Here is a 72089-nt window from a genome sequence, read left to right as displayed (position 1 = left end):
CAGACAAATTTCCCCCTGGGGATGAATAAAGTATATATCTATTATCTCATATTCCAACTATGGCCTTATTGCTTTCAAGTAATGTCATCTCATTGGTTGCACATTAAAAGGTCAAACAAGGCTGAGGTTGAAAACTGAGGAGACAATTGCTCATCCCAAGTGATTTTGCTGGTTAGAATTATAGAGAACATGCAAAGATTTTTAAATGTGTTTAGGTGCTTTAAAATCTATCGCAAAGCAAAGATCGAAAAGAATCTTCACAATTGTTATTCTCTACTTCAAACTCTACCCTCAACCTACAGGCCTTTGTGCATCCAAACATATTCCACATGCAAGTTTGTAAGTGTTTTATTAAAAAGTGTACGGGTTGCAGATTCATGTTGATGAAACTTTCAGTGAGACCTCCATCATAGATGACGTCCGAGGCATGACCAAACCGAGTGACATAATCTCTGGAAGCTACGGGAGGCGGAGAGATTTACCAGGACTCCCAGCGGGTCGAGCAGGTGACCGACAGATGGAGCCGGGCTGGCCGGCCTGCTGACCAGCTGGTTCTCCACTGCAGGGAGGCCGCTCTCTCCCACTGCTGGGCCGCTAATCCTCTTCTACCACTTCCAGTCACAGCCCTGACCTCGCGATCCCACACTGGTGCCACAGTCACCTGCTCGACATAGCGCTTCCTTGCAGAGAAATGTCTTTGCTGCATAGTGAGGAGGTAAAAAAAAATAAGGGCGTGTCAAGGCTGGGTAGCAGAAGGCTGGCGGATCAATCTCAGCTGGGAGTTGGCGATGTGATTTGCGACAGCGTGATTTTCCCCGACATGACTTTCCCGCCACCGGCCTCTTGCTGTGACGACACTAAGCTCCCACAGTTCCAATGCAACATCTTGATCTCTTGTGCTCTTGTGCACCACCTTTGCTCCATGTCCTCCTTCCTGCTCCTTCCTTCATGCTTCACTTCTTTCACTCGGTTATTTCTGTATCTCAGCACAGAGCAAATTCACTTTATTTCACTCCTCCGTTTGTACTTCTGAAAATCACCCAACAGAGTTCGCCATCTGTGATATATGTTTTTCAGAAAACTCCAGCCAAGTTGGATATGCTTTTTGTTAATAAGGTTGTGAATCAAGTCTTTCTTGTTTTATCTGTGCAATATCAGCGCTCGTCTGTTCTTTCCACTAAAACCACAAGTTCAAATTGCAATTTATTCCACAGGGATCGAGCCTTAACTAATAAAAGCAGCAGTGGCAGTAGTGGAAGAGGAAAAAACATATATCGTAAGAGAAATGAAACAAGAGAATGATAGAGTCAGTATCTATATATTGGCAGAAATATTCCACTTAAGACTTTTGGCTCTTGACTCTGAAGCAAAGGAAGAAAATACAACGCACTTGGGAAGATGGCAGCTGCACTCGGAGCTTAGGGGGAATGTTAATCTTTCCACAAAATATATACCTGGGTCATGACAGGCAAATATCTCTCGTGACAAATCGATGCAACTTAGCGGGAGCGTTGCGAGAAAAACGTGAAATGCTTGCAAAACAAATGTAGCCGAAACAAAATTACATTTAGTGGCAGATACATGGGGGCTCTGAAATCGTCTGGCCCCCCCAAAGATGCTGACACCAGCAAACAACTTTTCTCAAGGATACAACTCACCAGAACCGAAACCTTCCCCGCTTCAGATCTTCCATTTAAAGGCTGCTCTTTTCCTCTAAACTGCTTCATTGCGATTTTTTTTCAGTTTCAAATGCCCTCGCTGATTATTGCAGGAAAATCATCAAGTCATCCTCTCTGCTTTTACAGAAGCTTCACTGAATCTGCAAGATATTTGATTGACTTCATAGCTTATTAACTGTGATTAATCATCGCTTCTCAGCCGTAACAATGCGTAGCCGGCCTGTCGACCTTTGGATTTCTCAACAAGCTAAAGCGGTGACCATGTGGCTGTAGCGATTCTCGGTAAGGATAGTGTACTTTTTATCCCCTCTCCAAAGCCAAAAACACAACAACAACAACTGGAGACTATCTGGCAACAAGATCGCACCAGCAGCGACGCAAAATCAGGCCAGGGGCGTAAAGTGATTGCATTGCTTTTGTGGTAGTTCCTGCTACAGTATGTGTCTCAAGAAGCACATTTTGCCATGATGACACACACTCAGAATCTTAAGGGTAAAACAATACCAGCCACTCGCTGTCGCGGCTAATGATGATTGTGGCTAAATGTGGTCACGGAGACAGAAACTACCACAGAAGCAGTTTTGAGTACTTTTACTACACCAACATCTTCAAGTTTGTCCTCCATTTTGATCTTAATTCGTTGTTTCGTGTCAAGTCATGACAGTATCACGTTGACAAAGTCTGTCCAAGACAGACAGAAATAAATATAAAACATCTGGTGAAGAGCTCAAACCCGTCTCTATTGTACAGGTAGTTCTCCAGGACCACATCTTGCCAAGGTAACAAACACACAGACTCTCAAGGTGGAAACAATACCAGCTACAACGCTGTCGGAGCTGGTAAAAATAAGCCAGAGACAGAGTTTTTAACCAACTCAATGAATTAATGACAGCCAGCTAGGTAGATGCTAATATAGCTAATAGCCAGCTAAAATAAATCTGCACTTTACCGCTGTACTTTACAACCGATTTGGCATCGTGGCTGGTGTGATCGAATCACAAGAAGAGGTCTCTAGTTTAGAAAAAAACATGATTTATGAGTAGTACATCTGCCACCATTATTATTGCAAACTGCATACATGCAGCGCTCAATTGGAAAGGTGGACAGGTGCAGTGACAGTAACTAAGGCAGGCAGAGCTTAGCAAAGAACCAATAAGCATGTCAGCAATCCTCTAATATGACAACAGAGCATGATTAACCGATGTCAGTACCACAACATTGTCCATGAACAGCAGAGGGTGGCAACTTGTTAGCCATAAGCTGATGTGGCTCAAAGCAAGGTTGAATGCAACTAGAAGGCCCACATTGACTGACCAGCCTCGTTTAACCAACCGTGAATAAAAAGCCATCAGTACAGGCCTGAAGACTGACAGATGAATGCACTAATTTAGGATTATAATGATGCACATGCGCATCTGCGCATATAAAGACAGCCGAGAACACCCATAGGCTCTGTCAGTCCAATGCCAGGCACTCATTAGCTTTTACGTAACTGTCTGCGTCTCTCCTCATGCCAAATGTCCCAGGGACAGCTTCGGGGGAGGGGGGGGGGGGGGACAAACAAGCTGTGTGTCAGCTGGGAATAATTTTAGGAGCAAGATAAACAAAGCATCTTTTAGTTTTGATGTGAAAGAATGCCTCGTCTCCAAGAGAATTCCAGGCACAAAAAAGCTTCATCATTCATTCCGGGATGGATTGTAGGCGGTTCTCTGCTTGACTTTTCATGTTGTGGAGAAATGACAGGATGGGTTGCACGGTCCACAGATCTCTGAGCTGCCCTCATTAGAGCCTCTAATATATCAGAATATGAAGCCATGAACTACAGGACCTCGCTGAGAAAATGTAAAAGATTTCTGATCCGTCAGCTGTCATGAGTCATATTTAAGTCATGAAATGTATGAGGGATGTTTGTGTTATTTTGTTTAGACCAATACTAGAGCAGTTGCAGCAAATTTGCCAGGGTTTAATTTGGGTTTTTGTATAATGAATCATATAAACGGCCATGACATTGTCTCTCCTAATGGAGATAATACTCATCACAGAGAGTTTAATGTCTCTTGAGAAAATATAACCCTCTGAATGAACCGACTTATCCAGACTGACTGCATCTATAATTCACCTGGCGCAAACGCCTTCTCAAGGGCAAGTCTGGAGCCTTACCTTCAACACCAATAGGAGAAGTCTTACAACTCAATTTATGGAGTTCACATAAGCACTGGACTATTCACCTTCAAGGTACAGAGAGTTTGAATGAAGGGCTGCTCAACCATGGCAGCATGCACCTCCACCCATAAAGAACTCCATTTTAATTCATAACATAGGCGAACACAAATGCACTTCTATTAAATTGGAAATGACATCGAGGAAAAACAAAATCACACTTTGTCACAAGCCAAGAGGTAGATTAAAAGAAAGTAAGTGAAGAACTCAGTAGGACAATTTAATTCAAATCCCTTAAGGGATTGGCTGTGTATAAGGGTGAAACACATAATAAGTAAAAAAAATAAAATAAAAAAGGCATCATATTTTTCAGCTGGAATGTCATTTTTCACTCAGTTCAAAAGGAAAAGGTCATTTGGCATCCTGCAGTATTAATGTACCACCATTTATGATTGGTTTTCAATCATTCATTAAAACTTACCACGCTTCAAGGCACAAAGCTATGATTAAGAAACATTTCTTCCCCCCTCAGTCTGGCCACCAGTCCTTTTTCTCCTGCTCTAGGCTCACCCGTCCATTCCGTTTCATTATTTACTTTCTAATTAAAGCACCTGCAGTTGTGCCCAGCCTCCGTCTACTTATACACTGTACTTTATATCCATGTGTGGTTACAGACAACAGCTAAATTAAACAGTCTGCTAAAAGCCAATCTCTGTAAATGCTGTTTACATGGCGTCTACTAGACTGTCTGGAAGTGGCTCACCTATCCTTCTTCACAAATGTGCTCTCCGTGATATAAATTGCAGGTAAAGGCAGTGCAGTGCCCAGAATACAGCTAGCTGCCACACCTTTCAAAGCATTTCACCTCTTCATTAGCATAAGAGCAATGTTTTGGTTCCATAAATAAACCGAGTCATGTCATCCACACAGCGCTGTGAATCAAACGGCTGACTCACGTACACTGACACGGATGCATCACCGGGGAACGCGATGATAGAAAAGCAAAATTAAAAACGGACAAAAAACTGACCGACATTCTCGAGCACACCCGCTTCAAATGTTATCAGCAGATTGAATCCGTTATCGGCGGTTAGCAGCCTCATCAGCGGTTACCTACCTGGGATCAGAAGGCCGTATCATCTATTCACATGGTTGATCACCGATACAAATACAAGACGACGACGCCAACCTCTATCGGCCCTAGTAATTATGATACGATCAAAGAAGGAAGTCACGCAACGTCATATAAAGAGCGACAAAACCCTGCTTGGGGTGGCGGCAAGTCCCCAAGAAGAGCATTGAGACTTTGAACAAGGTTTGTCATGTGATGCCATGGGGCCCAAAAAGACATTTTCCTATAGACTTCTATTGGGAAAGAGACGTCTGATAATTCATTTTTAGGTGAATCAACTTGAGGAGTTAAAGGACACACTAGTGCACTTGCTCTGTGGGTCCCAGGGATGCGGAAGACCCGAGTAAAGCATTTACCGTCTGAAGCATTAAAATGGTGATGACCACTTCAAACGCACAATTAATCGGCTGATAACATTCTGAATAAATACTCAATGGAGAGAGCATCATTGCACGGATACTTCCAAATATCATAAATTAGCTGTTGTGTTCTCACTGAGGTGACTCAACATTGAAGTGTGCACTCACAGAGGACACCAAATAAATCTTGCAACATAAATGTGTCAAATATTGTATATCAAAGATGCACCCGAAGTTTCCCAAAGTTACTTTTCTTCTTTTTCCACATACTTATAGTGCAGCTAAATTTAAATGAACACTTGTTTTGTACATTTTGTCAGTCTCCACTCCTGCAGAAAAGAGAGTGCCAGACAAGTAGGTGGCATACTTGTCATTAGACGTGATGCTGTGAAGCCTGTATTTTCTGTTTTGCATGTTTCTTTTAAGCAGTGCATTTGCGTATGTGTATAGATTATAATATTAGGTTTTCTGTTTATAATGAAATCAACTGTATGACATCCACAGTATAGTCTCTGGTTACAGATTTGTTTGTGCATTTGGTTTATCAGCAGGGTAACAGACCAATAATGGATCAATAAAATGTATTCAATGGGTGGCACATGAATGAATTGCGCATATCGTAGTTCAAATCCCTGCAGCATGCATATGCTGTAGGGATGTGCAGAGAGCCCTGTATTTGCCAGCCCCCAATTAAACAGGGATGAGTAATATTTAAATGTACCGTAACAAGACTAAAGAGTGTACAGCCACACTAGCGGTTCCATGAGGTTGTACCCAGGCTCACGCTTCGAGCTAAATGCTGATATCAGCGTGCATCCTTAATCGCTGACTGAACGACTGACCTCGCCATGTCTAGATTGGTGTCATTACCATTGTTAAACCTACTGCTGAAACATTGAACTCAGGATAATAATCGCTACACTTCATGCCAACTTCATCTCAATCGTCCGTTGTTAGTGGAACTTATCTGCTGATAACTTGTAAAAGTTATCAACAAACACAGAAAGCTATTTCCTTTTGGATTCTCTGACGTTTTTTTGTGTTTGTTTCTTTATCAGCACTGCCGTCTTTGGGAAAGGCAATTGCTGCGCTGTCACATCACCTTACTAATGAACTCATAAAGTACCACGGGGACTTGACAAAACTTGGTAGTCTGCTGGAAATGATGCAGGGTGTGATTGCTGCGAGGTGAAAAGGTCAAACACCGTCCAAGACTCTCGCTAATGATGTCGCTAACTGCCTAAATAAAGCCGGCTGGACAAAGTGCTGACGCAGACCAAAGGAAAAAAATAACAAAACCTCACACCTTCCTCTACCCTTCAACTCAATCCAATTTCATATTCTTTAAGATTGACTTTGCCCTACTTACTCCCACCCCTAACTCTCAGTGATACACTTCCAATTAAAGCTTGATAAGGAACTTCATCTATCTGAGAAATACACATGAAATCACACTTCGTATTTGAACGGGGTACAGCAGTTTGTGGTTAATGATGATGTACGATCTAATAACAGATTTCTGCTTCTGTCAAATCAGACACTTATTAGCATTCATGTGCTAGTCCAATTAGCTCCTCTGATTAATGTGCCAATCAATTGAATTTAATGATTAGTGTTACGGGACAATGTTGCATAACACTGTTAAACCTCAGTCAAACAGAGGGAGATTCAGAGTAGTCAGACAGCTGCAAAACAAACTGTCATAAATAACATTTAATGAGGAAAAAAATGGCCTGAAGTGAGGTGAGGTGAGGGGTGCACAAAATTACACACACACCACGTGAGAAATGTATCAACATACATACGGTTTCCTCATGCTCCACAGATATAAAGCGCAAACACTTCAGAAAGATTAGTGGTCAAAGCTAAATGGTTAAGTCAAAGGGAAATTAGATTTGTTTTTACTTTTTCTGTTAGAAATACAAAGTATATGATATGGAGCTAATGAGCTAAACACACTGTCGGTTCACTGAGCACGTCGCAGCATCCTATAGCCTTTGGTACAAGACTTTTACCCCATTTTGTATCCCCACTTAGCAGTGGGTTAAGTGCCATTAGCAATTAGAGGCATCTGTCACTTCATGCTGATATGTTTGTATTTCACTTGAAAGTCAAAGCTGCTTAGCCTAGCTTGCCAGCTTCCATTTCCACGCTCTTATTTTTTATTGTAACAATTTTGACCAAGTAAGTACACAAAAAAACAAATGTACAGAGTTTGAATTTCAGTTTGATCATAATTTGTCAACACACTAGACCAGGCCTTCATATTTGTAACATAACAGTATCTGTTTATTTGTCATTTCCTTATTCATTAATCTTGGTGTAAATCATAATTTCATGTAGAAACACCAATCTTCATGAATAATAACCCATGTTAAGAGACCTTGTCAGCTCCCTGGATCACAGTGCGCTTTCATCATCCCAATGAAGAACTCAAACCCTCCTTGCCAAATCTTACGGGCATATTGGTTAATTCAATCTGATGCTCCGATTTGCTGCAGAAAAGCAAATGTTTCAGAGCAATTTATAAATGGGTTCAGAAGGCTGGCGTAATGAAGGGAACGTGGAAAAGTTTCAACTTATTTTCAGCCACACAGTGAAAACAATAACCCTTCTGGCTAGCTTCTTAATTAAAAATCTGGCCTGAGAGAGCAGTTTTTTCTACGTGGTCTGGTAAAGTAACTTGCTTACAAATTAAGGTGCCATGTGGCTGCCATTGTTAATATTCAAATACTTTTCTGTACACTCTCCCTGACACAGTGCACTGGTATGTGTTGCTTTGAATATCTAAATAATACCGTTTCAACTCAGGATCCGAGTTCAACAACTGTTTCAGACTGACATAGAAACAGCTACAGTCACTGAGAATGCAAAATAATAACTGAATTTCTGTGCCGTTACAAAAGTCTTAACCTTCCTGGAGTGGATTTGATCTGACTCACAGAATAATTGAAAACATGCATTGGTTTTGATGTATTATGTGCTGTGACTCACTGTTTACTTTCCAATAAAACTGATTCAGAAAGGTCCAATCATTTAAATACTGCAGCAGTGGGGGGTAACAAGCTGTAAGGGATAATCAGTGCTGATTCACCGCAACTCACCTCCCAATTTGCACAATATTTCCACATTTTTCTATTCTTTTTCATCTTTTTAATGTCTTTTATGCGCTTGTGGGGAATTGGAGTTTTTTGTGTCTCACAGGGAAAGATATTTATTTTATCTGTAAAAAAGAAATTGTTGGAGTTTAAAAGGAAAAGAAAAAAAGACACTTAGTGGTTATGACTGGCATCCAAGCTGTTCAAAAATTCCAGAACAAAATCAGAAGAATGGAGGCCGGGATGGGACATGGAGGAAATATTTTAAAATTAGATGAAAGAAGACCCAATTTGCTTTCTCATAGGCATGCAAAATAGAGAAAGAAAAACAAGGCGTCAAAATCAGCCATATTATATATAACTAAAGGGCAGTCAGTGTTCGATTGGCCAATTTGCTCCGGTATCCATCCATGCATCCATTATCCCGATACCATTTCCTCCGTCTACACACCCCTCTGACCTCCTCCTATTCTTCCTCTTGGCTTGGACTCCGATCTGTGGTGTGAAAAGCTCCGACACCCTGGAGTTCGACAGGAAGAGAGTCCCAGGGTGATGGGACTGAATGTCTTGCCAACGCACACTGTGAAGCGGGCGCCTGTGGAGGTCTGTATGGACCCTCAGATGTGGAGAACAGAGAGACAGACCCTCCATTAACAACGGCCCTCTGGATCCAGAGACATCCTCGGAGAGACTCTGCCAGTGATGGCCACCTGCCCGATGTACGCACACACACACACACACACACACACACACACACACACACACACACACACACACACACACACACACACACAAACAAACATGAATGCACACACATAGAGAATCATGCAAGCTGCGTACACACACAAACATCCATGCCTAACTCTTTTTGAATTTCTCAATTCTCATTTGCCCTCACACAACACACACACAACACACACACACACACACACACACACACACACACACACACATACACACACACACACACACTCCTGGTCCAGCCATGACACCAGTGTGAGTGATACGCCGCACCATTGAAAAGCTTGCTACAGCTGAGGCCCTGCATTTATGTCATTGTGTGGTGCTAGTAGAACAGATGTGGACCCTTACAATGCACCAGCAGTCTAAATCAAGAAATCGTAATCACACACAGACACACACAGACGTATTTCACTGCTGATAAATCTAACAGTGGAAACTATGAAAACTCGTTTGATTGAAAGCCTCGACGCTATCTGTTTCCTCAGCAAGACTCGACCGAAAAACATCTTCGTTTTAATATGATGCCAAAAAAAAACAGCCATCTTTGATGAGAATATTCTTGCAATCAGCCTTTGCAAGACCAACAATTCACAAACACAGCCTGAAAGTCGACCAAAGGATAGAGGTATAAGTGGCTGCATTTTAAGGCCCTCATTACCTGCAGCACTTTCTTTCTATTCACCGGTGAATGCTACTCATGCAATACTCCAACGAGTAGCTGTATGTGCCGAGTCAAAATTTTCATTCAGCGCGAAATGTCAAGTTGTTTGTATGCTTCGGAGCCTTGAAATCATCCGTTAATACGTCGCCTGCTCTTTTGAAGCGCGGGCGGTGTCCGAACACTATTGCTGATCACAGTTATTATACGATGGGTTGCCGTATGGGCCGAGGGTAGGCAGGAATTATACACCATATCTCGTTCTCTCTTTATATCCATCACCTCTTTCTTTGTGTGTGTGTGTGTGTGTGTGTGTGTGTGTGTGTGTGTGTGTGTGTGTGCATGACTTTTGTGTCATCGATTTTGTGTGTGTTCAGCGTGCGTCGGGTCTGTTGCGTTTACCAAAAGCATGGACTGAGAAGATTGATAGGGGTGATCATTTCAGAAACATGTAATTCATCAGCACTTGACAAATCCATATCTGACACAAACACCATCCCCAGCAGCTACACCTTCCTTGTGTTTTTGTGTTTCACTCTTGATGAAATCTCTGATGTGATATGTGTGTTTGTGTGTATCCATGTGTGGAACAGAGAGGAGGGGGGGGGGGGGGGGGGGGGGGGGGGGGGGGCTCCATTTGAAAGCAGAGGGGGATTGACAGTACAGGATTGGACAATATTTATCTACAACAGAGCCGAGGAAAATAGGTTTGTCCCTGATGACATTTTCATCGATTGAAACATGTACTTCCCCCCCCTTCCCACTGAAAATGACTAATCTTAGGACGAAGGTAGCGGTTTTGTTCTTGGGAGGTCAAGGTGCCATGTCCACACAACATGTTGGGCTCTAGATGAATTCTCGGTTTTATCCCTACGTGGATTTTTCAATCTTGCCTCCAACTGAACTGAAAAGAAAGTGGGAAAAAATGAATACAGGGAACAAATCCCCTCAAATACCACCTGTTTGCTGTTCTTTTTCGTGAAAATGGCCAACAAGATGGGACAGTTTTTAATGCATCATCAGAAAATAGCAGGCGCTATCAGCTGAGTCTCTGTATCTCTCTCTATTCAAATGCTTAACATTTCATACAGATTAAAAGTCACCTTAAACATACTTATTCTCTCCTGACCTTAACTGTGTTTCATGGAGGAGCATGGAGGAAAACACAGGGCCATTACCAGAGAAGGAAAGCTTTTATTTCTTGGAAGGTTTAAGAAGATTGACGTATACGGTTTATACTGCGCTGCCATAAAGGTTCACAAATGGACTGAATTTGGGTCAACGTGCATTGGTCGACATCATCCTGGTGTTGTTGAGCAGTGTGTATGGAGTCATTATCATCTTGGAATATGGGGAACATCATGAAGGAACAGTGTTCACACCATAGGGTGCATCTGGTCACATAAAATGGCATTATAGTGCTTAGTTATGGGACCCTGCAGAGCTATGAATGGACCTAATGGCTGCAAGAACACAGCAGCCTGTTACCATTCAGATCCTCCATGTTCAGCAGATGGCATTGTGGCATTATGGGTCGAAGCATCAATTGGCTTTCGACAAACATTAACTCATTCTAATGTGCTAAAATGAGACTCAGTAGACCAAATGGGTCCAAGGTTTGTGAATACATTAGGTTCTTCATCTTTGTGTATTGGTTTATATATAGTTTCTGGATGGCACACTTACCCGAGGTTACCAGATTTGACTGACACCAAAATTACTGTTCAGGGCCTCAAAGTCCCCAAATTGTTATAGATGGCAAAACATTCTCACTGAAGTCAACGTTTACTTTGAGTTTCACACGGGCCATAAACAGCGGATTCTTAGTTAAAAGTCCTTTATCTCTTTGACTCCCACCCGCCCTATACCACGTGCTCTCACCGTCCAATAATGCCGGCGGAGGATGTACATTTGAGTTAGTTGAAAATCTGTTGCGTCACATAAAGTCGCTAAAGTGGACCTACGTGCGTCGAGGCAAACCCAAGAGCATGGGTACTATATTGAAAAATGATCTCTACCACGTCTTAAGTATAACAATTCAGTCGTCGGACAAGATCGTCACTGATCACAGGCCAGCCAAAAATCCTTTTTACCTGCCCAAGTAGCCCAGTTGGGAAGAAAACCCCCGAATCTGGCAACACAGTTGTTGAAGCTCACCACATACAGATTTTCTGATACGGTTGAAATAAATGCTTATGATCCATTTCTTTGGTCTTTTAAGACAAATGTTCAAATGTCTGTCTGCACTTCATCTTGTAACTGCTGATACTCATCGATTAGAGACTTTCCTCACGAGACAAACAACCCCATTGAAAGCCGTCTCTTGCGGTCATGTAAATAAAGACAATAGAAAAAGTTAAAAGAAGTAGTTTGTCACCTAAATGTAGTCTTAAAATGTTTTTCAGCATCAACGCCGTCTGACACTGGCAGACGACAAATCTCAGTCACACTCCGTCCATTGTTCCAACCTTGTTTTCTCATTAAGCCCTCCCTCAGACACATCTGCTTGTTCATAGGCCCCCAGAGGGTCATGTTCAACAGCTACACCCTCTCTGGTGAGTTCAAGGAAAATCCCAACCGGATGCGGTCAGGGTTCGCTGAGCATGGAGCATTCGAGCCGATAAACGGCATGTGAGCTATGGTTCTAGGACGTTTTTGGTGAAAAATCTGTTAACTTTCCCAAATCCTCGTGCAGAAAAGTGAATACTGTCGAGAAACACTTTGGCAGTTAGTGTGTCAAGGTAATTCTCAAAGAGTCGCATATTTTCCCAGTAGATATGCAGATTTTATGTGCTGTAATCATTCCAATATTCTGTTCCTCTGAAATTAATTTGAAACTCTCCTTTTTCCACTGCATTCGAATCGCTCTCTGCCAAAGACCCAATGTTTCTCCCTCTGCAGTATCCGGGGGATAGTGACTCATTGAGTCATGTCATTAGATAATGGGTTTGGAGGAGTTTATTCAAATAAACACAGTTCCTGGATGTAAAATGGAGGCATTGAGTTCAGTGTTGTTTTTTGCGGGGATACCAGGGGATTTCCAGCGCTGCTGCAGGGCCCATCTGTTGTAGATCGAAGCAGCATCACAGAACCACTGACCCATAGCCCAGCTGCCCTGTCACAATATTGTTTTTAAAGGCACAGCAGCCATCTGCACCTTATTGCAAGCGGCTCACGAGATATTCGGTGTAACGCCAACAGTAAATATACAGTATCGCTCAAGCTCAAACCAGCTGAAGTTCATCATTTACTTGTTATTGATCAGCTCGGTTCCCCAGTGATCACAGCAGTGTGTTGGCTCCTGTTCATTGCGTGGGATGTATGATAGCGCCTTCAGCACAGAGTCACCTTTGATTGCGTTTCAACTGTATTCACTCAGTCAATATGATCATTAACAACTCAAGACATTTACATATTTCAAAATGCAGTTAATCAAGATACTGAATACGTTATGTCCATGTGTAATCCAAGTGCTTCTGCAAAACCTTGAATATATGTTGATGCTTTTAGTGAGATGGTTATGGTTTAAGGCATCTGCAACCTGTTGTCAATCTTCTTAGATAATATGCTGCCTGTTCATTTCATTGAATGTCATTTTTTTAGGGGATAAATGTAAAGCTGGTGTCTAAAAGGTTTTAAATAAAAAACATAAATGGTATCCGTGTTGTGTAATATTGCGATAAACGCACAAGCTGGCATATTTATGCGCATCAAAAGAAAGTCAAGAATATACTGGTGTAAGATGTGTATCTCGTGAAAGCTCTATTAAAGATTTATTTTAATTTCTATAAATCTAAATCAGTCATCATATGGCACTTTTGCCACATGTTGCATTGTCTGGATCAGCAAATCTGCAATTTAGCTATAGATCTCTCAAGGCTTTGAAGGGGTACTGCATGTCATTTAGCATTACATATATTCACATAAAGTTGGAGGACATGCAAGAGACAGACTTATCCAAACATGTGCAGCAGAGCCTGAGATACCCAACTTTTAGACCAGAGAGTCAAGCTCCAAAATGCTGGATCCTGCACTTCCCATAATGCATCTGTATAGTGTCTCTTTTGTCACACCTCCCTTTCTGGAAAAATGCCCCAAGCCTTCAAACTCCGTGTCTGCAGTTTGTGAGACAGACTTGCTGTTGTACGTTTTTTGTCTCCATATACCCAACACGAGATAACCAGGATGACATCATCATATTTTCTCGTATTCTCAGCGCAAAATGGCCTTTGAATTTGATTGCTAGTTTTCGTTATCAGTTCTGCTGACAATATGAATTGAAGTGCTTTGAACAGTGATATCTTATTATTGACTTTTGCATTTAAATTGTGTCTAATTGGGCTCACAGACCCCTGATGCATTCTTTTATCATTCTCAAACTGTTCTGACAAACAAACAAATAAAACCAAAGAACCAAAAAAAAAAAGTGTTATACTGAGACATGACGCAAAATATCTGCTGTGAAGGCATTTTCATATTATGTGGCAGTTATTTTAATACTGCAAAGCAACAGAGAGGCAGATCTGAGTGTGTCGCAACTCACTGAATCTCTAACAAATATCCTCATTTATCAAATAATATACATCATCTCTTCGAAGCACTTTTCTTCCATGCATGGCTATACTTTTCACTACACCTTTTACTTTTCCCACTTTCCCACAGACTGCACTAATGCATGTGTCCCTCTACATGAACATTTCATTGTCTCTCTCAGCCCATTTCCCTTCTGTCCGCGTGCAATTTTAGAAATAAACTGCCCTCTAAGCACTCCTGTATTTCTTCTTTTTCAAACGTTTTGATTACTCGAGTGTGTCTTGTAATTGAGTAATCAGTGATGGACACTCGCGTGAAACTGTATGTCAGATTTACGCTTGGCCTCAGGGTGTGATTTCTGTGGCCATAGTGTATTGACAGGCTAGCTGTGGCGAGGCCTGGCTGAAAGGCTATCAGGGCTTTTAGTCGCGCCCTCGTTTAGACAGCTTTGAAAAGAGGAGCTTGGCCTCTGTGGTTATTGCCGCACGTTAGAGGGAGTGAATATAGATTTTATCCTCCCCACCTCCCACCTCTTTTTTTGGCTTTCGGGTCTATTTATCTCCGTTCGTCTCTCGCGTTCTCTCTTTCCCTCTCTCTCTCCCCCTGTCCTTGCAATAATGACAGCAATTCATATTGAATTTCTCTATTCTCTGAAAGTGATGAAGATGAGGCATCGGAGGGCAGGAAGCAAAAGTTGTGAGGCGGCAGTTCATGAAGAACAAAACCGCACCAGGGGAAATAGAGGTGGCGGTGGGGTCCGCGGGAGAAAGGGGAAGAAAAGACATAAACTGTGGAATAGGATTGAAGCATTTCCTGTGATTGATTTTGAAAGACACGGTGGAACGAGGGGGGGTTTTGGGTGAAAATGGAGAGAGGGAGCATCCTGACTGGGAAGTGGAGAGAGGAGTTGAAGGAATGGCGGGGTTAGGAAATCCTGAGGGAGACAAGTGATGAGAGCACGTGGAGGAAAATGTGAGATAAGCTCCACTGCCCTGGACTTCATACCCCAGAGACCTGCTGTGTGTATGTGTGTGTTGTGTCTGTGAATTTTTTTTTTTTTACAATATTTTTTAAAGTTTCCTGATAACGAAGTGAAACAAATGAACACATCTGTTCAATAGCAAAGAAGACATCCGCATCCTCTCGCAAAAATGAGGATTGAAGGAGACCTGAGACGACATTAGACGACATAAAGATAAAACTGTCACAGGTAAATGACAGAGGGGGAAGGATGGGAGCAAAATTGAGAATGAATGGGAGAGAAAGCATGTGAATCCTTTGCCTGAGCTAGCGTGCTTCACTCTGAGGCTCATCAATAACTCAGACATGATGGGACATCTTTTCCTCTCCCCCTGCTCTTACATTCTTTTTGCAAAAGCTTCATATGTGGTCAAATCAGGAACGCCACCATATTTGACTTTTGCCCTGAGGATTCACTCCTCCTGCACGCGTCATGTATAATGTGGGATTTCTGCAGGTGAGACTCCTCTTATAATTACCAGTCTACTTATTGATGCCCATGTTTAAAATATTGGGATATGAGTACAGCAGCACAGAAAGTTGAATTAAATGAATCAGTTAACAAACTTGCAGAAGGCTCTTGGTTTTTCATCAGAAAATGTATGGCATGTTTTTAATGCAATTTTTAGTTGTATAAAAACAATTATTGGATTTTTTTTTGTTTCTTCTAAAACCCCAGTATAACCTTTCACATGAATTATGCTGGCTCAGGGAATCTGGTACCATGTTTTACCCACAATGCACCAGAAAAGAGAGCTGTTGAAATATTGACTTACAAGCGATTAAAATAGTATCATCAACATTTAAATATCAAACAATGACATGGGGATATGCCCAAGCACGGCAAGTGAAGATGCCACAAATCATCAGCCAAAATGTCAAGTCATCCATTTTTTAACAATACTCAATATGGATGCACAATGATGTTGTATGTTTGATATGTCAGACAATCCAGTCTAATACATGAAGGCCTGCACTCGCTCTCTACAATGTAATAAAGACAGTTACCTCATACTTTAGGCTCAGCTGGAGGATGGAGAGTTTATTGAAATAACACGTTGAAACAACAGTAAACAATCAATTACATCACATGTGGTGTATGTTGTGGTGTACGGATATTATTTTGTATTGTTTTGAACATATTTTAACTGTGAGTTGGATTTGCAAAAGAATTTCTCCAATTAGGCAACACAAATTTGAACTGAACTGAAAAGAATTTGATTTCAATTGAAGGTAACCTAGCAACAGCCAATCACAGGGAAGGCTCAGTGAGCGGGACCAATAACGCTGGAGTGGATGTGTTGGTACTCAGCTGTGCTTCAGTGTGACTTGTCAGTGGGTAATTAGGTCAGCTTGTTACATCAAACAACACAAACACACACTCTCATGGCCCCACAGTCTGCTGCATGCAAGACACATTAAGGCAACAGCCTTGAAAAGCAGAAACATCTTAGAGCTGCACGAGAGGAGGGGACACCAACTATTTAAAAGCTCAAGAGCGTTGTCAAGTGGTAACGGAGACGGTCGTGTCACTGGTTTGATCTCTGCAAATACAAGCTTAAGTGTCCTTCAGCAGAATACTAGCACAAAGCTCAGTTTTCAAATCGCTTTATTAAAAGAAGCGGATAGTTCCCCATTCTTATACTCTTTAAACGCAGAGCTGTGACCGCATTACAGAAGTATCACTGTGCCAAATAGTCACCTTCTGTCTCAAAATGTCATATTTTTTTACTTGTTGGGCTAAGTGTGGATAAGTGGTTGGAAGAGAGTGACAGGATAGAGAAGGGAGATAAAAGGAGAAAGGAGTCACGCTAAAATTAATGAGAGAGAAATTTAAGAGCCGGAAAAGCAATGGCACAAAGCCGCCGGGACCGTTAAACACACTATGTGGTCCATTCACTATTTTCAAACCTGATCATCCGCCTGGACGAGGACGGTCAGAAGTATGCTACGCTGTCATACAACAAATGCTCACAAAAACACAAAGATGCCAGCAAAAGTAGCAACATGGATTTATATTTCAGTAGCCAAAAGGAACTTGCTGCCTAATCCAAAGCCAACAACTACAACGATCTGCAGGAACTTAACAATGTAACTTTAGCTGGCATGCATGATATTTGTATTTCATGCTCACTTTTCTCTATGCTTTCAAATGCTAGCAACATCATTTGTGTTACTGAGAAAATAATGAATATCTCTGGCAAGTCCCTGCAGCTAAGGGAAGGTGAGCACATGCAGAGAGTAGATACATACATGTGGTTATAATGTAACCTAACGGCGACATGATGAAAACCTTTTTATCTGATCTTTCTCTGTACTAGAGAGCCCATCACACCCCTGTGATTGAACACTACTTCAACATTTGCACAATTAATGGCAATATCCAGATAAATGTTATTAATCACCCCAATCGTTGAGCATGATTTCCACTGCGTCTAATGTGTTGCTTCGTCTGTGTGTTGTTCTGCTAAATGTCATTGAAGAACAACATTACTGGACGGAAGAATAATTGGGGGGGGGGGGGGGGGGGGGGGCGTTTACAAGCCGCGTTCTTGGGGCCCTCAAAACTATTGCTGTCAAAAACATGCGGGACGCCCTCAATAGCGAGAGCGACACCGGTGCGGCACTCAAGCGTTACCTAACGCTCGTTTTTCAACAGCTGCTCCCCGAGATAAAAAAAAAAATAGTACAACTTTTGGAATGCTGCAGATGAGAAATAACCAAACACAGCCAGCAGATATATTTACATTTTTCCATAAATATCAGTCTACGGTAAATATATGGCGAAGACAGTTTAGCGCTTTCAGATCCATCCCATAGGCTGTCACAACATCCGGTTGAAAGGTCAGCCAAAGTGACACAGACAATCCGAGCAGTAAAGCTGTGAGGATTTACAGTGCAGGAAGTACATTTTACTTTGTTTTGACTTTCTTTAGTTTCGTCAGTGAGGCTTATTGCTAAATTACCGCAGCTTCATCATCGCAACGTGCAGGTTTTGGTTGCAGGAGAGCTAAATTATTTGGAAGATCCCAAATTGTTACCCTCTTTATTGCATAAATTCACATCTTGTTTCCCAGTACCTATATATATATATTGTATTAAACGTACTGGTTGAACCTTTACAAATGATGACACCGTTACTCCGGAGTAATCATGCTGTAAGAGGCCAGCTGTAATCTAAAGCGCTACAAAATGATTATTTGTTATCAATAATGTTATTGCATTTTTTTGTTGATTCTTGTTTATCCTGTGAAACGTAGCCAGGTATGTATAGTAGCTGTTTTAAAAAAAAACTACATATAAGCCACTCAAGGCCGTGATTTACAGTGATTTTACAGCTCAGAGATGTTGTCAAACACTTTGCATCGTGCCTATCAACCCCCTTAAATATTCAAATTATGCACAAATAAAGTGTGCTAAAATTAACAACCTAGGCAATTATGTGTTGATTAATAAGAGATAATACATGTGGAAAAATAAATACAAGAAAAAACAGACAAAGGAATGCGTAGAAGAGAGGCAGAGAATATAAGAAGAAAGATGGATGATTTCCATCAGCCAGGTCAACCCCAGGGGGCTGCAGGGCTACTGTGACAACCTCACACACACAGACACACGCACACACACACAAGCTACCTTTCTACCAGACTTCAAACCCAACCTTCCTTTCCTTTCTGTTTTCTTCCTACCAGCTGCCTTTAAATGGAGGGGGGTGTAATTGTTTCTCTATAAAACGAGACAATAAGTCTCTGGTTCTCTCTGCTCTTTGCATTCAGAAAGATAGTACAAGTCACAGCCAGGGCACAGAGATGAATACTTCACTTGAACATACTCATGCATATATACAGTATATGCACGTACTGTATGTGTGCATTTTTAGTATACACGTGGGTGTGCCTAAGTATGTATGTGTGGTTGAATTGTTATCTGAAAGGCACCATACTTTAACTGGAAAATGCTACAATAACTGCGACAACACCGCAATGATTACTGTATCCACACACACATCCATACTAGGCAAAAGCATTTATAAGCATGTTTGTGCATGTCTGTATGTATGGCTATGTTTGCTTGGTATAGGTATATATGCATGGTGCAAGTGAAATATTGAATTTTGGCCGAGACAGCTGCTCATACACTATTTTCAGAGCAAACCATGACTCAGTCAAGCTGCCTTGATGACACTCACAACTACAATATGATTTTACAGTATAGCTCAAGTTTTTCCCCCTTGTTCTCACAGCTGCACGGTCACCTCCATTCACCCTCTCTCCCTCAATGTAAGCCATTATAGTGACTTTCAGTAAGCGCTTTAGGATAATTAATTTACGGCACAGCACTGTGTCATCCTAAAGTCCTCTCTGAGCAATTACAGTGTGTGGTCAACTTGTTTCTCCTGCCGGAGGCGGTGCTTGAATTCCCTTAATAGTTTCAGAAAAGTGGGTTCACAGGGACATTCAGATAGTGTCAGACAGGCTGCCAGCAGGACCTCCACAGGCCCGTGGGCGTTTTAGGTCAAAGGGCAGCCCACCATGCCAAAACCACGTCTACTGACACTTCATATCACAAGATATTCATCATACACCAAAAATGAAAAAGACCCATTAAAACACTGACAGAAAAACACATCCACGTGTCTCATCTGCATTACATTCTGAAGAATAAAAAACATAAATCATTTGTCACACAAACCAACAGCTAGTAACGAGGCAGTTGACCCTTACCTCAAGCAGCTCATTCGCTTCTGTTTTGGCAAACTGGGTTATCATATCCTCAGAATCAAGCGTCCTGTTCACCAATGTTCCTGCTGTTACCTCCATGTTTCTGGATGACTTAACTGCAGCTTTAGTTCACATTCACTGTTGGCAGCATCATAACTCCTCTTCCTTTGCGTTACAACTAAAGCTTTCGGTTTCTGGTGTTGTGATACAGTATTTTTAAATTGTAGGTTCTTTTGACATCCCTGCTCAGTGGACATGTTCCACAGTTCATTGTTGTTTTTACCGCACATTTCCTCTCTACCAAACTGAGTAGTGGCCCAGAGCAAATAGCAGAACATGGACCCGTTTGAAATAAGCCAATTAGACGCCTCAAACTGTAGACCGGCCCCATATTATTCAACTGGCCAGTTAGAGCTGTCGGTTTGTCTTGAAGGCCCTTCAGGTTCATGCCACACCCACACAGGTGTTTTCACTTTGCCTGATTAGCTGTCTTCTCAGGACTGTGTGGGTGTGTACAAACGTGTGCATGGCCTCAAAAATAGTCTTTGTGTTAACGGTAAGTATTATGGAGGCACCAGTTTCGACTTTTTCATCCCCAATACCGATACCTGGGTTTTGGGTGTCGGACGATACCGAGTACCGATCCGATACCAGAGTTTGATTAATGAGCTGTAAGCCTCACTGTGGTGGAAGAGACTGGGATCATTCCCAGTAAGGCAACACCAGGTTTGACTAAACATCGCTTTCCAAACTTTGTATGTAACAAATAAATACAAAGACATAAATGAACTGAATTGTTATTTAATAAAATAATGGTATTCAATACCTGACCCAGCTGTTTGAGTCCGTATTGGACTGATATCCGATATCAATATCTACACTGGTACATCTTTAACAGTCAAAATGTAGGTTACACACACTGTGGGTTTTTGTTATTCCGGATTGCTATTTCCTGCTCAGCTCCCAGGACACCCTGTTGGTAGATCCAGTCATGGCTGTCAGTTGGAGAAAACTTGAATAAACTCCCTGTCAAATTATCCTGACACTCTTTTTTTGTCCCATGTCGTCAAAATCCGAACTTCCACTATGCCGAAACTAATTCAATTTGGCTGCAGAGGGTTACTCGGTTGTGCTGTATATTACAGAAGCTGTTGCTGCTCACAATATGACAGAGTCAGTATTTACATTGCAGATGCAATGAACAAATCCAGGTCACCCTTACCTCGAGGTGGCACCATTGTTACACAGACTGCGACAATGAATTGTGTCTTATCATCATCATCATCACCATTCAGTAACACGATTGTAACGATGGTGAATGTCTGTGAGTTGCATGTGTTCTACTATCATCAGAATGGCCGTCGTCCCTACACCACCATCATCTCGCTCTCTTCTGCTCAGAATTACAGACGAGTTGGCTTTTGCCCCGTTTGTTCTGCAGAGTGACGGGAGCGAGGACTGCTGTCCACGGACTTTGTGAGTTTGTGGTAATTAAAGCTGGATAGAGCCCTATCAAGTAAAGCTGCTTATGTTTAATACAGTCAGCCATGCAGACAGGGGGCCAGCGGCACACGGCCTGGCGCGGCAGGGGGACGGCACGGCACACAGCCCGTGCGCATAATCCCAACCAATGCATCAGCATGAGAGCATGAGAGAGAGTGAGGGGGAGAGGGGAGGGCGGCTGTTACGCTTGGGCATTTAGCAAAGTTAAAGAGCATTTTATTGTGTGTATGTGTGTGTGTGTGACAGAGAGAGAGAGAGGGACAGAAGGGGGACAGGGCAGTTGAGAGAGGATGGAGAGAGTTGCAGAGAGTGAGAGGGATTTAGTTTATGGCAGATAGACTTCACTGACTAACTCCATTGTGCTGGGGTTCTCTGGTGTGGGGATCAGAGACGGGGAGAGTGTCCTCTCCGCTTAAATCTGCTGGCATCTCCAGCCAGGCAGTCCCTCACTCTGTCACAGTGTAACACGACCGTGCAGTGAAATCATGCTTCGAAAGCCTCTCGCTCAGACAAAGATACAAAATACAACCCGACAGCAGGACTACATGAGCACTTACACAGCTACACAACTGTTTCAATGAAATGTAATACATCTAATGGCATGGTGGTGATTGTGTGTTGTCTTGGGAGGGCAGTTTCTAATGCTTTAGTAATGTCACTTGTAATGCTTTGCACTTGCAAAGTACAAAAAAAAGAAATCTTTACTGGTCATCATAATCTGAAAAAGAAAGAAAATAAAGGACAAAGGAATTCCACCAAAAGTACTGCACAAAAAGTCAAACAGAAAGGTCATAAATACAACCAATAGTGGTCGCAATGTCGAAAAATACAAACAAAGCTACGATTTCAACATTCGGGCTGCTTCATTGCTTCTCATCTTTTTTATACATACAGTATGTACATTGAAGAAATAGAACCTACATTTCTCTATCCCCCTTTTGTTTCTTGAATGTTCAACTTTTCAGGTAAACAGGAGGCAAATTCCGTGCACAGTATGTTAGAAACAAAGTCATTTGAGGTGTTTCAAGGAAAAGGTGTGCAATTATACGTCAGTGGTTTTCTGCTCCTGCTCCTGCTTGTTTGCCTGATGGTAATAACAGACTGGAAGTTATACTTTACCCACTCTTTTCCCCTCATCCTCATCATGCTACATTGTACACTGCCTACCTCAAATTTGACACATTTGTTCAGGTCTATGGAGAGTGTGTCAAGCCAATCAGCCAAATGCATTCCTCATCAGCAAAAGGGAAACGTTTTGTAATCTCTGACTTTTTGTTGGACCGAATGAACTGGATGCAGCCTGGATGAAGGTGTGGAACATGCTTTAGAATAACATTTGACAGCTAATAATTGAATTTTTTTTATCTGCTCCTTCATTTTGGTGCTATAATTGTGCGCGGCCGAGCCTTCGTTACCCATTGTGCATTTACATAACTGATTTATGAGAAGTGGAGAGGGAGTTGTCCAGCTCATATTCCTAAATGGGAGGCGTACAGTGCTGTAATTTCACAGCTGTAATGTGGCATCAAATTAGCCTTTTAGATCAATGCCTAATCTAACCTCGGCGCAGAAAAAGATCTGAGTGATCCAGCCTCGAAGAAGGCTGCCAAATCCCCCAGCATCCTTAGTGGTGGTGCCGTGACGACACTTTAATAAGCTGTAAGCTCCTCTTCTGATTTAAGACAACCTGAAATATAACACTAATTCCCTTGATGAAAGAAATGTTATTTCTATAAATGTGACACGTGTAAAACAAGCTGAGGAAAGGGTAGGAGAGAAGGGGGGCATGTGTGTGGGGGGGGGGATGAAGACGTGGATTTGCGTTCTGCCTAATGCACATATTTGCTGAAGTGGCTTCAGCCAGTGTCTTTTCAGCTGACCTCCTCTCACTCTTCAAGAAAAAAAATGAGGTTTCAGTGTGATATTCCTCCCCAATTTGTCTCATGATGTTTGATCTCTAAGCTCAGAGGAGGGTATTAGACTTCACAAAGGCGAGCCGTTGATACCCCAGGGATCAATACACCCCGGCTGGTCAATTCATTAGAGCCGTACAGTGATTAATGAAGTTGTCCTAACCGTCGGAAGCAGAGAACGTTAAAAGGGGGCAAGAAGAGAGGAAAAGAGCCGGCGTGGCTCGTCGCGGGAGATGAGGAGTCCTGAAATGTGAAGCTCGGTGGTGATGTGGGCTTTTGTGAGTTTTTCATCCGTTTCACCCCTGTCTGCTCTGTCCTTGGAGCCGGGGCTGTTCATTAGAGGATGAGGAGGAAGCTGGATACCACAGTGTGAAATAGGAAGAGATGCTAATCCTGACAGGTTAGTCATTAAGAAGCCCTTCCAGAGGAGGAAGAGACAGAGCAGAAGGGGAGGTGTGTGTGGGGGGGGGGGGAGACGAAGGACAAGGGATAGACCAGAGTCTATGAGAGAAGGCATAGTAGCCTTGTTATTAATCCTGGTCAGACACAATGTGAAACACAGCAACCTCTGAACCCAACAGCCTGTTTTTTTTCCCCCAGTCACCGATTTTTCTTTCATGTTTGAGCACATTTTTAAATGCCACTGACTGGTCTATATTGACCTATGACCCCTGAAGACCTCAGCTCATAGTTTTTTGGTGCTGTCATTTTCTTTAACACGCTCTAATTGACCATATGGACCGAACGGGCGCACGGGGCAGAGGAGCAGAGGTTACATAGGATTTATGTCATCATTCGTGTCATAACCTACCTACACTTTTCTTGGTCTGGACCATATCAACTCAACTATAGGTGTGAAAGAGCCCTCAGTCCGTCTTGAATGGCAGCTACTTCCCTTCAAATTCCTTCCGGCACGTCTTTCAACACACGTGTGCGTGTTTTATGGTGAGCCCAAAGGTGCGACAGTCAATGCTAACACATTACCATAAAGCTGAAGGGATTCAAATTATAGTCCCTTTGAAGCCTTGTAACGTAAATTGGGCAAAATTACAGCTAGCGCGGGTGGCTGTCGCAGAGGCTGATGCCTATACATAATTACAGTGTGCCGTCTTCCTTGGCAGGAAAAGAAGGCTCTGATGAATCTACCCTGATTAGCAGTATTTAGCCGCATCGTCCTGATTGCAAATACAGTACATGTGACAGGTAGCTGTTAATCCTTTCAGTTCTTTCTCTTACGGTATGTGCCTTTGTCTCAGTCTCAGCTCGAACTTCATGTCTTTCTGCAGAGACACCTGTCCGTCTTGATCTCTACAGCAGAATGTGTCTCGCAACGTGTATTTAAAAGCATCTCGTCCTCGTGCAGCACTCCACGCCGGTGTGACGATGGCGCTGCCGAAGGTGAGAGTCAAAGCACCGCATTTCCACCAATGCGTGTTCAATTAGTCCGGCTTTCATGTGATCCGTTTGTAGTAACAATGGGCCCGTGTTTCAAGGTACATGAGATTTATTACCGATCAACCAACGACTGACACTGGCAGGTAAGACAATGCGCTGTAATCCAACACACACACAAAACCACACACACCCATGTGCGTCATCTACACAAGTCCACCCACACTAAGCTAATTACTGGCATCCTTCCTGGGATATTTTTCTCTTTTTTTTTTACTTTAGCTGTCAACACAGCACATTTCCTGGATGGTGACAAATAAGCAAATGTAGCAATTTTTTTTTTTTTCAATTACACTGATGCATTGCAAGATTATTGTTCCACACGAGAGATATTACGTCCATTTGGCCTTGAAAACTTGTTAGATGAGCATAATTATATATTTTCACGCTGACATGTGATGCATTACAGTCTGCATTTTCCGACAGTTGGTATCCAAGGCTTGTGTAATGACATCAAGCAGAGATAGTATGAGGAGGAGGAGGGCTAGAAAACAAAAAAAACGTAATCTACCAGCGGGAAATGGAAGCGTGTGGAATCCGGTATTCCCTTCCATTGAGGCCCAGGGGTCCCATTTTAGATAATCAGCATTTCACAAATAAGACTAGTTTGCTTCTGTGGAAATAACCCTTCAGATGATGGCTTCACAATGAGACAGGATGGAGCTCTCTGTGCTGGGAGAATGCTTTAAATAATAAAAGCACATGGGGCTTCATGAATAGAGTATTATGGGGCTGTGAATGGAAGCTTTTTTTTTTTCCCTTCTCTTCCTTTCGCCTTTGCTTCCCATGCCGGCTCCAAAAAAACACTCTGCTGCTGTCCGGCTTTTCCCTAAAGAAATGCAAAGAGACAGAGAGAGATATTGTGTCCTGTCCAAATAGTTGCATAAATTGTATTTTGATGCTTTGGCAACATTATCCTTGAAATTTCATGCCAGTAAAGCCTCTTCAAATTTGAAAGAGAAAGAGAAAGAGAATACAAAATAGTAATAAAGTGTATTGATAGCAAATTTGTCACAAAGTGAGGAAGTAAAGGAAGTTGCAACAAAGAATCAAGTTCAAAATTGCACTTAAAGTGTGCGTTTAAATCTAAAACCCCCAATGTGTTTACGTTGAAAAGTAATTTTGAATGTGCTTTGTGTTTGAAAGTTTATCTTCTCGTTTGGTAAACATGCTGTGTCCGTATTCAGTTTATAACTAATCAAAACCACAATATGGAGAACTCATTAATATAATCAAGTCCAACAGCACACATAAATGCACAAGGACACGTATGCTTTCAGCTAGCATAGATGTTAGATGAAAGAAAATGAATGAAATCTATTTTTCTGCTCAAATGTTTTTTTATGATTGAATCAGAGAACCAGAACTCAAAATCAATTGGGCCGTGGTCATCAGTAATCTTAAAATGTACGGGGGAAAATCTGTGCTTTCGCAAAACAATCACGTAAGTCTGCCCCGTCACTTCTCTGTGATCGTTTATTTTTTATGTCAATATTGCCAATCACACAGCAGCACAGCCTCACGATGTGTATTACATAAAAAAGTTCATTTCAAGCTTATCTTTGTTGTGCTGATCTGGCATGGTGATGATCAATGTCACTAAATGTTTGGTCTTTTAATTACTGTACCGTTTAAAAAGTCTGAATATAACCTTTCTTAATGTCCAATCATAGGTCAGGGTTTTGCCTCTGCTTTCTAACCACAGCCTGTTAAATGACTGGGACTTTTTGCATCCACATAAAGGGGGCACTTGCATATCTCCTATCAGGTGTGCGTGAAGCTGGCCCAGAGCTCTGACATGTCGACGGTGTGTTCAGGGCCCCCTTCCCACAGCCTCTGGTCCTCTCCAGCGACCAGCAGTGGAATCCACCGCGTCACGTCTCCTTTCCCCCCCCAAATTCACGCATCGCCACCTGGCGCTCTGACAGCGGCTGCTGCCCGTCGTGGCCCCCTCGTCAAACCCTGTAGCCTTCCCCCCTGACACCTTCCCCCATATCGCTGCTCAAAATGCCAAAACCACCGGCGCTGAATGTTTGATTTCTATTTATTCATGTGGTGCTTCTGCTCCTCCACCTCCCACACTCACTCTTGAATAACTTTCAAAATATACTGTATATCCAAAACACATAGCAGGCTGCAGGTGTATGGGAGCTGTCAGAAGGCTGTCATGTTGGCCGGCTCTGCTCAGCAGACACACCGTCTTATGAATTGATCGGCTTGAAGATGAAACATCTCTGTGTGTACATATGTTTGCCTTTGATTCTACATTTGTATGTAGGTGGCACAGCTTTGATGACCTGTTGCGTGAATGCAACACTGCAAAATATTAATGTGGACAATGATGAGAAATAATTTGTACAAGTTTATACAAGTTAGTTAGCACTTGGCATATAAATATGTGCATGTTATCACCTCCAACATTTAAAAAGTTGCCAGTTTGCTGGAGTTAGATTCACCGACCGGTCGGACGGTAGATTTTTCAGCTCCTTTTTTTTATGTAGAAGTTCTCCTCTAATCAGCCTGCAGTCTGGACTGATTTAACATTGGAGCCCATCTCTCCCTGTTCTTAATCAAGCTCTCATCATGTTTCCTGCGCTGCATGAATGATTCACTGTCAGTCGGAGCTGAGCACGTGGACAGCCTCTCAAGGACTTGTTTTCTGTCTGGAAGTCCTGTAACATCTTCCAGCCGTTTTAGATAAAACAAAATGATTCCGGGGGCTCAAAGGATGAAGGGCGGATATCATAATGTCACAGAAGATGTTTCTGTGATAAACCTCCGCCACCGTGGCGCTCTGCAGGTCAATGCTGTTTTAATACGGGAGCTACTGTAAAACGCTTTCAGGGAATGTATGGTCATACTGCAAACTGCAATAAAGGGGTGAAAGAAAATTGAAAATGTCCTTGATTTGAAACCTGTAATATTTATGTACACAGACTTTCTTAGTATTGAAATTTCTCAAACTGAACAAGTCCTTCCTTACGTTGTGGATACAAACATGCCATTCAACTTTAGAATTACCGTAAATGATACGCACATAACCAGGCGGTCTGTAAATGACATCGACACTGCAAAGAACACGGTGAAAAATCACATGAAAGTAGTTCAAACATGTGGAAGCCAATGGATTGTAGCTTTAAACCAAAATAGCATGAAATGAGTCATATTTGTAGAAAAGGCAGGCATTTCCAGAGATGACATCATTTCTCAATGAGGACAGAAACACCAGCAGTATGTCCTCTTGTTTTTCAGCCCACTTGCTCCCTGTTACGTCCCTCCACATTAATCCTCTGTCCTTCCCGTCACCTCCTCTTCTGACCCCCCTCTGGTTCAACATTTGCTCAGCTAATAAGCATAACATTTCAGCTGAAACCATTTTTTTCTCTTGATTTACTGCGCACCATGGCGCCTCACCAAATTAGAGTGTTTATTTATGGCCATCAATATTTAATTGAGTTTACTCTAATCTTGCGTCAGTGGGTTCAGAAGTCTCTGCATGGCTGTTTAAATATTAAAATTAATTGGAGCGGAGATACTGTAAAGAGGCTTGGCTTAATTGTTCTGGGAGAACAGGTAGCTTCTGAAGCCTTGGCATGCAGAAGGCACTACAGGCGCACACACACACACACACACACACACACACACACACACACACCAGATGAGTTTTTTTTCCTTCGGAATACAAACAGGATTCCCAGTCCACAGTTGAGTCGTTGTGAAAAATGTATGTTCATTCAGCTGTAGCGCAAGCTAACATGGTTAACAATAACCGAGTTGATATTTGAAGTTGTGATAAAACATGGCGACACAAGTCATGCATGTTATGAGTTATCACAAGCATTTATTAGGTCAAATGTAGGCTGATTTGAAATGGTAGAAATGGTAGAAAAAGGTAGAAATGTTATACACATTACCATTTTAAAACTAAATATAGATTTGGTAATAACGAGCGTCAGTGTCTTTGTACAATATAGTGTATCCACAAGGTGATTAGTTGGTACCTTTTTTGGGGAGTTCAGAAAAATCAACCTTGCTCCAAAAATAAATTCGGCCGCTTTTTAACTGCAGAATATTCACGTTATGTGTGAAAGTACTAAAAACAACAATAGTTTAAAAAGATATAGCAAATGAATAGCTTATTAGTGGACGCACATAACATATAATTAAGGATGAATCTATTGCCCCAGTATATGCACTCAGCCCTCCATTCCTATGAAGGCTGCATGGTTTCAACTTTCCACTAATGTTGCCCTTTTTTCAAAATAAAAGCACACGGTTACCCAAAATAACTTCATCCAGGATCAACAAATCAATCACACCGCTTTAAAAAGAACTAAATCAACCTTGACAAAATGAACAGGATTAGTTTAGCCTGATATCGGCTTGTTAACCTGCATTAGTTAGGCTATATTGAAGAACGGGGGGCTGGTCTGGAAAGCAGCAGAGAGCTTGTGTTAGGCCTCGGGTTATGCTGTTGAGGTGATTTAAATAACACTGTCTGTCTCTCATTTCATTAATGCACTTTCCCTCTCTCACAGAGCCTCGGGGCATACAGCTAGAGCAGCGACTGAATGAAATTCTGTTTTTTTAAAATGAGCAGCGTACTCGAAAGCGATGGTAATCTCAGATGTAGAAATTGGAAAAGTCAGCACAGCAAATGCATCAGCAGCTTTCCTCCAGACAAACATGCAATATTGATTCTCTTTCAGAACAGGTCATATTTTATGTATTTGTTTTAAAGATTTTGATATTGTGCTCCAGTGCTCCTTAGGTTTGGGAGAAGGGACCTCAGAAACCTGGACACATAATGAATCTTAATTGTGTGCACGTGTGTGTGTACATGTGTGGACCGCTGCATTTAAATGACTGGTGTTTCCCAAGTGACCCTACAGTGTGTGTCGGCGTGCGCGGATCACTTTGCACCAGCCTAGTCTAGTTAAGCACACTACCCTCAGCCGTCTATGCAAATGATAACTTGTATTTGCTCACATCTGCATTTTCCTCCTGCAGTTCAAATTCAAATATGCAGGAAATCCAAATAGATGCATCAACTGAACTGCACTCAGATACTGTGAAGCAAGATTATTTACCATAATAGCATTACAAGTAAATAACGAATAAACTCCTCTGATAATATTTCTGTTGAAAGCACCATGGTTATCACTCTCCCGGCCAATTCAGCTGACAATGAATTGTCAGATGGCACTGACATCAAGAAGACAGATACCTTCATAAAAACTGCCTTCAGTGCCACATAAACAGCCGCAGGAAATGAAGTAGAGTTAGAATTGCAAAGGACTGTGATGTGGTCGATGATAATTTACCCACTGAGGAGGGGGAGGTGTGTGGGGGGGGGGAGGGGAGATGTCCCCTCAGAGCCTCCAGACCTGCTCTGAGTCGTCCACATGCAAGGATTTTACGTCTCCCTTTGGACTCGTTTTTGCATGTAGATGAACATGAAATTATTTGCAGAGCTGCCAGTTTGGTGGCTCTCTGTGCTGCTCAATAGGTTAATCCGCGCCGACTCTCATGATTTAATCGGCTACATCTAAATGCTAACGCAGTGATGCTCTGGGGCTCTGCTTCCAACAACTTCCGAATAATGAAAAAAAAAAAAGTTTTGTTCTACACCTCCTGATGAAAACAGTAACAGGTAACCTTGAAAACATGACTGATTGCACATGATGAAATTGCGGCACTTTTTAAACTCGTGTCCCCTGCTGACAAAGTAAAAAAAGTGTTCATAAACAGAATGCTCTACATTTTCAAGAGTTGAATACTCCGGTGTTGAATGATGAAGTTGAGGTGCTGAAGGATATGATTCATTTGAATTCCTCACACTTATACTCAGGTACCTGTGTAGAAACTAATAAAAAAGGCACTCCAGCTGCTCCTGAACTATGTAATGACTTGAGAAAAAAAATTAAATTCTTCTTCTCTACTCTTCTCTTCTTCATCCAACATCAACTGTGTGTTGAAACAGAATTTAACATAGTTTTTTTTCTTTGTAAAAGATGCAAACGTATAACTGTTGGACTATGCTCCTGTTTTAAGGGTAAAATAAGAACATCATTTATATGGGAGCAGATATGCTAATGTGGAAAGTCAGTATGATAATGATATCTGGCCCTTTACGTTTCCATGTAAGTGTTGGGACTTCACCATATGGTTGAAACAAAGAAAGAGGCCGCAAGTCATTTTAAAAGCCTAGATTGTGAGATATGGTTCAAACCACAACACTGGCGTCTCATTGGACGAGAGCCACCGGAACCCCAGGGAGTCCCTGTGACACAGCCATGATGTCACCAAGGCGATATAGACCGGCTCATACCTTCACCCCGCACCGTCCACATGTGTCATGTCGCTAATAGGAGGTGAAACAAGGTCGGGGCCTTTAAAGAAAAAAGTAACAGTCCTAACTTCACTGACTGAACAACAGACTGCTTTGCATTCAACAAACACACTTGGATCCTGAATGAGAAACGAATAACTTCCCCCGTGCTCCGCCATTTTAACCTGAAGTTGTATAATAGATGTTTTGTTGATATATAATATTATAGATTTTTGATCAGTATTGTTAAAGATAAATAAACTCTGTTATATTTGTTTTCTGTGATTATTTTGTGCATACGTGTTGTGATGATGGCTGGTTGTCAGTTCTTGGATTCAACCCTTCACTGTTCCCTCTGAATGTGGAATAGTACTTTGACTTTTGGCATTTTGAGGGAACACCCATTTTGAGACTTAAATCCACAGTTTGGTTTTTGGTCCCTGATCCCTGGGCAGTGCCCTGTTATTAATATATGTTAATAATCATATTGATATTAATAAGTACATTGTGATACTTGCTAATAACCAAACACGCTCATGCCAGATCCCTGCATAAGATTTAATGACAAAAGACGAGGAAATAGGGATGATCTGACAGAGATGGAAATGGGGATGAGAAGAAGGGGTAGGGTGAGATTTTGGTAAATCGGGGAAGGTGATGGAGAGGGAAGTGTGTTTGTGTGTGTGTGTGTTTGTGTGTGTGTGTGAGCGTTGTGGGGTCTGACTGCTTTAAATTAGATGGCACATTGCTGCAACGGCTGAAGAATTTTATTAAGAGTCTTTATATCTACTGCCTTAAGCCGCCCCGATCAGCATAATCCCTGTCCAAACAAGAGATAATGAATCTTCTCTTTTAGTATTGGGTCGGATGGAGGAAAGCATGATGCCAGTGACGGGAGGGAGAAATGCACAAATTATTGGATTTAGATTAGGAGGGGCCTATTTTAATGGGTTTGAAGTAATACCACAACGTTAAATGAAAAGTCGCCCCAGGCCTACATGATTGGGTGGGGAAGTGTGTGTGCGTGTGTGTGTGTGTGTGTGTGTGTGTGCGTGTCTGTGTGTAGGTTGTGTGTGTGAGAGAGATAGAAAAAGCAGATTGGACGATAAGCTGTGCTTAACATAGCTCATTGAAAACTCTCAGCTATTGTGAGAGCGGATGCTTTTGTCTTCTTTTCAATGCAGTCATGTCCATATGTTGTGGTTTCTTTTCAGAATTTATTCATGATGATTACTTGTGTGTGGGTATGTGTGTTTGTGTTTTTATGGATTGCTCATACGTGTGCCGACTTGCGAGACGAACACAGATTGTTGTTAAAGGTTCTCCACACGGAATTCACAACATTTCTCTCTCAACGGCTCTTAACAACTGACGACGGCTTGCAGCTGACAATCCTAACAGCGTAAACAAAGGCAACAGTGCTGAAATAGCTCACACTGTTTACCTGAGGGGCAAACGGAGGGTGGGAAACACCCGTGTGAGCGTAGTGCAGAGCGGCGGCCGTGAGCGAGCCATTGGTGGCACGCTCACGTGCACTAAAAGGCACTGGCAGCCAGCACGGCTACGTAAACAAAGCGCAGAGAAGCTCGGAATACAACACACACACACCACTGCTGGATATATTTGCTTAGCAAATAGTTGCTGCTATATTAAAGCTCTGAGCATCGAATTTAGCCCCTTTAAAGTCTGCTTATTTATGTATATATTCGATCTTTAATTTACATTTTCTCCGCCAGTTTGTTCAAAGACACTTAAAGTAGGAGTATAGCATAACACAATTAATTAAACTCTTTTATGTTTGGTGGTTTATCTGCACTGGCAGGGCTGCGTCTCATATAGCTTCTTATGACCTTGGAATTACTTTTGATCTTGTTCAGCCCAGTGAATGCAAATATTTCCCAAGCTTTCCGTTCTAAAACTTGCATTGTTATGTTGTTTGTGCAGCAGCCCATATTCCACTTTATAAAACTCTCTTTTTCTTATCAACATGCAGCCTTAATGCAATGTCAGATAAAGCTACAGAGGGAATCCCTGCCGGGTACAGCTCATTTATGGGATGGAAGGGCCAACATTGTGCAGGAAAACAAAAACACACCTCAGTTGGGCTCTATTGTTCTTCTGTGTTTTTATGCCAAACCAAAGGGACGGTAAACAATATAGGCTTTATCCAGAGATGCCTGTATTGTCAGGGGATCAACTTATTGAGAACAATGCACTTGTTGAAAAGGATTACAAAAAAAGTCACAACAAGGTTGACTCATGCTTTCGATTCCTTCGTCTTCATACAAATAATAATAAAACCAGCCAACCGTGGTCTCTAAAGACCAGTTTACATGCAAATGCATCGTTGACACTTTTTTAAGTGGAGCAATGCCAGTTAATCGTCACAGAAATGCCTCAACCTTGCATTAGAATGAATAACCCAAAGACACATTTAAGGGTGTTCTTGTCTCTCTTCTTGCCCGTTAGACAAAGTGATGCGGTGAAGAAGTGGAAAACATGAAAGAAACAGCGGAGAGAGCTGCTGTACAGGCGGCACTGTAGCAGATACAAAGAGAGCTGTATGAGCAGATATTGGCAGACAGACAGAGAGAGAGGGAGAGGGAGATGCAGACTGTGATAAGAGCAGACATGTACAAGGTCCTCTGTGGCTTCAGTCTCCAACGAGCACATAACACAGACTTACCTTCAACAATAATGACATCGTAAGAGGAAACGTGTGAGTGTCCTGCCCTGGATATCAGTCGGGTGTGCTGGCTTAAAGAATAAAAAGCATGGATGTATTGATCAGATTCACACTATATCATGTTGACTTGCTGCCTCACGGTGACGCTTTCATCAGAGCATAAATGACAGCAGTGAGATCTTCTTTTTTTCTTTTTTGACACATCCTGCAACAAGAGCAACAGGACTTTTGACCTGTTATAGAAGGAAACGCACAGCTGACTCTGATTTAGCAAACAAAGGCAAGTGTGTCCCAGGCAGTAAACCATGCCAGTGAGCCAACACGCACAATACCAGCACACTGGAACTAGCTCTGCTAAATAAAGTGTTTTAAATGTTAGAATATATTTTTGCAATAAACCATTGCACTTGTAAAAACAAAAAAATTATGTAATAAATAGAAACAAGAATAAAAAAAATTCAAAAAAAGAATCAATGAAATTATTGAATGAATTAAGGGGAACTAAGACTTAATCCACAGTTTATTTTATTATTAGTTACAAAAAAAACTAAATCACTCAGTACCTTCTAATACTGAAACAGAGAGAGGTTAGAAGCTTCAAATTCCCTCATTTGTCTAATTACTGCACAATTATGTATCCCTCCTGTGCCAATTACAGCTGTATTGATGAAGACTCCAGATGTGCCATCCTAATAATTAACAGGGTGATATTACGGCTTTGCTTGTGCCTACTAGGGTTTCACCTGGGTAGAGCTGTGTGGAGCAGTGACAGCCTGGTGCTACGTTACGCACAGGCTGCGAAATTGATGTGGCTGTCAGCTTCAATTACAGATGTAATGTCTTGGATCAGAGGAGTAGGACTGGCCCAGGGAAGGGGTAAACGAAGAACGGGGCTCACAGGGAAGACATACTGTGACACGGGCTGAAGGGCAGCAGCTGAGGGGGGAAGGAAAGGCCAATGGGTGAGAGCTGGTGTGAGGACGTCAGGAGAGAGAAGCTGGGGATGAATGAGGAGCAAACGTTTTGGGAGAAGTGCTTACAGCAAAACTGAGGCTAATGATGACAGAAAGGGTTGAAGCTAGAGCCTGTTCCGAATATGAGAAGCCTGAGATCCTCCTAAAAAGTTCAGCTTCTTTTACATCTTTTGACAGATGCAACAGATCCGTGTGACTGCGCCATCCAACTTGTTTTGCACAAATATGCTTCATAATCTCTTGTGTGGGGAGGGAGAGCCAGAGGTCTTTCAAATGAAAATTGTGAAGTCATTAAGGTGCTCAAAAAACATGAACATTTTGACCTCCAAGACAAGACGAGGGACAGACTGCTGATGAAGATCATGTGATGTCATCAAACTGCTTCAGAGGAGCGCCGAAATGGACAATGAAGTGTTTTGTCAGTTGCGAAAAAAGAAAGCTCGGCTTTGGTGGAAAAGTTGACGTACTTGAAAAGAAAAAATGGAATCTGTAATCTTGGCCCATCTTCTTGAGTGTATTTGCATGAAGGTAGTTGATAGAAACACACACTGACTCACATTTTATTTGTTTTGCATTCTAATAGAATCATGACTACTGACAATTTGACATGAAACATGACAAATACAAACAAAAATATGCAACCAATCTTTTCTTTATTTTCTGTGTGTGTGTGTGTGTGTGTGTGTGTGTGTGTGTGTGTGTGTGTGTGTGTGTGTGTGTGTGTGAGCTGATGGTATCGCGTTCACAAGTCCCCTGCCAAGCCGGTGTGTTGAGATTTAGTGCAGATGCTGATCTCACAAGACAGATTAATCTGACACCAAAAAAAGAAGGGGACAAAAAAAACAGTTCTTCTTTATGTTTACAGCCGCCACATGCCCAGATTAATTACAGACACACACAGGAAGTACACATCCAGGGACAATGTAGTCATCTGTCTCCCTGAACACACACACACACACACACAGACATACCGACACACACACACAAGAAAAGATAGCACCGTGCTAATGTGACATCTCTCCGTGCCTTGCGGATGTGGATGAGATTATGTCTCTGTGTGTGTGTGTGTGTGTGTGTGTATGTCAGATGACAGGAAGTTCATTACCGCCTTACCGCTCAGTGCCTGGTCACCCGGGCCGGCACAGAGCTGCTCACCAGGACCTGAACGGCATGCTGGGAGCTCAGCCTGAGGGGAGAACCCACCCAGTATGCAGGCACATCCTTAACAGCAGACATATAACACCAAAATAAAAGCATAAATCTGAAAACAAGTAATACTAAATAATTTACATCTGTTGTTTCCACCGTATTTGAAAGCATTACAACAATAAATCTAGAAAAGTGAAACTAATAAAAAAACTAAAAAGAGTTATAAACATCTTAATGTTGGAGCGTTATTGCTGTGAACAATAATGAAAAAGTGGGGGGGGAAACAGCTCCTCTATTTGGCTGCTCTGGGATTATGTGGCGTTGGAGAGCTGTACTCCACACGAGTCGGGTTGAGGTGTGTGTTTATCTGTGTGTGTGTGAGATTGAGTGCTAGGCCAGAGTGCAGTGAGACACAGGTGTATTAAATTGGGTCAGCGTTTTCATTTCCCAGGGTGAACACACACACACACACACGCACACGCACACACACACACTTACAGAATTGTGCTATTCCATAGTGAGCCCTGATGCAATCACAGCGGCACATGCTATGCATAAGAACACACACACACACACAGTCATAAAGTGTGTGTGCATGCCTATGGTGCATGCACACACACTTTAATGCTTCCCAGGAGTTATTCTTGCATCCAGACAAAGATTCTCATCCCGTATCAGACACAATGAAACGGAGGGAAGTTGCTTTTATGGCTCCTTTTGTGACTGCGTTTTTGTTTATGTATGAGTGCGTGGAAATAATGTTTACATGACTGCCATGTTCAGGGTTCAAACCACGGGGGAGCCCGGTGAGAGGAAGGTCAACTCCCTTCAAAGAGCCCCGAGGTCCATGAGAAGAAGCAAAGTTTGAACTTTGAGTGCCATGTGTCCGCTTTGGGGTGTCCACCTTTCCTGATGTTCACCTTCACACCACGGAAGTCTACTTTCAACTCGTGAAAGCTGCTCTGTTACAGCAACAACAACAATAGCATGAAGCAGCAAGAGCCATTGTGAGGCTTAAGAAAAGGCACAGAAGTCGCACAGAAAAATACTTTGAAAGAGATTAAAAGCAGCACACAGGTAGCTTGTATGCTACAGGCAGGACTGCAACATGTGTGCTACAATTTCAATTTATAGCAAACTAGCAGTGCTACATTGGCCTAGAGTTTGATGTTGCACCACAAAAGAGATTTTAGAACATTTTGAATATGAGTACACAGACAGCTATATACACAGCTGGCGCCGCAGCTGCTAGGATTAAAAGAATACCAGCACCAATTAGGCAATAGCTCTTTAATAACAGTCCTGAAAAAAATCCTCATAATAAAAAGATGCTAATGCTACTTGTTTTCAGCAGTTGTTTAATTGTGTGATGTTGTTGAAGCTAATTGAATTCATGGATCATATGGTATTTAAAAGAAACTGAGTGTAATGAAGCTAGAAAAAATGTCTAGGTTTAATCTCAGCAAGCTGAACATTAGCCTGTGGATTGTTTGTGTCTATGACTCTTTTCCTCAGCCTCAGACTAAATGATGTTGCTAAGTGGCGTACATTTTATGAGAACATTAAAGTAAATAGTGGTTTGGGTTTAATACTCGCTGCCATGCTAATTTTTGAAGCTAGAAACAATAAAGTAAGACCAAGCAGACACTGTAATACGTCACAGTAGAAAAAGCACAGGTGTATGGCTACCTGACTACGTGATTAGTGTTATTAGCTACACCTGTGTTGTGTCAATCAGGACAGCTGTCGAAATGACTGCTGTGATTACTGGCTAAAGCCTGGGTGGGGTTAGGAGGAAAGATGTAATGGCTGAGTATTAAATGCTGGAAAACATCTCATTGAAGATTAAGATTCATTTGGGACATTTATAAAAGACAACATCGTAGATATTTTGTATACATTATTTTGGTCTACAGAACAGCATCTATACATTTGTATCTGTAAAAAAGCAAATACTTTTACAATGAACAATAAAGTGACAACGTACAAAAAAAGTGGATTTGTCTAACTCTTTATTGTCATGTTAAAGCCACGTCAAAGCAGCAACAATACAGCTGATGTCACTACTAAGTGACACAGAGGCTCGTTTTCTTGTAGCCACCAGGAACATGTAGGAAGCGCATCCTAAATCTCCACAGTCAGTCATGGTGGTTGCCACTTGTAAACAGCTCCAGATGGATCACAACCTTCTCATCTGCTGACACTTTAATTGACTCCAGTCTGTATGATCTCAGACCGATGTCAGATGATTCAGAAATGTTCCTGTCACCAAAAGTCCCTTTTACAGTCTGTATTTAGCACAGCGTAGCTGACGTGACCTGTTATTTCCTGGTCCACAACCAAAGCGACATTAAATTCCCATGTAGGCAGTGGCCACAGGAAGAAACCGACCTGACATCACACCGCATACACACACACACACACGCACACACATGCACACACACGCACACACAAACACCTGTTAGATTTTCTCTGTCAGCATGACACACCAGGCCTGCAGTATTCACACATGTCCGAATCACTCAACACAAAAAGCAGTTCAAAGCAGCTGGACGGCCCACTAGACTGGCAGGGAAGATTCATCTTTTTGTGCGAGCTGGAGTGACGGGGCCGACGGGTCGACGATTTAACTTCCTACAGTGACATTTATGTGTCAGTGGGGACGTGGCCGACCAGGGAAATGTCCACTGACCTGTCTGATCAGACATGGTTGTGGACGAATCAAAATACAAATGTCAAAGTAGGCGTTTTTTTCCTTTATATGAATATTTTTGAAAAAAAGTTTGTATTAATTATCCACCACCATATTATTTTCTGCTGCCAAAGACGAGCAGGAAAAGTCCTGAAGATCTTTTCTTGGAAAGATAGATTCTCTTCAGAGGACATAAACACCTATTCTTTACAATCCAGAGTGATTTATTTCAGAAAGACCCACAAAATGACTCTGTTACTGATTCCTGAAGGAGAAATACTCTCTCATAGCCACTAATAAATAAAACCACTGCTCTTCTTTCTACGGTCTGTCTTTCTGACTCCCTCTCCCATTCTTTCCAACACTAACACACACACACACACACACACACACACACAATCAGCTGCAAACACACAAAATCCAGCTGCTACTGTGTCACTCGGCACAGGTGCCCAAAGAACTATTGAGTTTCATTCATCAATCTTAAGCTTGAAACCTGCAACAACTGCACACTCTAAAACAAGTCTCTCTCTCTCTGTCACACACACACACACACACACACACACAGAGAAACAGCTGCACTCTGATGAATGCCCTATATTCATCTCACAGGAAGCTGGTTCATCTGTCACTACTGATGCAACCCTTCCACTATGCCCCTTCAAAACACACACATGCGCAAACACACACACACAAACTCCAGTTCTCTTTCCTTGATTAGACTCCCAGCTGGTCGCTGCGACAAATGCGCCTTTGATGCATCTTCCCGGGGGCCAAAAACCACCATCAGCACCCTCCTCCTTGCACTTCTCTTTCTCGCTCCCCGCTTCCTGCATGACATTAAAGTCACTTCCAGCAGCCCCCCCTCACGAACCGTTTACTCCCCACCGTCCTATTCAGCAGAAGCAGCTCTGTCCTCCAGCAAGAGGATGAGAGAAGCAGAGAGAGGAAGATGTGTCCCTGTCGTTTTGGATTCTTTCCTGCCGAGTTGCCAGCTTGAGCTGTAATGAGACGTCCACTTCAAAGTCTTTTGTTTTCATTACTGCATCAAATTAGGGAGCGGGGGAATCAGACCGAGAATAGCTGTAACTGGAACATTTGCACCGCTTTACTTCCACTGTGTGACGACAGCTGGCTCACCTCACCTCCACACAGGTCATAAGTCATCGGGAAGCCCAAAGGAGTTGCATACTGGTGTAAATGGGAATATACAGCAGCACTGACTCATCAATTTTGATGGGAGAAAGCGATAATGAACCACCGAAGGGGCAAGTTGCCATTACTTTCAATGCAGGTTTAATAATTCTGTTGCTTCTGCAGCTACATTTACGTGCGCCTGACTCCCCCAGTAACCCAGAGATGACATGTGTTTGATAATTAGGGTAAATGTCTCGGAGGATGTGCGGTAGCCTGCAGCAAACTTATTATACTGACACTGCAAAATAAGAAACATGGAGGGACTCCTGTGTTTGTTTCTGATGAATTATATTTACCACCTGTGCTTGCCATACGCTGATTAAGTAAAGAACACCAGTTTGCATCCCCATTTGACACATGTGCAGAGTCAAAATAGAAAAGAGAAACCAGCGTATGGTATAAATACATACCGTAGGTCCTTCTGCTAATGAGATCATGCTTCTGTTTCCAGCCTTAACGGAGCGAAGATGGAGTTCAGATGACAGCAAGAGTTAAGATTCTCAGGTACACGTTGGGTGTAGTGTTTTAATTGACAGGATGTTATTTTGGGTACTTATCTACTACTTTGACCGCAACTATTTCTTTCCCTCATGGTTTGGCATAAATAGGATAGTTGCAATCAGTTTTCACTTAAATACTTAAAAATAAATCGTTTGAAATTATAAAACATGTATAATAGGTCTGCAGTGGTAATCCTTTCCTTTGCCATAAATTAGGTTTATGATGAAGGTGGCAAAATGGGGAAATAAGGCAAATAAACCATAAAGCATTGTTTCAGGTTTTATATGTTAAATTGACCCACACAACTAATAAATATTTATTTTATTCCCCAAAAAGTCTGCTTTTTAAAACCGCTATTAAACCCCAATGACAGAAATCCATATAGATGTAATGGGGAGAAGTAATGCTGCAGTAACAGTAAACAATCTCAGATATAAAGCATGAAAATCCGTTTTACAGTCAGGGAATCTGAAACGGAACTAATGTTTCATCGTTATGTTCAAAATAAATTTCATCTTAAGCGATTTTCTTTAAAATCAGGAAATAGTTGGGAAGTGTCACATTGAGAAGTGTATTTTGTGAGCTGTGGTTAAATGAATCAGTTCATTGTATGGTGGATGCATTAAAACATTGCATTTTAAATACCTTTTATGAGAATCTCAGAGCTGGAAGTATTTCTATTAGAACGTTTTGTCTGATGTGTGACATTGAATGCATGTAATACAACCACAGCTCCTTCAGTGTGACGTGCAGCGCTTAGTGAGCGGTTGACCTCTGTGGCGAGTGCAGCAGTGACACGTTCCAACATAGCCGTGGATCGTCAGCCTGTATAGAAATAGATCCATGTCTCAATTGCGTCAGTGCTCAAGTTTGCAGGAGAGGAACTTTTAACCGGGTGCCACACCACTTCACGTCATCTGTCGTGCATGATCGCTGGAGGTGCACAAAGATGGAACGGACTAGACCCGAGTGAAACACCAGTTGTGCTCAGCGCAGACGTGAAAGGTCCGTTTAGATAACAGAAATGGATTGGACCGTTATCATCCCCAGACACAAAGCGTTTGCCGTGACCCTCGCAGAAGGTCAACATTTTACCACAACCACACTGGAATCCCAGAGAGCTCTTGATCTCACTTTGGAGTGTTGAACTTTTCACATTCCATTTCCTGCAGATGCGGCCCACCTACCTTTTAAAAACGTCCCGAATCACAGCGAATCCAAAGAAATGATGACAAAGTAGTACGAGCGCAGAAGTAAAAAAGGACCAGTCAAGGTAAAGCAGTCAGAGGGAAGCTTGTAAATATGGTTCTTTATTGCACACATGACATTTGTTTTCCTTTTTCCTTTTTTTTTGGTGTGAGCAACAACAACTGGCATTACATGTTTTACACCCTGTTCAAAAGTTCTGAGTCGAACCCTCTATAAAAACACGGTAACACAAAACAAAATAAAAGCTACTTCACAGAAAAAAACTTACGCCACAAAAAAGAAGAAGAAGAAATCTCACAGATTTTAGTGCACCACGCTATGGATGAGGAACTTTCAGTATATACCATACTAGTATAATTTTAGGAAAAAATTATGACTTTTTATGCATACTTATCACAGTCAAAAAGAAAAACACCAAAATCCAGTGGGGCTAAAAAAAAGAATTCTCATTTTGTATTTTGGTAGCAATTGCCCTTTAACCACCTGAGGGCTACTGATTGGTTAACCTGCCGTTTAACTCATTGGAGGAATGTTTGTTAAACAGAACAGAAGAAAAATAAAAAGGTCGACGGGTGAGAGGGTAGTTAGTAGATAAATGCCCTGCGACGCATTTTGGAAAGGCGCGGAGAACTCAGCCAGAGGCGGCAGCAGTATGCAAACAGCCGTCCACTGCATACTGCAGGTCCAACCAAGAAAAAGGTTCTCAGTCGATCAAATTCAAATCATGATCCATTAAGCCAAAGTTTAATGGTGAGGGAAGCATCGGAGACCAAATTCCAGATGATTGGTCAAACTTTCCCCAGTGTATATTTTAAAGAGTGTGTTCATTGTGCTAAAATTGTGTTTTGGCGAGATAAAGGAAGACAGAAGAGTGGCACTTGAATGATAAAAGTACAAAAATAAATTATTTCCCAAATCGCAGGAAAAAAGGCACTTTTAACTCACAGATGCAATATTTCAGGCAGTGTTTGCAATACATTGTGCTCTGGAAACGTGCCACTCAACACATTGTTCACCAGCTTGGTGGTTTAAAACCTCTCTGACACGTATAAGGCTGGTGACAGCATGAATACATCTACTGCTCGTGGACGGACTTTAGCTCTAGCTGCATATGAGCCAAACAAAAAGCATTAACGGCCAATCCTACAGTAATAAATTGAAAATGGCTGACAAGACAAAAAGTAAAAAAAGGAGAAAAAACTATTAAGGCTGTCTGCCATTAATCCAATATTTGTCTCTACTTGCTGGTGTTTAATTAAGCAGGTGTTATTGGCGGAAAAACCCCGTTTTCAGATGAAATACACAAAAATGTTAATTTCAGAGCGGAAAGAAGTGTTAAGTTTGATGTTAGACACCTTTAATCCTTCCTTGTTCTTTGCTTGCTGAGACATGAAGAGGATTGCAACAGTTAAGGCCAAGTTGTGTTGTTGTGCAGGTTTGAAAAGGAGAAAAAAAAGAGAACAATCTTGAGGCATCACTCAGTGGGTTAAAGTAATAATCGGGATTAATGAATTAATCTTTTGCTTGTGTGTCAGTGTCAATACCTAGAATTAGTGGAGGAAGGAAAAAAAAAAAGCTGAATAGAGAGAAGAGAGCCGCCTGAACCCAGGGACGAGTGCAGTGTAGTAGAGTGAACAACACACACTGGCAGTGTTTCAGACAGGAAACAACAAATACTAGCTCGCTGAAAGCCATACCAGCATTTCACACTGGAAGGAATAGTGAGGTCGTTTTGATCCCAAAGTACTTCATATTGGCACGGAGTACTGGTGTGTGTCTAAGCATTATGGATGCTCCCAAACGGCCCAGTATTAGCCATTATATCAATAAGCTGAAATGGGAGAAGTGTTCACCAAACAGACAACAGCTGGCGATAACTAGAATGCTGCTATCCAGGCATAACAAGCCTTGGAGGCGATGGAGACAGAAAACAGACTGGGGACAGCTTTAGACCATCACAACCGCTGTAAATAAATAGTACATTTATAACATGTAATTCACAGTAAAATAAATCATTTTGAGATGACTAATGTGCAGTATTTCTTGCACAGATTATGACTAGCCCTGCACTAACCGCTACTTAAAGAGGACACTGGTGGACATTTGAGTTTTTGGACTTTTGTGCACACACACTTAGTTACGAGTGAGCTTTTGTTCAGCTGACCCAGAAGTTAACCAGTGACCTCAAATAACGTGGAACTTACGAACCCCCCACACACACACTGAGACACTTCCTGCCGCCTCACGGGGTCAGTGACACAGAAAGGACGGGACAACTAACACGAGAGTTGTCTCTGACAGAGACGACGACGACACACAGCAGCAGTGTTGGAGGGCAAGGATGAAGAGTGTCAGCAGGTTTCTCCAGCGCAGAGGTGAGAGTGCGTGAGCGGGAGTGAGGGACGTTTATCAACTCGTGCAGTTTCCAGTTAGGCTGTGTGTGCGCATGTGTTTAGTAATGGTATGTGGAGCATATGTGCACAGTTGACTAGTGTGTGTGTAGTTTGTGTGTGTGGTGTGTAAGTGGTGGCCAGACACCAGTTTTAATCGTGTTAGTCCGTGAACCAGACCAAGGTAACACATTCATGAAACTGGTTAAAAACACAAGACAAAATATCAGCAAGTTAGTAAAATTCTTACTAAGAATGTTTTATTAAAATAAATGCCAAGAGGTTAATAAGAAAAATAACAGCATACACCATGAAAACTAAATGCAAGCATGTAAAAATACTTATGACAAGAAAACTAATAAAGTAGCTAATGAGTTAAACAAGCTGGGAATTGGCAAGAAAACAAAAACCAAACATAACGGGGAAAAGGCAACACTCCCCACAAGAGACAGTTTCCAAGATGTAAAAGAGAATGGGGGGGGCGGGGGAGGGGGAGGAAGAGAGGGGACGTTTGGGGGGAGGGGGAGGGGAGAGAGTTGCATGTGGATTTCATAAAAAAAGAAAAAAAAATGCACTCAGAAACATGATTAATATACATATAAAATGAGATTAGAAAAATACATTATAAACCTGTAACAATGGCTGTTAATTACATTATCATACATGTAGTAGGCAGGCCAGAGAGAATACGGTCGGTATATAGTTCACCTTTCACCTGATGGACTTATCCAGTCTTTCACAATGACACAGCAAGTTGTAACATTGCAGAAGGAATTTTCTTAATACTGTCAAATGCTGAATCGCCATCACTTGCTCCACTTTAATATTGCATTTCAATTTCAAATAATAACACTGAGAAAGAAAAATTAATTGACCTTTCGGTGTAACAGCATGATGAAAGAGCTATGAATAGAGAAACAAACTGCCGAGGGTAATATTGGGATCGAGGAATTCCTCTATTTGATATCACGAGAACACTTTCACCTTCCAGCTAAAAAGCTGTCGGTTGTTTCAATAAGTGAAAACCATTTGGCAGTGAAACAAGAGTCGCTCGTTTCACTATCCAGCATTTCATTCGTCCATTAGACGTCTCGTGACTGTTGATGGTTCGTTGTCACAACGAGAGACGTTGGACGGGATGCTTTCAGTTTACAACTATTGGAACAAATGGGCTTAATGCCCCCCCCCCCCCCCCTTTCCCTATCCATTACCTTGAACGTTATGCATTTTTCTCAGCTCACGATCAGAACATGTTCAGGCAGACTACTGCGCTGCTATTGGCAGTTTCAATTTGTTCTAGGAAGTTAGTCACAGTCACCAAAAATCAAGACAATAGTTCATATGATCATTCAAATCTAAATAAAAAGAGGACAAACCCTGCACGTACAGCAGAGTAAAGGGCCATCAAGTAAAGGAAAAGAAAAACAAAAAATTATTTCAGGAAGACAAAACCATGGCACATATTTTAGCTGGTCAAAACGACTGCTATTCTTTTTGCATAGAATAACTTCGGTAACGCCACGATATGGTGGGAGCTACCCTGCTCGACTATTCAGAGCGTGTAACACGAGCCGTTCCTCTCTGCGCCATCTTGGTGGGTGCTGGATATTATTGAACACAACTGGAATACTCAGGAAACAGAAACCACTGTTGATAAGGCACTTTGATTTGATCTTTTTTAAAACTCTCTGGAGGCGTCTCGCTCGGATCCTCGCTAACTTTTTAAGGGTTACGACTGTTTTGGTCTTCGTCTTCCTTTCCAATCATATCCACGTAACAGCACTTGTTCTGTTTTACCCCTATAACGCTTTTAAACTTCTTCTTTTTTTTATTTTTCTTTTTTTTCAGATTTTGTAACTGCAAGTAAAGTATCAAAAGCTAAAATTGCCAAAAATAGATTTTTCAATTTTTTTATCTTCTCCAGCACCCTGTAAAATTATCTATTTTTTGTTCACTTATGTATTTGTATATGCAATGACAGATATCTACATTTCTATATATTTCTATATATGTATATATACATATATTTATATATGTATATATATATATATATAAGACGTATGTATAAAGCAATTTGAACAGGCAGGCATGGCTTTCACATCCTATTTTCTTCTTGAGGGAGTTGAACAAAAGGTTGTGGGCTGAGGAGGTGTGACACATTGTGGATGCGCTTTAGAGGGTTCGTCATGTGTTGAAAATAAACGTTTCATCCCAAAAATAATCAAAGACTAAAACATGTCTAATTTGCAGGAAGGCTCAGATTATGCCCACCTGATGACTTGGGCTAAAAAACTAAATTGGCCAAATGTTGAGATGAAAAAAATAAAAGACATAAAAACTCTTTTGGCAACGTGGCTGATGAAACAACTCACGATAGAAACCTCATGACAAAAGCATCTATGTACAGAACTTCAAAGTGCCCTCCCCCTAGCTATGTCCTGTCATTGAGTAGCGTGTTGATTTAGTGTTAATCGCCTGCTTTCACCTCCTCAGAAAAAAGAAAGCGAGCAGTAATGGGTCAAAAGTAATCTAACGGACTTGGCTGTCTGTTCCAGTTGAAGGCAGGCACCACAAATTCACACCCTTCCAAACTCTACAGTCACAAAGAGAGCCCTCTGTGAGACGGATGCATAATTGCAGATATATAATTCATTGGAAAACCCTTTGGCTAAATATGCACACATAATACTTTCTTTTTTTTTTTTGTCTTTTCAATCACAGCTCAGCTAACTCATTGAGATCATTTTCTAAATACATCAGGCACTGTATAATGGATGTAGTGTGGATGGGGACGTAGCGATGGTCAGTAGCTAATAAGCACTGCCCCAATGTCCCCGAAGCCTCAGCACACCCTACTTTCATTGTAGTATTAATTAAAACACACACACACACACGCACGCACACACACACACGCACACACACACACACACCAGCCCAAACGGTGACCTTCCCATCTTGCCCCTCATTATTCCTTAGTTTCTGCCGCCTGCTTCAAATATCAGATTGCTTTTGTTTTCCAGAGGTAACCACCTGCCTAATGTTGGCTAGTCAATGTAAGCAAAGCTAATTAGTCAAATATGAACAGAGAAACCAAAATCAAGTGGAGAAAATGAGTCAAAAGTAAAGGGAAGAAAAAAAAAAACACATAAATCATAAAAAGCTCTTTTTTGCAATCATTTCAGCCATGCTTTTTTAAAAACAGACAGGAAGCTGTTTGGAGGGGCACACCCAGAATGTGTCAGCTCATAATTACATTTTTAGAGCTCAACAAATGCACTACACGTGAAAAATGACAAATTAAACAAGTTAATGCGAGTGTACGTTCTCTTTCCTTCCATTTCTTTTTCTCTCCCAACAGGGTGGGGCAGGTAGAGGGGGGGAGTGGGAGGGGGGGGTGTCATGATGTGATTACTCTGAAACCAAATGGTCTGCGTCAAATAGACATTGAACTTTGAATTCATACAAGTGAGGTCCCCAATTTAGAGTGATTAAAAGGAGGGTGGGTGGGCAGGTTGGGGGGGGGGGGGGGTCTTTATTGCTATATATAATTCAGTGCAGATTTATGAGTAATACCACAAACGCATCCACCCGGTATGTGTTTCATGAAGAAAAAGAAAGAGAAAGAATGGGAACTGAACTCAATGAACAGAGGGAAAAATATGGATCTTACACAACGCCGTTGGGTTTTGTTGTGTTTCTGTGAAGAGTCTCCATTGGTTTCTACTTTGCTTTTTTTCAGAGCGTGTTAGGGTAACTGTACGGGCAGGCGCCTCCCTCCCTCTCTCCCTCTCTCTTTCTCTCTCTCTCTCTCTCACTTGCGTCCGAGAGGCTAGCAAAAGGCAATTACCAGTTAACTGATCAGCAGGCAGGCTTGGGGCGGCTCGTCATTGGGTGAAGAGTTCAGAGGTCAGAAGGTCATGTGTTAGTTGCCGGTGGCGGCTAGGTGGTTAGAAACAAAAAACAAAACAAACAGAAAAAAAAAGATAGAAAGGATATTAGTGTCAGCAAGAAGAGACTGGAATGACATCATTTTAACAATAAAATGAATGCAATCTCTTATGTCCCCCCCCCCCTCCTGCTCCTAATCCCCCCGTGCCAATGCGAGATGAACCCAGCTAATCAACATAATCATGACGTCGTCACGCCATGATCCCAAACTACTAAGCCCCCACCCTGAATCAGCTAGCATGGCGGTGGAATTTAGCGCACATTGCCCCGCCCCCAAAAATCAAAACAGAAGCAAAGAGGTCGAACAGACAAACAGAATAAGAACAACAGAAATCTAGTGTTTTAGTGTCTGTCAAGTTGGAGTGCACGTTACAGACAGTGTGATTAGTGGTGAGGAGTCTCACTAGTGTTATGTGAGGAGTAACTGTGACTAGTGTTACATGTGCAATGAATAGATGAATCGATGTTTTCCCGATTCTTTCTCTTTATTTAGCAGTATATTGTTATATAATATAAATATACACCAGAACCATAAATACATTTGATATAAAATGCTCAAATATAAAATGACAGTACCTCATGTACAACTGAAATATGTTTTTAATCTATATGCAATATACTGGAGAGAATGCAAGCTACCTCAGCTTATGTCTGTGCGTGTCTTTCTTCAGTAGAAAAATAAAAAGGCAAAATAAATTTGAATTTTCAAGGTGAAATGGTGAGTTGGTAGCAGCATGACAACTCGTCTTCTGCCCACCAGGTCTCTCAGATGCAGTATAGAAATGTTTTCTTTGCTCCTTATGAGCCGAGGAGATAAATCATGTATGGGAACAAGCCTGCCCCGTTTTAGGCTCTAATCTCACATCAGAGGAATGTCATTCTACACCTTTAACACTGCCTGCAAAGTACTACCTGTCAACAGCTGCATAAACCCAAAAAAAGCTGTTCGGATCACTTTTGCCTGAGCTTTGACACATAACATCATCTACAGAATACTGTTTATGTTAAGTACTAAATGTAAACAAAATGTGCATACCACAGTCGACCATTTAGCTGGCGCGTGGATGTGTGGGATAGGAAAGGTAGTGGGGAGAGGAAAACAAAATGCAATACAGATGATGTACAAATTCCTAACTAAGGCATCGAGGCATAATAGGCATAATAATCATTGAAAGTCATCAATCAATAGAGTGTAGCTAAGAGACTAAACTGACCTCTGTCAGCGGTCACAATCCTTTGGTAAGGATGGACCCGCGTGTCATGCCGTCTCACTTTAGAAGCCATTGCACCTAGATCGTAACAGGTCCACAAGGTTAGAAACCATTCACGTTGAGCAGGGGAAAAACAGTCATCGTTTACAGTAATAACATTCACATTTTTAACCATTATCATTAGAATGCTTCGATAATACAACAATACACAGAAAAGGCAACATAATACAGATTATAGTACATTTACACACACACACACACACACACACACACACACACACTCACGCACACATCACACAGCTTCTTCTTTTACGTGTAGAAAATGCAGTAGAATAAAAAAGACGCCTTTTTTTTGGAGTTTTACTTGGTATTTAAAAATGCATAACTTAAGTAATAAAATTCCACAGTGCTCAGAGTTATAGGGGGCAGGCAAAGGGTAAAGGCTTCTGGGCTGTCGCAAAAAAAAAATAATGTGATTCTTCCTCTGGGATCCAGAGGCGGATTGAGAGAAATTTGTCTCTTTATTTTTGAAAGGTGGGGAAATCCAATATAGCTCTGATGGTAATTGAATAGTGCCAGACACCACCTGCCTCTCCCCCTCTTTCACCATTCCTCTCCAGGTCAATCTGTTCACTGGCGGCAGAGGGCTGTCATCTTCCTCTTATGCTGCAGCGCTCGACACCGTCTTGTGGACATAACACAAACAGGCTGGTTTGCGTGTCACTGTATGCTCAAGTACGACAAAAATGAGATGCGCAGGAATTAAGAAGAACTTAAGTTCTCTTAAGAGGAAGGGAGGGGACACGGGGAAATAAGTTCTCAAATTTAACAAGGATTTGGTTCTGGCATTGTCAAGTTAAGAGCGAGCTTTGGCTGACGACTATGCAACCACCTACACTACTCTGGAGAAGCAGATGGCCGGACATTCCTTTATGCTCAGAGAAGCCAATAGTGGCTGGATACAGTAGCGCAGGCAGCCGAACCAAGTGCACGAGTGTGTGTGTGTGAGTGGGAGTGAGTGTTTCCACACAGGGCCCTGTGTTGCTGAAGGCACCAATCGATAATGTGAGTAAATAAAATGCACTAAGCTGGTGTAACCCTGCAAGTTAAAGAGAGAGAAGCCAGCCAGCTGCCCCTGTCTGTTCTACACATGACTCCCAGAGGCACGTCAGATACACAGGTTAGCTACAATCAGGGTAGTGTCTGCTGCTGGGAACAGCATTAGAGGAGGGCTGTGTCACATTAAGGCAACAGACTCTTCCGTTTTAACGTGGGAAACTGCCTCAATAAAACATACGGTGTTCATACACGACTCTTTCATCAGTAGATGTTCGGTTATCTCTTTGGCAGCGGATGTGTTGAGCTTAAAGCACCGTCGAGAATGAACAGAATATATAGACCCTCACATTGAACTGTACTCCTGACACAGAAACTAAGGGGAGCGTCAGGTATTAGCACATAGCTGGAGTTCAAGAGGGGTGAGGCTAAGACAGTGGAGAGAGGGGAGGGAGGAATAAAAAGGGAAGAATTGAGGAATTTAATGAACATCCCCAGTGGGAGTGAGAGAGGGACTATCTACAGGCATCAAGGCCTGCCTGCAGAGAACCGCACAGAGAAATGATTTCAAAAGCTGCAGAAATCCGAGGGGATCTGCCGCCAGACTGAATCTGCCTCCAGGCCGGTGCATGAAAGGGTTAGAGAGCAGGCTGCGTGTATGCGAGTGTGTGTCTGTCGGCACGCCTCAATTCACACCGAGGCAAGCGCTCCTATACGAACCTCGCAGAAAAGAGAATATCTAAACCTGAGAGCGGAATTGTTTGGCGAGAACGCAACTAAAACAGTGATGTAACTTTAGTCTAAATGATAAACTTTCCAGGAGACTAGCCCTCACAAGGTTGTTTTTTTTTTTTTGTCCCCCTTTGCCTTTTTTAATACAGTGTCCATATGAGCCACATAGCTGGTCATCCCATTACCAAGAGCTTCACCAGCACATCCACTCTGTGAGTTTGTCTGTTTTTGATCCTCAGGTAGACACGACATATTTACCTTTCAACAAGTCCTGACTGTGGCTCATGGCAGCCGCGTCCAGCACCCCAGCTCCGGGGTAAAACAAGCTGCCCTCCTGTCCAAACTGGCTAAAGTTGGCCATTGTACCTGGACCCATGCTCCCCCAGGCTCTCTTACCTAGAACCCCACTGTGCTCGATGGGATACTCCAGCAGGGAGCTGGGTGCCAGGGCGTAAGGGTAGTCGTATGGGGTGGTGTAGATAAGACCGCCCTCCGCTGAGGGAGGCACCAGGGTGGGGGTGCCATTGGGCATCATGGCAGCCATCTGAGGGGATCGGATGAGGTTCATGATGGTGCCCCCGCCTGGTGTTTGGGGCCGGAGAGCCTGGGGAGGCATCACCTGACCATTGGGGGCCGCTATGAGACGTTGGCCCTGAGCGGCCGCTGCCGCCGCTGCAAGAGAGAATGCAAGGGTGGCTGCCATAAGCAAGAGAGCAAAGGACAGGAGTAGAAAGAAAGAAAGAAGGACAAGAGATAAAAGTGGAGTGTGGTTGATCATAATCACAGATGAACAGTGAAAGGTGAAAATACAAAAGGAGGAAAAAGAAGAGGTAACGGGAAGTGGCAGGTAGAGAGGGGAAGAGGAAGGGGGGCAAAAGGGAAAATTAGTCCATGCAATGATCATGGTGGTGAACCACTGAAGCCACAATCTGTTGCAAAGGAAAAAAAGTCAACATAGCCAAACAAAATAAAAACAACGCCCCTCACACCAAAACACAGGAAGCACAAAATGCTGCGGTCATCCCAATGCATTCAAAAGCATACAAATCACCACGGCAGCAGTACATTCATCTACTGGAAATGGCACAGGTGAGGTAAACGACACGCATGCCAACAGAAACAGAGCTGTTGACTGTATGCAGAGGAGAAACACTCAATGAAGAGACGACTGATCAGGAGTTTAGGCCTGAAGATGATCATCGAAGACGATGGGAACGTACTTCTATATTTAAGTTGTTAGTAACTTTTGATCCCCCACATAGTCAGCAGTCCGTTTAAGATGGATAACAAGTGAACACACAGAGATGTAGATGTGTGGAGTGGTGACACAAGCTTCCCGAAAGGCAGGTGAATTAAATCAAGCGCTTTGTGGACTAGAGTCAGATGGTGGACCAGAACATTTGAGCAGATACATGTTAAATAGGGAAAATGAAACAGTGAAATTAAGCACCTATAGTTTCATTTAATAGAGTCCAAGTATATCGAAGAACCCAGCTTCTGATGTTGTGATAATAAATTACATTTTGAATGATAATTAAGAACATAATCCACGGTCCAGAGAGTAAATGCACAAGTTCTGGCTTTATATAATTCATTATATCCAAATCATAGATGTGATTATGCATTTTAGAAATGGCATTTGGTGATTAAAGTCGGTGTAGAATTTGTTCTTTTCATATTTAATTGGGAATCCAAAATTGGAAAAAGACAAAATGATGCGCTGTCGTCAGTTATGAATCAAACACAAAAAAACTAAAAACAAGCTTTTCGTTTTTCGATTTGATGCTCAAGTCAAAATTGGAAAATTTAAAAACGGGCAACAGGCTGAATCTTATTTTGATATTAAATGTGTCCGACTTGTGTGACCAGGAAGTTACGGACTTCTTAGTGCAAGACACAAGTTGGTCATCCTGGTCACACAAATCTGACTCATTCAAAATCTAAATAAGAATTTTCTTGAGGCATTAAATCAAAAGTAAGAAAAACACGCTTTTTTTTGTGTTGGATTTATAAATGAACAACAAAATAACTGTTTTCATTATTACAATTTTGGATCACTACTGAATATGAAAAGAGCGAAGGACTCACGGATCGATAACAAAGCAAACACTGTAGACATGTGAGCTAGTGACCAACATGCATTGGTGAGCAGCTGGAATACAGCAATGTGCTGAAAGAGTTCGCCAAGAGCAAGTGATACAGAGTGATGGCATCTGGATTGCAGGATGGGGGATGGGGGGGGGGGGAGGAGTAGAACAGAATGGAAGATCTCCTACTCATGGCTGGGTAGGTAGGAGGTAAACATGGATTGTTTGGAGAGCTTGAGAGAAAGAGGTCTGCTAGTGGTCACAGATATTATGATATAGTTAATGAGAAATACAGAAAGTATAATATAGAGTTAAGTATGGTCAATGACGGTCACAAATCAGCTGTTTATGGTGCAAAAACGGATGGATTGTGTTAATTATGTGCTTCTATGGAAGCTCACTTACGTGTTTTGATGTTGTTGTCTCTGTATGTCCCGTTGAGAATCGCCAGCTCCATCAGCTGCATCTTCTTCAAATTGTCTTCTCCCTCGGCCTGTTAAAAAAAAAAAAAGAAATCAGGAACTTTAATGTTCATTCACAATAACCCACCACACATTAATCCCAATTAATTCCACAAGCTGAGGCCCCTTTATGGGCCCGTTGAAACAAGCCACATGGCGACCGTTTCTCCCTATCACATGCGCGGGCATTGTTAAAAAGCTACAGTGGGGAAGCTAAATCATTCAGACAATACATGGCGTCTGTTCTCTACCCGCACCGGGTTGGATTGGGTTTAGGGAAACAGAGATGGAGATAAGCTAAAATGCTGTTGTCGTGGCAGAGTGCCTTGTTACGAAAATGCTGACAGACACATTAAGTGTGGGAATGCATATTCATAATCCATATCAGAATGATAATTACTGTAATTTTCTTTGCTCCCTTGTGCGCAATCAAATGCGCCATAACCGCCCTGGCTAATGTCAGTACTGTCAATTAATGTTTGGATAAATAAATACAAAAGCCGCAGCCGCTGTCATTATTGCCAAATTAGGGGACTGAAATTATTCACGGAAAGCAATTAAGATAGCACCCCCCTCCTCCCGCTCACACCCATTCCATTCCTCCCCTGTGCTTTCTGCAACCCCCCCCCCCCCCCACCACCAAAAATCCATTTCCCCTGAAGCTACCGAACACTCAATAACCATGACAACACAAAAGCCCCTGTGATTTTCCAGGTTGTACATCATAATTTCAGCAGAGGCCTCATGGGAATTACTCTCCAAAGTGAAGGGTGCGGAGATAGCCACGTGGAGCCTCGCTGACCTCAGTCTCACCTGACGTGAACTATTGATTTCATGCCTTTCGCTGCTAAAAGGGAGAAATTGGACGCTCCATCATTTCAACTTATACGGTACAAAGAGTGGTGGCTCATGGATGTGCACTCTGCATCTGCCTGTAAACACATGATGCTGGCAGTAATAAAAGCAGGAGGGCAGCTACTGAACATCCTCCCCGTTCTCTATTCTATCTCTGCACTCCTGGACCAGGCTTAACAACAGTACGCTGCTCTATTCAGACGATGATAAGGAAAGAAAGACGTAGAAGGGGGAAGTAAAGTAGAGAAGAAGAAGAAGAGAGAAAAAAGAATAGGGGCTCAGAGTTAAGCCCTCCCATGAGACTCCTCTTCAACACGACCACAGAGAGCGGAAGAGAAAGAGCGAGGTTAAGCAAGAGAAAAAGTGACAGAGCCTGGTCTCCCTTGACTAAATATAAAGCAGTGGCTTCAGAGCAGTCGCAGCTCACACATTTAGCTGTGTGTGTGTGTGTGTGCCCAATGTTTAGTGTACCACAGAGCTGCCAATTAATGAAGCAAGGAAATTCTCTCTACTGCTTTCTCTCCCTTGCTACCTCCGCTGTGCTCCGGCTCTTTTTTCATTTTAATGGGGAAGACTCATATGCACAAAAATAACAATACTTTCCCCTGCGAAGACAGAGAAACGGTTACCAATGCAAACATTGGTGATGAAACTTAAATCGTTCAAATATTTCTCGTATTCAGTGTGTGATGATTTGCATCACAGAGCTGAGAAAATGTTCAGTTATAATGCAGCCGAATAGAAATAACATGGGCATGTACACAGTTGTACATGCCCATGTTATTTCTGCTGTATTTTGTATTAAACAGTGTACTTTGTATTAAATCAGACCCTGAGCATCAGTTGTCCAAATTATCCAGTTTGTAGTTATGAAAACTGTATCTTTTCTTAAACATACACACAAACGCACCAAAATAAGCTCCTAAATAGTTGCCATGCCCCGTTTTGTTCCCTCGTTAACAACCTCGGAGGTGAAGAGAGGGCCGCTTGACACGCAGTGTCAACGATGATAACCACACTAGGCTAATTGAACATGGCCCAGGTCAACAGCTAGCCCAGCTAATATTGGCAAGTAAACCCGACTCAATGGAGAGCCAAAATCACAACTAATTAGACGCTGCAATCTCTATGTAAACACGAATACACAAGCCCTGAAATAACTGCCTATCACACCTGCAAGAGAGCAAAGTAAACACTATTAAATCCAATATCACATTTGGTTCCCCTCTTTGTTACTTCCTTCTCTCAGAGTTCTTCTTCTTCTTCACATCCCAAATTAACTGAGATCTTGACCTCTTCACCTTTGTACAAAAAAAGGCAACAAAAAAGTCTGTACTTTGCTTTCATGAATCAAAACAGCTGTGAGTGTGTGTGCGTGTGTGCGTGTGTAGAAGCGTCTCCAAAAAAAAACTCGGTGGTTCTTTGGAAGCGGGCCAAGCTGACTTGCTCGACAAAACTGACAAATGAGGGCAGGAAAGAGAAAACGACGAGACAAAATAAGAACAGAACTTCACCAAATGCACATCATGGAGGAGGCTCCATGATGTGCTTTCAAAGCTTAACACGTTTGTGGCAACAATAAATCAAACATTTGTCTTTGCTCTTTTGTTGTCACCGTATGGAGAGCTGTATAAACACCATCCACTCCGCTGAAACCACTCTTTGCTCGGTAGCTTTCCATAAACACAGAGGCCTGTTTTCTACCAACAATAATTCAAACGGCTCCTTAGATGTTCCCCTCAAATCTAGCGCGGGAAGCCCTCACAAGCACAGTGTGTCCCTGCAGTTTGAGTGCAAAATGGAGAACCACAGACCAACAGTGTCTTTTGTGGCCACACTTAAAACACTTTGTGACGAGAGTGATCTTTTAAAATTCAGAGAAAAAATAATGAGCACATTCAGAGGTTGTTAAGAGGTGGGGTTGGTCTCCCACAACACTGTATAGGGGTGCATGCCGAGTGTTGGGGCTGTTTGTGCGTGTTGTATGATGATGGATCTGCGGGGCTGTGAGGGTTAAATGGTCGGCGATGGTGTTGGAAGTGTTAGCGCCCCGGTTCTAGCTACACAACAACAAGTAAGATAGCAGATTCGAGGTGGCTGCAGAGAGGAGCCGTGAGATCAGGGTAAACCAAAAGATAAAGCGGCTGGTGTGGGGTTGGACCTACTTAAGTCGCATCGCCCCGGGTGGACCGGGCCAGCTTCCTCCCGCTGAAGCACAGCTTAGATGAATGTTTGATGAACAGCGCCAGGGAGAGCAGTTAACACTTCAAGGTGTTGCCACAATTAACTGACTTCTCAGTCAGCACACACCAGCCATAATAAAACATTCACTCAGACGTAGCCATCACTAGGACCACATGTGTGTGTGTGAGCATGCTGCATGTGTGTCTGTAATGATCTGGCTGCTGGAATTCCCAGGAGAGGAATAGCTGCTGAATTATAAAATGACAGGGATGAGGGGAAAGGATGTTTTCCTTTATCGTCCCTAACGCGCGCGTGCGCACACACACACACACGCGCGCATGTGCGTAACAAGCACACATACCAACGCGCTCCTGTCCATCAGCGGAAAAGCCACTCAATAAAGCTGCTCTATCCACAAGAATCAGATTCAATCAATGAGTCCTATTTGTGAAATCAGCAGAGCGGTAAAAGCTATCAGGGAGGAGCAAGTCGGAGGGATGAGGGAAGGAGGGGGAGAGGAGCGGGGGAGGGAGGAAAAGGGAGACGGTAGTGCGATGAGCTAAAAAGGAGGTGAGCCGTGTCCCACCGCCGCTAACCGACAACTCTGCGATGAGGTCACTAGATGCATGCTAAATCACTGTCATGCTGCACTCGGTTCTGCCTCTCTGCCGATCAAAACTTCACGAGTTGATGACAAACAAACTGTAGCTGAAGCCAATTGTTACAGACAATGGAGCTCGTGTTCGATGCTGCATGTGCACGTGGACGACAATAAGCAACAGATGAGCGGCTGCCTGAGAGTGTTTATAAGGCCGCACCCTCACTCCCCCGTGCATCCCCCCCGACTCCGGGCCCTTTCCTATCCATCTCACCCGCAGATAAACACAACAGGCGCCTGGATCAGGTCGGATGAATTTGCTCATGTCTCTGGCTGCAGCTGAGGGGGATTTTTTTTTTTTGCTCATATCTGGCAGGAGTCACTGTCTATGCAGCTCAGCTCCACTAACAGCCCAGCTTGGCGGAGATGAAATGATGAGCGGAGAGACAGATAGAATGAGAGGTGGAACAAAATAGTACCAGGAGGAGGGAAAAAAGTGCTGCCGACCCAAGTACAAGAGAAAATTTGAATAAATCTCTGAGTTGGTGGAGAGATATGCAAGAAGAAGAAAAGGGAGAGCCGGAGAATACAAGACAGGAAAAGACAAGACAGCGTAGTGAAAACCAATTTGTCTGCTCCCGAGAGGGCTGACACTGGCTAAAGCCCGCTTTCCTTCCCTGGCCTCACTGCCAGTCATCACAAACAGGCGTATGCGCACATGTGTCTACACACACACACACACACACACACACACACACCCTACTGCACACATATCTTAGGCCTGAGCGGGGCCAGGGTCAGGCTCCCTCCAAACTACTCCAATTACCTCAGCAGTAAACACAGCCTGCCCTGGCTGCCTCCTGGGATACAGAGAGGCAGAATGTGTAGAACTGAGAACCAGAGGAGGAGGGGGGAGGAAAAAAAACCCTACAGAGTGGAGGAGGGGGGTCTTGGGGAGGGAGGAGTAGATGACTTCATGTAGAGGGGTGGAACTGGTAGCGGCAGCAGCAGCTGGTTTTCCTCCCGTACCCCTCCCTCTCTCGCCTTCTTTTTGGTTCCCTCCCAAACTCCAACATCTGGAGGAAAATGATTACTCTCGCCACGCTGCCAAGACGACTTATCAACAATTCCACACTCTCCAGAAGCGTAAGGTTAGAGAGGAGGAAGGAATGAGTACTTGTAGCGAGCTTCAAAACTTCTCCGCACTAAATAAACAAGTGACAAGGAAGTTTAATCAATTCAAGGCAGCTAAAGCAAACTTAGAAGTTGGATTGGGGTAAGAAAGGAAAACATGTGCAGCAAACCTGATTCCCGTGTTTTCAACGACAAGACTATCAATCAAACTAATTGAAAAAACACATTTGTGCCATAAACATCTTTTTCTTTCTTATGGAAAACCATGCATCAATCAAATACTAAAGGAAAGTAAACACTACATAGAAACAAACCCTTTTTTGACTGTGTATCAATCAGCAACAGGAGAATAAACACTGCACAAACGGATATAACCTTTCTCCTTTTCTCTCATAAAAAAGCACTTTTAAAGAACGTACTGGAGTAAGTGCTGCATGTCCTTTCTCAAATTCACCGCTGCACTTTCAAAGGCAATTTTCTTTCCTCTGTCGTGCTCTTCGGCTTTTGTGAACATATCTGCCAAGGGAATCAGGCCTCAACTGTATTTTCCTTTTTCCCCAAAAGACTAACAAACGCAATCTCCTGCAACTCCCCTCTCCGACTGTCTTACACCTCCACAACACCCCAGCAAAGCCGCTTTATTTCTCCCGTCCTTGCTCCCAGACAGCTCTGTTAGCGATGTGCGCCATTAGTCATGCTAAACCACCAACACACTAGCTCATTAGCATAGAAGTGAACCTGACTCCAGTCAGATTATTACAAACTCATCACGGCTGCTCCGCCCCATTACTGTCAATCACGTGGCTTACCGAGGTACAGTTGAAAGTGGCACATCATAAAGTCAGGAACTAACTTCTGTTAATACTTAATTTCCTGCATCATAACAAAGCTCATGAGGGCCAAGGCCTCAGAGTCAGAGTGGTCTGTCATGTGCATGCGTTGGCTGGTGCTCTGGGTGTTACTATGTGTTGCAGAGAAGTAGAATTTAATTGGTGGAGCCTAGTTCACTTCCACCGGTCCTCTTTATTATACATTATATGCAAAGTAAGCATGGTTGGAGGACGAAGCCTGGGCCCTGGCACCGGCTCCTGGATCTATGGGGCTTATAATAGCTTTCTATTGTGATGAAAGGGGTGAAGTGGGCAGTCTTGGTTCTCTGTGCTAGTCCCATCAGTATCAACTGACACACACACATACATAGACTCACTGCCATAGTCAGGAGAAAGGAGAGGAAAAAAAGAGAAGGAGCGAAAATCTGTTTCTCTACCAGCTCGGAGCGCTCTCTTGAACTGAAAGAAACAGTTTTTTCCTCTCCCATCAAAAGCATTTCTAGTAGTACAAGAGGAAATTCTGAGTGATCTTGTTTATCCTCAGAGACCGGGCTGTTATTCCATGTAACATAACAGCATTAAGAGCGGATTAATCTTCGCATAAATAACCTAGAAAAATACATACAGATTTAACAACAAGATTTAGATGTATCATTAAAGCTCGTTACTCTGCACCGGATTGGAAAAGCAGAGGAGATGCCACAGGCGAAGAGCAGGAGGGATCATTCAGTCCCTCCATGTTGTACAGCCCAATAAACAGCTGTCTGTTTCTCCTGTCCCCTTTCTCTCACCATGTGCTCCCTGCCTACCAATAACGATCCCTCTCCTTCCTCTGTCCTCCCAGCCCTTATTCCCAAATTGTAATCTCAGTATCTACCTAATTCACCCACCTCTGGTCTTTTTCTCCTCGCCTGCCCTCCCCTCCGTTTATACCTCATTCCACCGGGCTGCCAGACGGTGCATTGTTCCGTCGCTGTGATCCTTTAATGCCATCCAATCGAGCCGGGAATATCTTGAAGGGATTTGGCCAGGGATGATTTTCGGAGCTTTAAATACCGCTCGGGGATTTGCATCATTCAGAGATCCTGACTCCTAAAACAGGGATCTAAGCACCTCCTGCAAGACGTGGATTCAAACCTGGAATGGATCTACGGACATGAATACTTTAGACTCTTTCCTTGGGTGTCCTCTGCACATCTGACTTATTATGGTACAAATCTGGAAGTCCAGTTAATGCACATGAATATTAATCTTCTCTACAATGCACAAACTGGGTCACCAAAAAGACAAGTTACACTATGGTTCTTTTGATGACTGACCAAGTCAGTTCCCTACAACGCATCGCTGGGTATTCTATTTTCTTTGTATGATAGTGTTAGAGATGCTGCATGCCTTAGCTGCCAAGAAAGAACAAAAACTTGGGATTTCAACAGAGCTTTTTGTACAGAAGAAAGAGATTGTTGGTTTTAGTTTAGTTGTGCCCCAGTGAACACAACCCAAAGTTCCACCATGGGAAAACGCGCAGTAGACAGCTAGTGTTGTAAACATCACCGCTAACAAACAATAACGGTGTGAAAAAGAAGGACTGTGATAAACAAACCAAATGAACCCAAGTAAGACCAACAACAACAACAAAAAGCGTCTAAACTCGAGACACCGTGGAGGAGGCAAAGAACGCCATCAGTCCAGAGTTGTCTGGTGGGACTGAGAGCGTGAGAGTTTGAAATGACTTCAGCAACGACTGGCAGAGCAAGAAATCACAGACGGTAGGGGCTGCGTCTGACGTGCGGCCTTTGGGCTCTCTAAACGCTGAGCTCTACACAATCCTATTTTCCTGACTAAACACTGGGACACACAGTCGCTGGAGAGACAGAGATGAAAGCTGTGTGTGTGTGTGTGTGTGTGTGTGTGTGTGTGTGTGTGTGTGTGTGTGTGTGTGTGTGTGTGTGTGTGTGTGTGTGTGTGTGTGTGTGTGTGTGTTCCCACTTTGCAGATGAAGCTTGGCCCTAGTAGCGCCCCTGGGGAAGTTCACAAACTACAGTGGGTGGACAACGTATAAAGCGGAGTGTGAGAGCGAGACAAAGGCGCAGAGCGGAAGAAAGACAACGTGCACGAGTCTCAATCGGCACAGGACCTTTGGAGATGCAGGGTCTTAACCGCAGCTCGCCTACAATCGACCCGCAAGCATATGCACACATGAAAAAAAACCTCCACACGGAAACACACACACACACACATCTGCACTTCCTTGCCACACTGTAAGGGGATTAAGGAGACCTTCAAAGAGAGGCAGAGAGATTGGCCAGGGGCCTGCAGGGTCCCACTCCATGCCACTGGGGCACCGGGGCAGATTAAAACCGCCCGGGCTTCTTAGCAGGCCTCCTCTCCCTACACACATGCATAAGGACATGTGACAAAAACCCCTGGAGCGGCCACAACCAGGTGGATTAGGAAGCGGGCTATTTCACAATGATGTCAGGGACCTGGGTGGCTGGGGACCAAAGTGCCTGTGTATGTGTGTATACTGAAATTAAAAAAAGGACAGTACAAGTGGGCAAGGCAATTTTGTAAGTGGTGCAGAGGGCCTGTGTACATAGAATGCACATTCACTGGGGATCTTGATTGACTTAAAGATCTACATAAATGAGACAAGAGAAGAAACGGGACTAAATCCACGAAGAGGGAAGAAATGAAAGAGGCGGATTAGAAACAGGATGATGTTTCAAGGAGGAACAGGGGGAACGAAGAACCCAGGAGACGGTGTAAAAGAGAAACGGCTAATTGCGGTGTGATGAAGCTGAGGTTTGTTTCAGGACAATAATGGACGACAACAGAGCTACCACCAACAAGAAGTCTTCTTTATTCTGGCCTGACATTTAGGCTTGTTCAACTAGAAAGACTTAATCATGTGTTTGTGTGATTCATTGTTGGATGATCCATCATCGTTAAGAATTTGATGGATTGAAATATATCCCTCTATGAAACATTGGTTCCATATGTGCAGATATTTGCAGTGGTTGAAGCTAAATTGTTATATTTTTTGGCGTAACTGCAACATGTGTGCCTCGTGCAGATACCGCAACATACAAGTTGACGCTTACGGTGACAACGGGCACATTATTTTTAGAGCAATGCATACGCATATGTTACCGTGCTTCTGTTTCTCCCCTGATTCTTCGCACCAGTGAGTCTGTGAACGACGGATGTAAAACAAGTGAGGAAAGGTGAGGACAGTGATGAAAGGTGCCATTCAGCACAAATGTTATTGCAATGGGAATCTTTCCCCCGCTTTAGACTTTTTTTTCACCATTTCTTGTGTGTGGCTCCGTGAGCAGACTCCTGATGATGAGGGGAACAGCCAGTCGAGTGGAATTCAAAGTCACAAAGCCTCTTCCCTTGTTCTTGTTTTCATTGCTGCATTGTTCCGTCACCACGTGCAAGCACACATTTCTGAGACACAAACCCCCTCAGCTAATGAGCATACTATAGGCCTGCCCCTGGGGAGATACACATACACAAGAAATTCTATCTACATTAATCACAGTTACTCCCGTGATGACAAAGTCACCTGGTATTTATTTAAATGGCTCCATCTGATCTGAATCTATGTGCATTTCCGAGACATACAGGAGGCAGATGGGCCAAGCCTCTGAGATCGGCTGCAGAAGTCTGCCCGGATTTCCGTTGTAGGGCCAGGAAATGAAACCGCAGGAGGACAAGAGTAGGGAAGGTGGCCAGGCTTAGGCAGGTTGTTCCCTGCAGGGGTACTGATTCTTTAGGGTTAGGACCACCTGTTTGCCCCCCAGGACAGCCATAGTGCTGGAGATGGGGAGATATGGGCAGATGGAGATGAACCCTTGGGCCAAGACGGGACCAAGTCCATCCTGTTGGGTTTGAGCTGAAACGAGGGACTTGGCACAAAGAAGCTCACTGGTTACTGTATGTAGTACAGCCATTAAAAGCTTAGACTGGAGGAATGTGTGCAACTTGAGTCATTTAAATTAGGTGCAAACTTGTAACAGAGGCCTTTGTGGCACATCCTCTCCACGTAATATATGGACAACATATTGTGATAGTTCTATAATGCATCAGTGACTCTGGCATTGACAGCTCCAGCCTGTTCTGTGGTTTGTAACCTGTGTTGTTAACAGGCTGCAGTGGCCTTCAGGCCACTGCAGATACAGTAATGGAAGAGAGTGGTGAATGGCTTGTCCCCTCAATCATCCAGAGAGGAAATAAGAGCAGCACACAGCAAGAGAAGGGCAAATACACATAAAAAACAAATAAAATGAGAAAGGACACACACTTAAGGGGAAAACAGGGAGTGGGGAGAGATGGGCCGAAAGAAAGCAAGAGAAACACAGAAGAGAAAGCAAGACACTGAAATAATTGCAATCCTTTACTTGACCCGAAACTGTAGGTGAAAGAAAGGTGGTAGATAAATAAATTATGGAAATATACAATACATATCGGCCCTCGTCTTTAATGCAAGTTACAGAAGAGTTGGATGGGGTTTCTCTTCCTGCACATTTGTGAGCTGCTAAATACTAAATATTCTGTTTAGTCCTCTCAGAGGTGAGGCCAAAGTATAAAATATCACCAAAATTCTTCTGCAAATAAGTGTGGATTTTATGAGCAGTACTGGGTGGCCAGTCAGGGTCATGCTTGAGCTTTGCAGGCCAGAGGAGTCAAGCAGGGCTGTATTGGTGTCTGGAGTGTAGCTGAAGAGTGGTGGAAGGACTTGAGTTCTCTTACTATTGGCATGTACAAATATAGACATGCATGCTTGAGTATATATGGTTTCACCAGCCAGGGTCAATCACGGTCACTCCTCACACATTAACCAATCAAATGACATGCAGTAAAAGTCATTATTGACACGAGTGTCGGGAAAGCCGCATCTGTTTCCTGTGGTAAAACGGTTCGAGTGGTCAGTTCCAATTATCCACTTATCACCTCGAGATCATTAATTAGAGGCGATTTATACGCCACACAGTTTCAGTGTGTGCTCTCCTCTGCTCTCCTGACTACACGGATCCAATAGGTGTCTGTGAAGTATCGGCCTCAGATGTGTTAGCGGGGCACATGAGGACCAGAAGGCCGGATAAATGAGTACAAACACTGACGATTTGAAGATGGATAATGATGAAAGTGGAGGACAAGAGGCTGGCTGGGAGTCACAGGTCACACTGTCTTCTGGCCAGTTCCGATCTCTACTGGCTGGGAGTGAATGGAAGCTAAAACACCACACACACATTATAGACAAAGTAAGAAAACAGCATTGAAGGAGGAGCCCAGTGATGCAGGCTTGCATTCTCAAGTAGAGGTCACCAAGTCAAGGAAGCCAATTAAAAAGATGATTAACATTCATGCGGGAGATGCTGGGTCTACGTGCAGGTGGGCTGATCTCACCATTCTCGCTCTCACACACACACACCTAAAAAAAGAGAAGCAGTGAACAGCACAGTCCAGTCTGTTGTAACTGTGGTGTCCTGGGAGGTAGAGATCAGGGGGTTAATATGATCCAATCCAACTCCTTCATTAGCCTGATGAAAGTAACAGCCTACAGGGACGGAGCGGCTGCAAGGTTGACGAGAACCTACCTATCCACTGACTACCTGCAAGGCCTCAAAGCCTACTTGAAGCAGCTGGCATAGTGATGTAATAACACATCACCAGTGCATAGGATAAGAACAGTTGTGTTGTGTGTGTGTATGTGTCTCTGTCACAGCCTGAACTCTGCAGCTGTACTGCCGGCCTTGCAGCTCGGTTACAGGCAATAAAACAATATGATGGGGAGATTTCCCGGGACGATAGAAGCACACAAGCTAGTTTCATCACAACTCAACAGTTTTTTTTTCCCCTTTCAGGAACCAAAGACACATAATCTCACAAACACCCGTTTTAGACCATTGCCTTTAGAAGCGCTAACATAATGTGCACCAAGCACAGTCAATGGCATGCACCAACCGGTGAGGCTCAATGGAAAATGTGAGCTTCTGTTCTTATGGATATGGCTGGATGTTATGCCTGGCAGAGGATGTGGAAGTAAACGGGAGTAAATAAGAGAATGGAAGTGATAGGTAGGCCTAACAGAGAATAAACATCATTAATTGGGGAGGCACACTAGGAAGGATGCAGCCAGATGGTGTTTTGTACTCATTTGTCATACACTGCTGACAGAGAGAGAGGGGAGGACAGAGTGAGAGCTAAAAAGCAAAGAAAACCAAAAAGAGGTGTTTATTGATTGCAAAGTCGGCACAGCGCTGCCTAGAAGACTTCCACCATTTAAATCTAGCTCTGCTTGTTCTGCACCATCGTCTCTCTGTGCATGCGAGTGGCTCTGGTAGTTGTACCATTGTAGCACTCTGCCAAGCCGGATGCATACTGGCGAGTACAGACGCAACACCCCGCAGATCGCCAAACTTGGCGACCATTGAGGTCCATCTGTCTCGCTTTTACAAAAACACCCTCTAGTGCATGTTCTCCCATGAAGGTGGTCCATAGCAGAGAGAAAGAGGAGAGACAAAAAAGAAAGAGAAATGAGGAGACACAGAAGGCTCAGGGGAGCGAGAGACGGGAAAGAGAACAAAAAGGGGGCCGGCAGACAGGTTTGCCCAAAAAGAGAAACTGTGTGTTGGCCTTGAAGCACTACAATGCGCCTGGTCAGCCAAACACGGAAAGGGATGGAGGGCTCTCTCTTTGCTATCCACTGCCAAGGCATTTATAAAAGTGAAAAAAGAAAGTGGAGCGATGAAACCATCTCATAATCATCACAATGTGCACTAGAACTACAAAAGAAATACCAAAAATAGAATAAAAAAAAAAAAGGTGCAATAGAAGGGAGTTAGGGGAGCACAACAGGGAGAAGTCAGCTGGAGCCAGATTGCAGGACTGGGCTCCCAACGTGTTGAAACGGAGTAGTGCTGGAGGCCCCCGGCCTGCTACCACGCTCACTTTGTTCTCAGTAATGACTGTTTCATTCAGCGAGACATGGCTCTCCAGGGCCACAGTGCCCCTGCACCAACTAGCTCTTTCTTTCTCTGCGTGCCGTTCTCCTTTCAAACCCAACCTTTCCTGCTTCTCAGGTGCTCTGTGCGTGCGTGCGTGCGTGCACCTCGATTGATGTACTGTAGATACCTTGCGGCGAGTGCCGGCCATCACTGCACTGAATCAGATGTAGAGCAACGTAAACATTGTTGTCTGGAGCTTTCGTTATCAGACAATCTCACATAACTTAAACAGCATGGCGTGACTTCAGTCCTCGCTATAACACGATTATCCCTACAGGATCCTCCTCTTTAAGATCGTATGGTCATACAGCAGCTCCATCACACAAATTAAAATGTGAATGTGTTTATAGTCACATTTTAGAATTTAGCCTGCTTGTTTTTTTTAACCACCTGCAGTGTGCAATGCAACAGAATTATATGCATCATTTTCTAGATCAGCAGCATTTTAACTGAAAATAATGCAAAGGTCAAAGCCATTGTCCACTGACAATTCAGTTAGATACAAATCTAAGGACTCCTTAATGTATCCCTAAAAGAAACACTGCATCCAACTATTCTTGGGTGAGATTTAGAAGTGCCAAACACATTAATATCCAATAGGAAAAGGTGCCTTTGGGTTACCTCAGGACAAGGCCTTTGCCTGCTGTCAGATGGCCTGGTCCAATTGTCTGCCTGTCATTTTCCCATAAGCCCATCATACAGTGCAGTGACCCGAGGGGACCAATGAGAATTTATCATATCCATAACAATGTCCAGTGAGTAAGCCTGTCAGTCAATCACAAACACACACACACCAACTGAAATGCATCCAAACTGAGCCAAACATGTGTGAGGACACAAACGTGAGCTCAGTGTCCTCTATCCATCGTCACACCTGTCGATAGCTTCCGGCAGTGAGAGAGGATTCTGATAGATCTGAATAAGCCGTCATACTGAGTGATCACATTGCCGCTCATCACCTACACAACGACACCACAAGGCCAACAACATCTCAACTGCTGTGTAAAAAACACATAGTGGGATTAACTGAATGATTACCGTCTGTGCCTCTGCTGTATTTTATGTTACATGTTAGGCCTTGATTGATAATTAATAACACTGAAACGGCTCTACAGCCAAAGGCCAGCTTAAAACAAAGTCGTGTAGTTATGGGATACCCTTTATTGCACAACAGAGGAAGTTCTGTGTTCACCATCCAAATGTTGTTTGACATTGGGAGTACAACTCAGCATATGGAGGGAATTCGGGTGGATTGGACTCAAGCGGGTTTTCTGTTTACAAAAGTCGGCAGTGAGCTGATTCTTAATTGTGACGGTTACATCATTGTATATAATCATATACACAAATCAGGTTTTCGGTCTCACTCACGATTGGCCGGGGGCTGTTGTAGATCAAAGGGCAATAGCTGACCATAGGTCAGTCATTCTTGCTCTCTAGCCCTTCTAGGGGGCTAGGAAGGAAGGAAGGAAGGGGCTCATAGTACGGGACGAGTCGGGGTTTATGCACACAGCTCTGCAAGTATATGAGCGGGGAGGTTACCTAAAGTGCAGTGGGGCTCTGCTGCCGGCTCCGTTTGAGGGCCTTAACCACGGACTCAAGGGATGAGAAGAGCACTTTAGTGAGTGTGTGCGTGTGTGGGTGTACGTGCATGCATGTGGAAGTATTCGTCTGGGCATGCGTGTCCATGTGTGTGTGTGCTATTCAGTGTGTGTATGGACTAGGGCAGGATCAGTGGAGTAAATCCACACTTGAAAGAGTAGCTCAATCAAGCTCTTTTACCCGTCTCTCTCTCTCTCTCTCTCTCTCTCTCTCTCTCTCCCCCCCTCTGTCTCTCTCATCTCGCGGATGCTCCCAGTTCACGGGGAGTTGAAGAGTTCACAGAACTAGGGAGCATAACAGCGCTAGAGAGGGCAAAGAGGAGCGACTGGGAACCTTTACACTTCCCATCAGCACCTCTTCCAACTGTCAATCAATCGCCGAGTAAGGAGCAACCATAAAATTGACAGGGCGTTACACAATAGTCAATATTTTCTCAACCTACAACATACATACTATCGTTCTATTCTCCCTCTTTGTTAAATTGCCGCAGCTGAGTCCTCCTCAATGGCAAGTAAAGCCGGTTACTTGAAAAGGGAATAAAAAAAGCATAGCCTCACATTTTGTTTCCAGTACGATTTAATAAAGGCGATTTAATAAAGGCGATTTTACACTGACGAACGTGGAGAAGATGCCCTTCATTATAACAGTGCGTTTCCCAGTGTGTCCATACTTTAATCCCATCTAGTTTAGCATGATAAAGGGCATTACTGCCAGCCAGCTCTGCCGCCCACCCACTCAAGTGTGCATGCACATGCACGCAACGTGAAGGAAATACAGTGTCCTCAGGGTTTCATGGTTGGACGATGCACCAGCATTACTGGACACTTACTGACACTATGCCACTTCTAGTGACATGCATTTGTCCCACCCTAGGCCAGTGCCAGGACACTGAGGTGCGGCCCCTTTTGTAAGCAGAATGAAAGGTCAGATCTACAATACAAACCTAAACATGCTTTATCTTTCTGATCAATACTAGATAATGAGGTATCGGTGCAAGAACCAAAATATGTTCGAAAGCAATTATTAATTGAAAATGTACTTTGAGTGAAAGGTTTTAATGTTAACACGTGCACCTGTTGCTCTTAGTGCCTCAATAATTGAAGCATTCACAGATCGTCTATCTAACGGAAGGATCTTTTCATTACATTAAAATGAACAAAGAATGCTTGAAGGAAAACGGCCTCGTGGATTGCAATGTGTCATTAATTACCTCTATAAAACTCTTGTTTGAATTAAGGGGAGACTGAAACTTTTTATGAGAACATTTGTTTTACGAGTGTCTCAAAAGAGCTTGAAGCTGCTTTCTTGCGTGTGAGAAATAAAAGAGGAGAGCTCCTCCTTAACCCAATAAATGGTTCAGGTACTGTATCAACAGACCATCTTTGAAGCAACTGGAAGGCTGCAGAATGAACAGCGATTTGAAGAAAAGTGAGGACGCTATTTTTGTGGCACTCCAGTCTGATGAGTGTTCGCCGCCAAGAGCTGTCATTGACTTAAAAGGACGCCGAAAGGGGTTTTGTTATATATGTGTGTGTACACGCGCGTTAACAGTGACTCATTCTGTGTCACGCTGCTGCTTCCAAGGACGGCTTCATCCTCACGTTTTCTGTGTACATGCACATACTTGAGTGTGTGTGCAGTGGTGTGTCAACACCCTCTGTGTGTGTGTGCATACAGGCTGTGGAGATCTGAAACACTCCTGCTCTCTGAAACAAAACAAGTGCCCAAAAGTAGTGACGGGTAGGCCGAGTAAAGACGAGCAATTCTTAACAACAGAAGATATGAATTGAAGTGCTTTCCACACTGTCAGGCTGGGCTCAGGCCTCGCTAAGACAGACAGGGAGCAGTGATCAGTCTAGACAGGAGACGCCGGCATGATGGCACCTCTTGTGTCAGGTCTTACAACAAGTGCAGTGGCGATGAGCGAGACTAAATGTTACTGTTCATGTGCTATCATTGCCTTCCTGGCCTCCTCTTGTTTAGAATTAAAGGAGTTCATCTTCCTTGAGGTGTCACTGACCCAGCGTTTGTCATAACTCTACTAAGTTGTATATGCTGATGGATTGTAATGCAGCTATATCTAGTGCAAAGATTGTCCTTTAGAATGTAAATGAAGTACATGTGTAAACATCGTTTTGTATTAACGGGATAAAGGGCATGAAGGAGAGCAGCTTAACAACAGCGCGTCTCGTGTTTAACCTTGCATGCTGGGACATTGGCTGGCCCCGTTTCCGCAGACCACCAAGCCCCGTGCGTTGCCACCTGATGGCGTATCTGGGCCTTCAGCTGCCCTGTCCACCTGGTCACCACAGTTAAACAGGAAAACAAACAAATCGTATGCCAGAAAGACTATCAGCAGCCATCACCGGTGGCTCAGTGTGTGAGGAAGTCGAGGCGGGGGGAGGGCGGAGATGGAGTGTGGCAGTCACAGGAGGCGTGTACAGCTAGCTATGTGTTTCCACTCCGCTGGGGGTACGGCCAACCTGTTCTCCTCGTCTATATATATGGAAGTAAACAGGATGCTGACAGTGGGATAGCGGGGGGTGTTCCATATGTAGCCAGAATATCTTGTTGTTTGGTCTAAGATCATGGAACGGTCTCTCTCAGCAATAATACACCTGAGCTGAATACGACTGCACTTTTGCAGAGCATTAAATAACTTATAGGACCATAAGCAGCTACCATTGTGCATGATTTTGTGTATATGTACTCACAGCAGGTACGAGGAGCTTCTTGACCTCCTCCACGGCTCTCCTCATCTTGATCTCGGCTCGGCCCTGTGTGTCTTCCACTGTGATCAGGACATGAAGGTCTTCGTTTAAGTGTTCCCAGTTTGGCTTCCCTCTGTTCTGCTCCTCCTGGACAGAGAGCGAGAGAGAGAAAGAGAGAGAGAAAGAGATGGTGAGTGAATGTGAGAGTGTGGGTGTGTTGGAGCACCAGTGCCGTAACACAGCATATCAGAGGAAGCAGAGGCGAGAGGCAGGCGTACACAGAGGACGGCGGGGCCCTGTGAAGAGAAGCGGACTGACAGGAGTGGTCCTTTAGTCAGCTATTTAAGCTTTAACTTTGAAAGGACACCCTTCCTTAATAGATCCCTGGCTTCACAGAGACAAAAGACGACAGCGAGCCCTGCAGCAATTAATATCAGTGGAAAGATGGATGGGGTGCACGGATCAGAGAGAGATAGATGGGGATGTTTTTAATCCACACCAATTTAAATGGTATGCATGGAATTATGATACGGTTTCAAAGCAACGCAGGATTTGCGCGTGTGTGAAGGTGCACAAGCCTCCGTCTCTGACTGGTGTTTGCGTGGACAATACTGTCCAGGTAACAAAAGCTCCCTGGGGGAGTCGTTCTCCCACCTGAAAAGGCTGCGCCAAAGCACTAAGCGGGTGCCAAATTGTAGTGCGAGCAGAACCTGAGAGGCAAAATGGGCTGTATTCAGAAATGCTTTCAAATCAGTTTTAAGATTTGAATCGGGAAGGCTGAGGTTGGGAAATGGTGCGCAACGTTTTACGTCTTTCAGGAGCATCCATGTAAAGTCAAAACCTGACTCTTTTGTGGATAGGTAAAATGGGATATGGAGAGAAATATGGAGTAGGATCACATTTGTATTATTATTTTTTTAAACATGCTGCTCCATTTAGCATAGCTGCGTTCCTCCCTCTTCAGGTTGACAGTAAATGCAGTGAGCAGACACAGAGTGCTCTAAAAAGCCTTTGAGGTTGTATCGCATGTCACTGAACAACCATGAGTGTCAGCGGTTTGAAAGCAGACTACTTCCCCCTGAGGTGAGGAGTTGAGGTCACCCGAAACAAACGGATGTGTGACACCACATTAAAATAGCAAGACAGGATAATGTTACCATGATAATATTTGACAGATTTGATGAAGACAAAATGAAGCAAAAAAATTAGAATTGTGATTTTCTTTTTTAAAAAGGAGGTCAGAGTCTCCTGCTGTTGGTGCAGGTTTGTTCAGCTTGTGTTGTTTACCTCCACCATACAAAGCACCCCAACTAAAGATCACTGCTCATTTGTGAGAAGTGTTAGAGTGTCTAATTAACGATGCATTGCGGTGCTCTGCAGGGGGTCCACCTGACATGATTTCAATACACTCAACCAGCACCACAGAGGGAGAGGGGAACACACACACACACACACACACACACACACACACACACACACACACACAGCTTAAACAGAGTGCCACCCTCCTGCTTTCTACTCCACAGAGACCTGTTGCCATGGCACTGCTCTTTACAACACACACACACA

At 43.1% G+C, this 72089-nt stretch overlaps 1 protein-coding gene across 5 annotated transcripts; it reads right to left on the bottom strand.

Annotated features, from left to right (window-relative positions):
- Window positions 1–41791: 41791 nt before the first annotated feature.
- Window positions 41792–70663, bottom strand: LOC306707379 (protein quaking-A-like). Of its 5 annotated transcripts, none has more exons than XM_079174809.1 (4): window positions 70524–70585; window positions 51307–53628; window positions 49264–49338; window positions 41792–48040 (listed from the first exon to the last, which is right to left on the bottom strand). In XM_079174809.1, exons 2-4 carry the CDS (start codon window positions 51950–51952, stop codon window positions 48024–48026), a joined length of 738 nt encoding a protein of 245 aa, XP_079030935.1. In that variant the 5' UTR covers window positions 51953–53628; window positions 70524–70585; the 3' UTR covers window positions 41792–48023. The 5 variants fall into 5 exon arrangements, with proteins under 5 accessions (XP_079030935.1, XP_079030938.1, XP_079030936.1 ...); XM_079174812.1 differs by having other exon boundaries at window positions 51445–53628; XM_079174810.1 differs by lacking the exon at window positions 41792–48040 and having other exon boundaries at window positions 48280–49338; window positions 51307–51744; window positions 53541–53628; window positions 70524–70663.
- Between the last annotated feature and the right edge of the window lie 1426 nt (window positions 70664–72089).

Source organism: Pholis gunnellus (genome assembly GCF_910591455.1).
Source record: "Pholis gunnellus genome assembly, chromosome: 15".
NCBI classification, from domain to species: Eukaryota; Metazoa; Chordata; class Actinopteri; order Perciformes; family Pholidae; genus Pholis; species Pholis gunnellus.
Note: the sequence above shows the minus strand (reverse complement) of the source record. Positions and strands in the feature narration are given on the sequence as shown.

Excerpts from the sequence above, each read along its gene's own strand:
- LOC306707379 (XM_079174808.1), bottom strand. The coding sequence starts at position 51,952 with ATGATCATTGCATGGACTAATTTTCCCTTTTGCCCCCCTTCCTCTTCC. Across the intron at positions 49,339-51,306 it reads CAGTCAGGACTTGTTGAAAG|GTGCAATGGCTTCTAAAGTG; the intron begins GTAAATATGTCG and ends GTTACGATCTAG.